The sequence below is a fragment of the Taudactylus pleione genome, unplaced genomic scaffold, assembly GCF_031769625.1.
Source record: "Taudactylus pleione unplaced genomic scaffold, aTauple2 ptg000087l, whole genome shotgun sequence".
NCBI lineage: Eukaryota > Metazoa > Chordata > Amphibia > Anura > Myobatrachidae > Taudactylus > Taudactylus pleione.
In genome coordinates, this window is record NW_028284489.1 from 4,080,894 (window position 1) to 4,152,982 (window position 72,089).

The window sequence follows — 72,089 nt, forward strand, 5'->3', positions numbered from 1 at the left end:
AACACATAACAGTAACAATGTAATTTCCCTTTTTGGGTGTAGTGTCAATTTCAGATTTCTACATTTTCCAGGTTCCTACTTGGTGCGCAAGCTGCTTAGGCCAATCTTACAAATCCCAAGGTTGGGCCAGGCTTCCTTTTGGTGTGGATTGGAAAGCTGAAAACATATTTCAGTTTTGCTCATCTGGCGTCAGTACTGGTTTACCCCTTAGTCAAATGTAACTTGTGTTAACCTGGTTACACTTGCTGTTAACGTCCCAAAAAAGGAAGACCATTTCACTCTTCAAACATTTATTCACCACATAACAGAGCAAACAAAGTGGTCACTCCCCAAAAAAATACACAGTGATAAATTCAAATACAACACATACCAAGAAAAAAATAAATAAAAACACAAAATCAAGAACTGGTTGACGAAGGACCATGCCAACATGATTCCACAAACATGGCGTTGCGATATGGGTTCCAGAATATATGCCCAAAAGGACCAGATCCAGGTTTGGTAAGGGTAGCAGGAAGTAGTGAGCGTTGGAGTGCCAAAGATTATGTGAACAAACAGAAGATGGTGAGAAAAATAAAAATAAATTAGATGTTTGCCCAAAAAAAAAAACACATTAGGTATAAACACTGGAGTTTTGAACAAACTTACCTAAAAAATCTGGCCACAACATCATCGCGTATGGCCCCCCCACATACTGACCTTCGACCAACCTCGGGGGGGCCATCCTCAGGTAAGGCATCCTCTGGCTGCATTGGGACACCACTCCTTATGGCAATGTTGTGAAATATCCCACACAGGACCACAATTTTAGACACCATATCCGGCACATACATGAGCTCGCCACCAGAGCGGTGGAGGCATCTGAATCGGCCTTTTAAAAGGCCGATACAGCGCTCCACCACTTGCCTGGTGGCTGTAAGTGCGGAATTATACGCACTTTGTGGCCCTGGTGTGGGAGCCAAATAAGGAGTGAGCAGCCAGGACATGCAAGGGTATCCACTGTCTCCTGTGAACAAAAATAGACCACATCAGGAACACTGTGTATCAAGCTTAACATTGTTATGTACTAAAGGTCTCCACTTACCCAGAAGCCACGCATCACCAGCTTGTAGGTTGGTTAATTTCTGCCATATCCCTGATTGCCGGATGACGAAGGAGTCATGAGCACTTCCGGGTAATTTAGCATTCAGGGACAGGATCTGGAGGGAGGCATCACATACCACCATTACATTCAGGGAGTGATAGTGTTTCCTGTTTCTAAATATGGCCTCCAGCCGTGCTGGAGGCTGAAGTGGTATGTGAGTACCATCCACAACCCCTATGATGTGTGGGAAGCCAGCTATTTGGTAAAAATTGGCCTTGGCCACACTAAGGGCACCCATATCCAAAGGCATTTGAATAAAATGATGGAGGTGCTTGAAAAGTGCCTCCATCACTGCCCTCAGGATCCGGGAAAAGGAGGATTGGGAGATGCCCGCCACTATTCCGACCGTTGTTTGAAACGATCCTGAGGCACAGAAATGTAACACCGCCATAAATTGCGTCAGTGGTGGTATTGCTGTTGGACTGTCAATTTGCCGCTCAAGATCTCTTTCTATTAATGAGAGAGTGTCTATGATGATTTTGGGAGGTAGACGGTAGCGTCTTAAAACCTCATCATCGGGCATTCCAAAAAGGGTGACACGTGTTCGAAATATCTGGGGCCTTGCATGCCTACGATGCCTACGCCTGGGACGAGTTTGAGGTTGGTCGTCTTCCGGGAGCAGGGCCAGAACAATTCGCCCCAGATCTATCTGAAATTCAAAGTTTACAATGTAAGGCTTTTGACCCACCCCAAAAGTAAGAAAAAAAAACTTAGCTTTCTGATACCATCCATAGCTGCTTACATGCCGGGGTATTGTCATGATATGTATAAACTGTAAAAAAGGCAACAATGAGACGTCAAAAAGGGTTTTTTTTTAGGTAAAAAATTGTTGCAAGCCAACACAGAAAATAACGGAAAAACACATTTGCCCATCGCTGAAAACTACATTGCACACCGTACGTCAAATAGGGTTCAAATGGACCCAAAAAATGGAAAAGGGAAAAGCAAAACTGGATTATATGATGAATAAGCCGTCCAAAATGCGGTAAATTATTCGCAAATGCAAGTCACTACACCAACAGTCCAAAATGCGGTAAATTATTCGCAAATGCAAGTCACTACACCAACAGTCCAAAATGCGGTAAATTATTCGCAAATGCAACTCACTACACCAACAGTCCAAAATGCGGTAAATTATTCGCAAATGCAAGTCACTACACCAACAGTCCAAAATGCGGTAATTCATTCGCAAATGCAAGACAAAAAATGGACTTACCCAACACGAATATATAAGATGTCCTCAAAAAACTTCTTTGGGTCCGAAAACCAAAAAAAACTAAAAAATATGAAATGAGTGTTAAACAAATTAACTAACCACAAAACAGAAGAATACAACAATTGGCCACAAATTTGAATGCACAAAACTTACCAAATCAGGAAAGGATGTAGAAAAAATGAAAAAAATGCGAACGTAAAAACCAAAGAAATGTAGCAAAAACAAACAAAAAAACAACTCTCCAAAATCCTCCAAACGCAACCAACCAACCAAATCCAAACCACTTCACCGACAACACTCCAACAACCCCACCTCGAATCCACACACACCAAGCCATAAATAGTGTTTATTTTCCCGCACAAATTAAGGATGAATCATAGGGACGCACAATCAATGATGCGGCCGCAATCTAACGACGCATGTATAAATACGTCACAAAATCACATAGAATTTCTGGATGATTTCATGCTGGAAGCAGAGACATGGCTTCAAACCAGGGAAACAATGGTCAAAATTGCGGCGGTAAGGCCTTCATGCATTTTGTGTCAATGAGTATTTTAAAACATAATATTGTGCAAGTTGAGAAGTGGCTAAATCTGCATATTTACCCAAATAGGTGAGGAGGATGACATGGAAGAGACTGCTGGCCCCAGTCAACCCGCCAAAGCTGCCAAAAAAAAAAGGCAGCCACATTTCACAAGCAAGGAGATGGAGGTTTTGATCCAGAAGTGCGTTGACATCCTGCCCCAGGCAGCCAGGAATATGAGCCAAAGCCAGAAGTGGAGAATGTGGGAGGAGGTCGCCGTTGCTGTCAATAGGGTGGGTGATTATGTCCGTCTAGCCCGGGATGTCAAACGGCGGTAAGTAAACACTTTCCCATCCTATAAACAAACCCCATTGTTAAAAAAAGGATAATGGTTCCAAATTCATTCCACAGATGGGCAGACTTCAAATATCGTCTAAAGCAAAAACTTGCCGACAGGGCTAGGCATGCAAGGGGGACAGGTGGGGGTCCCACCCCTGTGTCATTGGAGTTGACAGACTTAGAAGAGATGGCACAGGGGTGTGTGCAGGCTGTGGAGGTGTTTGGCGTGTCCAACATGGATACGGACATGCCAGACTTTGCGGCTCCTCATGTTGGCCAAGGTAAGTCTTGTCATGTCACCATCTCAGAAATGCTATTGTGCCAATATGTAGATTCTAATGTGAGTCTTTTCTCCAATTTCCTAACAGAGACAGAGGCGGATGAGTCTGCTCCAGAGGGGAGCCTTGGCCGCAGAATTTCTGCTGACTCTGCAGGGGAGGAACCAGTACATCCGGCTGAGGACCCTGCAGAAGCCAGTCCAGGGCGTGCCCCCTCGCAGGCAGTGGGCCTCCTCACAGAACTCAATTTTAAATCGGATTGCCATACGGAGATTCTGCAGAGGATGGACGCCAGTCTGATACGGGTGGCTGAGGCCCTGGAGCAAAATGCTGCGGCCAACGTGACCATTGCTCAGGCCCTGGCGGAAAATACCAGGGCCAACATCCGCATCGCCGATGCCCTGGAGCAGCTCGTTCGCCAGCACATGGTGGAGCCGACCTCCCTTCCTGCCGGAACATCCAGATCCTCCACCTCTGGCACAACATCAGGCAATCCTCCAAATGTGCCTAGCCCTGTGCCTAGTCCAGAGGCCACAACATCTGCCTCTGGACAGGCCAGCCCGATGGCATCCCGGACCCGGTCTGGCGCCCACCCTCACCCATCCAAACGGCCGAGAAAACGGTGACAGCAATGGCGACTTTTCCCACTTTCCTTCTGTGCTTGGCTCATATTCCTTTCTGGTCAAAACTTCCCTCTCCTTTCTTGTGAAATGTTTTTAAATTTTGTATTTACGATTATGTTAGTAGTTATGTTTTTTTTTTTTTTAGCTCAAATATCTTGGCCACAAAAAAAGGCAATACAATATTATGCCAATTTGTTTGTGTGTAAACAATAAATTGTACAAAAAAAACAGACATTGTATTGTGACATTATTGTACAAATGGGTTACATTTAATCCTGGCCTTAAACGCAAAAACTGACCCTCTTATGTTAAAAAAAAGGCCTCTTTAAGGAACGTTTAAAAAAACACATAGCGATGCAAATTCAACAGTAAACCAAAAAAAAGGGGAGCTAATTAAAAGATGATGACATTATTTTTACAATAGGCCATAACCACCAAATTGTAGCCAAAAAAAAAACCCAAAAATGTACGCTAATTGATTATGTAATCATGACATTAGCAGCTCTGATTTCCACCTGCGTACGCTTTTGTGCTATCCCAATAAACTGCTTTCCAAACACATACCAAGCCGGATTTCAATCCAACACTAATTACTTTACTGACCAGCCACGATTAATCGCAGCACCATCGTTGAGTCCCGGGACGGAGGAGAAGGCCATCGCCAATGTGGTCGAGTAATCCTGACCCTAAGCTGTGCGAGCATTTTGAAGGGAAAGCGGATGTTTCAGTGACGTATGAGACGGTCCGAACACATTTGACGTTCGCATCTGCTAATGTATGTACGCCCCAAAAACGCTTCGCCACGCCTGCGTTTTGTCATCTCCACCCCCGTCAACACCCAAAAACGCCCTGTTCTGTCAATCACATTTGACATGTCACTTCCTGTACGCTATTTTAGGAACGAGAGAAAAAAAGCTCGCAATTTGCCGTACGCGCATGCGCGGTGTAACCCCGACGCATGCGCGGTTAGTCAACATCGGAACGCAACGAGCGTACTGTTGTTAACGTGCGGCTCTGAATGAGGGCCATAATCTTTGTGCATAAGGGTCTGTCCATTGCATATTGATGGTGAAGTCAGTGCTGCAAATGGCTATTTTATCTAAAGCTGTCTACATGTACCTGAAAAATATATTTAAGTCGTTTGCAAATACAACACTAAGAACATGAATCCCTTAAACTTTTATAAGAAATAATTATTTCTTGCTCTTTCCCCTGAAAAGCATTCACCGCAATCCACAAATTGTTATCAGTGGTGCTGCAGCACTGTCCAAATTTCAAATAGGGGATCCACACCAACTGCCAGTGACACCCAGAAAGCGATGTTTGGCAGTGCTTGGAGTCACAGTTGTTGTGGCTCCCCTATTTGAATTTTGGACTGTGCTGCAGTCCCCCTGTGGAACAGCCACTGCTTATGATTGTGATAGCAGAGGATTGTTAGAGGAACTGAGGGCCTGATTCAGAGCCGGACGCTATTTGCGCTCGCTCGTTCAGAAAAGGGGGCCGGATATTTAAATAGAGCGCTCGCTCTTTGCGGTCTGTTGACGCCTCTATGTCTGAACGAGCGAACAAAACATGCGCTCACTATTTAGGAAAAAACGCCCCCTGGCCGCTCGCATCCTATGTCATCTCCGCTATTTATTTGATTAATCGAGTACATCGAAAGGCGTCTGAACTACTCGCAGTGCTTGTGGTAGGATTTTCCTACCGCAATCATGCGAGCAGTTCAGGCTAAATGACAACCAAGTGACGTGGTCAATGACACTGCTTCGTTAATTATGCACACCCTTAAAACGCCCGTTTTGACCGTTTGGCATGCCTGCGTTCGGATCTCCACTCCCCGTTTTCAAGCACCTTCCCCTGTTACCATCCACTAACGCCTCATTCTGTCACTCAAATTAGTAGGTATTCGCTATTTTGCGAGCACACGATTTTCGACCGCAATGACTGATTCGCGCATGCGTACTAAAACCCATACGCATGCGCAGATGTGTGAACATCGCTCGGAGCGAACGAGCGGCCGCTTACGAGCGGCTCTGAATCAGGTCCAGATATCATTCATTGTATGTTGTCCTCATGTCTGCTTGGGTTTCCTCTGGGTAGTCCAGTTTCCACACACAAAAGGCCTGATTCCAAATTGTACACAATGCCGATATTTTTGCAGATCAAGCGAACGCTTGCTAATAAGCATGCGCAAAAGTCACACTATGATTGCATTGCGATTACTCTCATACATAGGAACCACTTGCAAAGTGAGTGACATGTAGTCAGTGTTTGGGGTGGTAACGTGGGGGTAGTTAGAACAACGCAGTCATGTCTGATGTGCAGAAATTAGCCATTGCGGTCTGAATCACTGCATGAGAGCTCTCTACATGTCAGGAGAGCTGCAGTGTTTGCGGCCTTGTCAGACTTGCCTTACATTCTGTGTGACTGCCTGATGTGTGTCGCTGGTACTGATGTTTATGCTGTTGCATGTCATCAGACGGATATGAGAAGGAAGAAATGGGCGACCCTATGCTCTGGTAACTTTGGAAGACATTAGCATATTTTAGTAACTGCAATCTACGAGATAGCAGTTGCAATTGCATTAGCGTACATCTCTGAATCAGGTCCAAGTTTAAAAACATACTTGGCAAAGTGTGTGTGTGTGTGTGTGTGTGTCTGTGTGGTAGTGAATTTAGGGATCTAGTTACTAAGCAGTATTATGAGACAGAGGGAAAAGTGATAAGTCTGTCATAAGGTGCCAGCCAATCAGCTCCCAACTGTCATTTTTCAAACAGAGCCTGTGAGGTGACAGTTGGGAGCTGATTGGCTGGCACCTTATCACAGACTTATCACTTTTCACTCTGGGCCTGATTCAGACCCGCTCGCGAGTGCGCATCGCTACCATCTTCCTGGACGCTCGCTATAGCTGTGGGTGGTCACCCACAGCTAGGCGAGCGGCCAGGAGGCCGCTCTAAAAAACAAGAAGGCCGGCCCTGATTCAGAGCGAGCGCTCTGTCAGAGGGTCCGGCTCTGAATCAGGGCCTCTGAGCACTCGCAAGTGGGTCGATGTTGGCCAAGTGCGCATGCGCACGACGGAGGTGGCTCCGTTGTGCGCATGCGCGAGACCCGAATAACGATGGCCAAGCCGTCGCTATTGGTCTTGCACCAAAGGGGGCATGCTGTCGATGGTGATTGACAGCACGCCTCCTTTGGTGGGCGTGCCGGGGGCATGGCTGCCCAAATGGAGACGTTCCTATGGGAACGCCTACCGTCTGGGGCCACCCCACTGACATCACTAGTGATGTCAGTGGGAGTGCTTTTGGCTCTGATAGAGCCAAAAGCACTCCAGGGCTTGCGGCAACGAGACCCTACCGCAAGGGTCTCGTCGCAAGCCCGATCATCATTTTGGCCGCTCGCTATAGCTGTGGGTGGTAACCCACAGCTATGCGAGCGGCCAGGAGGCCGCTCTAAAATTTCAGCAGGACGGCCCTGATTCAGAGCGAGCTCTCTGTCAGAGCGTCCGGCTCTGAATCAGGGCCTCTGTCTCATAACACTGCTTAGTAACTAGACCTCTATGACTGTAAGCTCCTCAGGGAGGTGGGGCTACACAGCATTGTACAGTCACTGCCTGCAGCATGGGAGAGGACGGGAGGAGGGGAGGAGGCAGGGGCAGCTGCACTGCAGACAGTCCGGAAGTGATAATGTAAGGTAAGAAGGAGGAGCAAGAACACTATTGTGTATGTGTGTGATTATATGTGTGTGCCTGTATATATGTACAGTATGTGCATAGACGTAGGAACGGGGGGCAAGGGGCAGCTTGCCCAACATTTGAAAGGCGCTGGGCCAATCGCGGACGGTTAGGGGCTGTGCTTTACAGCAGTAGGCTGAACAGCCCCTGCACTGCAAGGAGGAGGAGGTGTAATGTGCGGTCTTTAAGTTAAAACACCGCACATTACACCTTCTCTTCCTTTGTGCAGCACAGTCCCTGACCATCCTCGGGCGCTGCTCTTCCAGTCCCGACCCGGGACGGATGTGATGTTGCATGAGAGCAGAAGTGTGGTTCCATGGACACGTTGGGGTTTCATGCCCATGGAGCTCTTGTGAAACAGGTAAGTTAGGGTTGATGTTAGGGGTGGGGGGGGGGCATCGAGGACAGGAACGATTTTATGATGCCCCCCCCAACATAAAATCGTTCTGATGCCCCTGAGTATGTGTATATGTTTATGACTGTATGACAGTATGTATTTATGTGTATAAGCAGTGGCGGTTTTGAAGCTTGGGCTGCGTTGCAGTATAAAACTAAAAGAGGAGAACCACACCACCTGCACCACCAAATACTGCCATGCCCCCCAGTGACGTGTTGTCACTGGAGGGCAGATGGAATCTGTATGGAATGCCGGCAGTCGGGATCCCGGGTGTCAGAATCCTACTTGCTGGTTTCCGGTGGCTTCTCGCTGACTCCTGGCTGGCGATGTTGGGGCGGCTGGGCAGCGTTTATGGTTGCAGTTGGTGTGACTTCCCTCTCTTAGTTTTGGATTGCCTTGCCGGCCCAAGCTTCACAACTGCCACTGTGTTTAAGTGTGACTCTATGCGTGTGGTTGTACTTATGTATGTGTATATGTTTGTGATGACTATGAGAAAGATGTATGATGTAGTGCTATCTGTATTTTCAGTAACTGCAAACTCTCCACTAGCCTCCAATATTTTAAACACTTCTTAAAAACACACCTGTTATTTAATAGCTAAATCATGGAAACAGGGAGGGTCTCCTTCCGTCTCATCATTAAAATCTTATATCTGCTTTATTTCCCATATGAAAAAGATCACCTATCACCTGCATGATAAAGAAGACACATTTAATCAGATCTGTTCCCACTGGTGAGATAGGTAGATTAGACTATCAACTTCCAGATTGACCCCTGCAGTTTACCCGCCAAGCCTTTCTCCATACATCCACGTTTCCAAACTCTTTATGTCATTGCTCCCAAGATAATTTTTCTTCTAAACATCTAAAATTTGCATTAGTGATTATAAGTATACTTATACACTTGTATTCACTTACTATGCTCCTTCCTGTGATTAAATTTGCCATGAATCTACATAATCCAAAACTTTTAAACAAAATTGTATTTTGCCTCCTGTTTTTAATTTACATCTGTTATATACAGTACCTTGCCTGTTACTTTATGTTAAGTTTTATACTTTTAAAGGAACATGATGTACTCTATTCTCTGTTTTTGTAATATCCACTACCTCCCCTCTGTCCAGTGCTGCAGACTTTTGCAGTGTTTTAAAATTTTAGTTGCACACTTAGGTTGAAGAGATCTGGATTACTGTAGTAGTGAAAGTTTTAACATACAGCAATGTTTGAAAGTACAAATTGTTATTGATAAATATTGCATAAAAAAGATGATCTACTGAGAAATCTGCTTATCTGGCTAATGTAACTTTTCTAATTGTCATCTCTGTGCCCATAAAATAGAAGGTTGGCAGGATCTTATTCGTGTATTACCACAAGATGGCAGCACAGCACACCCTAACTTGCATTATTCTGCTTCAGCTATTAATCTAAACAAATGGACTGCTTACCTGAGTCACATTACACCACTATTGACTAATGTATGAGATGTTTAATTTGTTAGTAAATACAGTAAATTAAATTGAAATTAACATATGCTAATCTGATGATGATAATAATAATAATAAAATGTATACAGCATGTGCAGATACCTTATTTCTTGGGAATAATACAGCGTAATGGGTATATTTATAAATCGATGCAATATTAAATATTATCTCTTATTTGTAACAATAACACATAAATTATTCTATGGTGCAAGAAGCCAAAGACAAGACATCCGATAAGAGGGATACAGTCGGCATCCCAACATTCAGAATCTCGGGAGGGGAAGGTTAGGGGTAAGCCGCGGGAGGTGAGGGTTAGGCTGTGGGGAGGAGGGTTAGGGTTAGGCTGCGGGGGGGGGGGGGAGGTTTAAGGTTAGGCTGCGGGAGGCGTGGGTTAGGTTTAGCGTAAGGGTTAGCTTGAAAATACTTATCGAAATTTGCCAGCATTTTCACTGTCGGGATCCCGCTGCCGGCAATTTGACCGCTGGGATTCTGAATGCCAGGATGCTGTACCCAATCCCTGATATGAAGCTGTCTCAGCAAACAGAGAACAGTATAGTTATAGCTTTCGCTATCACAATACTGCTGGGTTTGGACCTGGCCATGCCACTGCGCATGTGGAGCCATTAGGCCTTTATGAATAGGGAGAGGAGGAGCTCCATAGGGGAGGAAACATCTGGACAGGTTTCCCCCGTAGGGGAAACTGACTAATGCCATCAGATGGTGTTAGTTGACAGAGCATACTTGCCGAGAATCAGTTCCCTCCTTCTGGGAGGGAGCTGATTGTCGGCTAACAGCGGCTGGCGTGGCTGGTAAGTGATGTCACATTGGGGGCGGGGCCGCACGATCGCGTCATAAAAATAACGGCATTGTGAAGCAGGGGGCGGGGCCACGATGACGCGATTCAGAGCGAATCACGTCACCGGCCCTCCCGCTGCATGGGTTTCTAGTTTAATCTGGGGGGAGGTCGGGAGGGTCGCTGGCTGCTGGGAGGCTTGCCTGCCTTTCCGGGGGGCCGGTAGCGGCTCCCAAAAATCGGGAGGCTCCCGGCCATATCAGGAGGGTAGGCAAGCCTGTGACAGAGACAAGCTCAGAACTGCTAAAATATGACATTTGTTAAATCCCAAATCGCCATCCCAGTAGAGAATTATAGGGACGTCTCTGGCAATCTGTTTAGTCCTGAAACAGGAGATATCTCTGATATTTCCTGCATTAAAGCTTAGATAAATGCCACTATTCCTAAAAGTTGTGAAAATCTGCATGGGATTAAGACTTCGGGCTCTATTTACTACAATCCGCATATTGAATGCAGATTGTAGTGTGAGATTACCGACTGAATTCGCATTGCGAATTCAGGCAATATCACAGGGATTTACTACAAATCCCTTGCAGGGACAGAGCTTGCGAGAAAGCTCTGTTCCTGCAAATCCCCTCTGCACACTAGTCATGGTATTTTCGCAAAAAATACCGTTACAAAGTGCCTGCACATGTGCCGACCGGCCACCGCTGCTACCCCCCGGTGCTAAGGCCCGCCCCCATCGTTAAGCCCTGCCCCCACGATCGCAGACTCTCCCGCGACCCCCCTTCATTATTAGCACTTACCTGTATGATCCGGGCCGCCGGTGATGTTCTCCATGCCTCCGATACTGCACTGGGACCCAATCACCTGATGACCGTCGGCCACAGTGCACTATGGGAGACCAGCTGACTGAAGGGGAGACATCACCAGAGGCCCGATCACTGGTCCCTGGAGTCAGGTAAGTGAAAACATTTTTTGACAATTTTTTTTTCTTTTTTTTACAGTAATCAGCTTGCGGTCTGTTTAGATCACACAGCTGATTACTGGGACCAGCTCCCGGCTCTGCTCTCCCCGTTAGAGCAGAGTAGGAGGCCGGTAACCAGGGGAGACCCTGGATAACGCCACCTCCAGGTGACATTATTATCACAGGGCTTTCCCCGATATTTTTTTACAATTTATTTTTAGTAACTTTGGCTAGATCACATTTCCCATTACAATTATGGGAAATGCGATCTGCTTACTAAAAATAAGTGATAGTTAAGGGTTGGAGTAGAATTTTACGAATTCTACTCCAACTGCCCTGTAATATCTATAGATGATACTAAAATAATGTGAAAAGGGTGTGAAAACACCCTTTTTCACTTTATTTTAGTAAAAATAATGTTAATAAATAGAGCCCCAAAACACCTTCATAAATAGGCTACTAAAATAATAACAATAAGGCACTAATTGAAATGGGTAACAAAGACTATCACAAAAACATAAAAATTATGCATTTTATAGTAATATGCATTCTTATTTAAGACTCAGGGCTTGATTAATTAAGGATCACAACTGCTACAGCGCATGCAGTTGGCAGATTGTCGCATGCTGCGCATGTGTATGCATCGCAGTGCGTTTGCGCAAAGGATACACCGCGATTGCACTGCGATTACGAAGAGCACGGTAAGCCATTGCAGAGTCAGTGACAGGTAGTCAGCGTTTGGGGGTGGTGACGGGGGAGTGGTTGGAGAAACGCAGGCGTGCCTGGCCGTTTGAACACCGTTACATGAATTAGCCATTGCGACGGCATACGCACTTACTGCGTGCAACTAGGTTAGCAATTTTTAAGTAAGTTCAGGGCTACTGTAATTCTGCGTGAGGGGCCGATGGTACTCGATGTTACAGATGTGTGCGCAGGACTGCAAGGTATTACGGACGTGAGATAGCGGTAGTGGACGTCTCTATGCTGGCAGAGCAACAACATTGCAATAGCATTCATTAGCATATTTTCTCAGCAGACCTGCGCCTTAATGGCCCTTAGTTTCAATGCAATTGGTTTACGAAAAATTATGGTGATTCACTAATTTATTTTAAGTATAAACAAATAATGTTGTAGTCACAAAAATGGCTTCATTTGGTTCCTGGATGTGGCATGGTTCAGAATAAAGTTGCAGAGAAAATACAAAATTGCCAGCTGTAACCCCAGCAGAGGACCTCAGGGGAAAGGGAAAGACTACATTATTACTACTAGATCCAAATTACACCTGACCTGACAGTGATAGTATTTGCAGTGATACAGACCAAACAGTTAATCCAGTAAGGGAAAGGCCACTGCTGAGTGAAAAACTATTGGTATTTATACTGTATGTAAGTTGAAAATAATGGACATTCAACAAAAATGTCTGTGGCTCTATTTATTAACATTATTTTTACTAAAATAAAGTGAAAAAGGGTGTTTTCACACCCTTTTCACATTATTTTAGTATCACCTAAAGTTACTACAGGGCAATTGGAGTAGAATTCGTAAAATTCTACTCCAAGCCTTAATTGTCACTTATTTTTAGTAAGCAGATCGAATTTCCCATAATTGTAATGGGAAATGTGATCTGACCAAAGTTACTAAAAATAAAATGTGAAAAAATACAGAGGAAAGCCCTGTGATAATAACGCCACCTGGAGGTGGCATTATCCAAGGTCTCCCCTGGTTACCGGACTCCTGCTCCGCTCTAACGGGCAGAGCAGAGCCCGGAGTTGGTCCCAGTGATCAGCTGTGTGGTCTAAACAGACCACACGCTGATCTCTGTTAAAAAAAAGAAAACTTACTTGAGTCCAGGGACCGGTGATCAAGGCTCCGGTGATGTCCTCCCTCCGGTCAGCTGGTCTCCCATCACCTGACTGAGTCCCAGTGCAGTATAGGATGTCAGCTGACCGGAGCCACGGAGGACAGTGTAATTAAGGGAGGGGGTGTGTGCGGGGGAGGGGCGCTATCGCAGGGGTGGGGCTTAGGGACGGGGCTTAGCGACGGACGGTCGGCTCATGCGTCGGCACTTGTCACAGTATTTTTTGCGAAAATACCGTGATAAGTGTGTGGAGGGGATTCGCAGGGACAGAGCTTTATCGCAAGCTCTGTCCGTGCAAGGGATTTGTAGTAAATCCCTGTGATATTGCATGAATTCGCAATGCGAATTCAGTTGGTAATATCACACTACAATCTGCATTACAAATGCGGATTGTAGTAAATAGAGTCCATAATAGTGATATAATTCAAGAAAATAAAGCCACCCGTAGCAATGTTTCGAATCTGCTGTCATCCTTTATCTAGATAGATTAAGCATTGCAGCAGATCCTAAACATAACATTGCTATATGAAATATAAACATGGTTAGTGCATCTTCACTAGCGCTGTTACATTCTTGAACTACTGAATGTGTATATATATATTAGGGGTGAGCGGGTTCGGATTTCTGAAATCCGAACCCCCCCGAGCCCCCCCGATCCGAGTCCGATCCGAATCAGGCTCGACTTTTCCCGCCTGACTCGGATCTGAAATCGAGGCAAAACGTCATCTTCCCGCCTTCCGAGTCTCGCGGGTTTTGGATCCTATATAAGGTACCCACGTCGGCGCCATTTTCTCACTCGGCTGTGGACAGTGAAGAGGGAGGGTGGGAGTTAGGGCTGTGTAGTGTAGTGTAGTGTAGTGCTGCTGTTGTCCACTACTTCAAAGTCCATAGGGGCTGGCTGTGTTGTGCTGTGCTGCTGTTGTTAATAGGGGCTGTGTCCACTACTTCAAAGTCCATAGGGGCTGGCTGGACTGTGTTGTGCAGTCAGTTCTCCATAGGGGCTGTGTCCACTCCAAAGTCCTGTGCAGTGTCCCAGTCCTAAAGAGGTGCTGTAGTGTTGTCCAGGGGGTGCTCTGTCCATCAGGGGTGCTCCCCCCAAGTGCAAAAAAAAAATATATATTTTCTGTGTTTGTGAATTGTGTGTGCAGTAGCCGCACGTGCATCAACAAAGTAGTGCCAAGCGTGCGCCTGTGTCATAAGTAAAGGGCCGGCTGGCTTGACCGTTAAGGGTGCTGTAACCCCCGAAAGTACACTCCAGTCCAAACCAAAAAAAAAATTATTTTCTGTGTTTGTGAATTGTGTGCGCAGTAGCCGCACGTGCATCAACAAAGTAGTGCCAAGCGTGCGCCTGTGTCATAAGTAAAGGGCCGGCTGGCTTGACCGTTAAGGGTGCTGTAACCCCCGAAAGTACACTCCAGTCCAAACCAAAAAAAAAATTATTTTCTGTGTTTGTGAATTGTGTGCGCAGTAGCCGCACGTGCATCAACAAAGTAGTGCCAAGCGTGCGCCTGTGTCATAAGTAAAGGGCCGGCTGGCTTGACCGTTAAAGGGTGCTGTAACCCCCAAAGTACACTCCAGTCCAAACCAAAAAAAAAATTTATTTTCTGTGTTTGTGAATTGTGTGCGCAGTAGCCGCACGTGCATCAACAAAGTAGTGCCAAGCGTGCGCCTGTGTCATAAGTAAAGGGCCGGCTGGCTTGACCGTTAAAGGGTGCTGTAACCCCCAAAGTACACTCCAGTCCAAACCAAAAAAAAATTTATTTTCTGTGTTTGTGAATTGTGTGCGCAGTAGCCGCACGTGCATCAACAAAGTAGTGCCAAGCGTGCGCCTGTGTCATAAGTAAAGGGCCGGCTGGCTTGACCGTTAAAGGGTGCTGTAACCCCCGAAAGTACACTCCAGTCCAAACCAAAAAAAAAATTATTTTCTGTGTTTGTGAATTGTGTGCGCAGTAGCCGCACGTGCATCAACAAAGTAGTGCCAAGCGTGCGCCTGTGTCATAAGTGAAGGGCCGGCTGGCTTGACCGTTAAAGGGTGCTGTAACCCCCAAAGTACACTCCAGTCCAAACCAAAAAAAAATTTATTTTCTGTGTTTGTGAATTGTGTGCGCAGTAGCCGCACGTGCATCAACAAAGTAGTGCCAAGCGTGCGCCTGTGTCATAAGTAAAGGGCCGGCTGGCTTGACCGTTAAAGGGTGCTGTAACCCCCAAAGTACACTCCAGTCCAAACCAAAAAAAAAAATATTTTCTGTGTTTGTGAATTGTGTGCGCAGTAGCCGCACGTGCATCAACAAAGTAGTGCCAAGCGTGCGCCTGTGTCATAAGTAAAGGGCCGGCTGGCTTGACCGTTAAAGGGTGCTGTAACCCCCGAAAGTACACTCCAGTCCAAACCAAAAAAAAAAATATTTTCTGTGTTTGTGAATTGTGTGCGCAGTAGCCGCACGTGCATCAACAAAGTAGTGCCAAGCGTGCGCCTGTGTCATAAGTAAAGGGCCGGCTGGCTTGACCGTTAAAGGGTGCTGTAACCCCCAAAGTACACTCCAGTCCAAACCAAAAAAAATTTTATTTTCTGTGTTTGTGAATTGTGTGCGCAGTAGCCGCACGTGCATCAACAAAGTAGTGCCAAGCGTGCGCCTGTGTCATAAGTAAAGGGCCGGCTGGCTTGACCGTTAAAGGGTGCTGTAACCCCTGAAAGTACACTCCAGTCCAAACCAAAAAAAAAATTATTTTCTGTGTTTGTGAATTGTGTGCGCAGTAGCCGCACGTGCATCAATAAAGTAGTGCCAAGCGTGCGCCTGTGTCATAAGTAAAGGGCCAGCTGGCTTGACCGTTAAAGGGTGCTGTAACCCCCAAAGTACACTCCAAACCAAAAAAATATATATTTTCTGTGTTTGTGACTTGTGTGCACTGTGGCTGCACGTGCATCAACAAAGGAGCAGCGCCAAGCGTGCGCCTGTGTCCCATAAGTAAAGAGCCGGCTGGCTCATTTCTTAAAGGGTGGTGTAACCCACAAAGTGCACTACTCTCCAGCAAAAATAAAAAAATATTTTCTGTGTTTGTGTGCGCTTTAGCCGCACGTATATATATCAATATAACATAAATGGAGGACCAAACTTTCTCTGATAAAAATAAAATAGGGAAAGATCAAGAACCACTTCCTACTAGTGCTGTTGCTGCTGCTGGGAGTTGTTCATCATCCCAGAGAGGAAGTAGGAACATCACTACTTTTACTAAACAATTGACCCTCCAACAGTCCTTAGCGATGAGGATGAAGTACGACAGCAGTCATCCTGAAGCAAAACGTATAACTGAGGCCTTGACTGCTATGTTGGTGTTAGACGTGCGTCCGGTATCCGACATTAGTGCAGTGGGATTTAGACAATTGATGGAGGTAGTGTGTCCTCGGTTCCAAATCCCGTCTAGATTCCACCTGCATCCTCAAAGCAGCAGCGACAAGCGTGCGTCTGTCTGTTAAAGGGTGGTGACACCCTCAAAGTGTGCTACACAAACAATTAAAATATTGTTCTTTTTTTTTCTGTCTTTGTGAAATGTGTGGGCTGTAGCCGAACCTGCATCCTTAAAGCAGCAGCGACAAGCGTGTGTCTGTCTGTTAAAGGGTGGTGACACCCTCAAAGTGTGCTACACAAACAATTAAAATATTGTTCTTTTTTTTCTGTCTTTGTGAATTGTGTGGGCTGTAGCCGCACTTGCATCCTCAAAGCAGCAGCGACAAGCGTGCGTCTGTCTGTTAAAGGGTGTTGTAACTCTCAAAGTGCTCCAAAAAAATCAAAAATTTTTTTTTTATGTGTTTGTGACTTGTGTGCGATGTAGCCACACTTGCATCCTCAAAGCAGCAGCGACAAGCGTGCGTCTGTCTGTTAAAGGGTGGTGACACCCTCAAAGTGTGCTACACAAACAATAAAAATATTCTTCTTCTTTTTTCTGTCTTTGTGAATTGTGTGGGCTGTAGCCGCACCTGCATCCTTAAAGCAGCAGCGACAAGCGTGCGTCTGTCTGTTAAAGGGTGGTGTAACTCACGAAGTGCTCCAAAAAATAAAAAACTATTTTTTTTATGTGTTTGTGACTTGTGTGCGATGTAGCCGCACTTGCATCCTCAAAGCAGCAGCGACAAGCGTGCGTCTGTCTGTTAAAGGGTGGTGACACCCTCAAAGTGTGCTACACAAACAATAAAAATATTCTTCTTTTTTCTGTCTTTGTGAATTGTGTGGGCTGTAGCCGCACCTGCATCCTTAAAGCAGCAGCGAAAAGCGTGCGTCTGTCTGTTAAAGGGTGGTGACACCCTCAAAGTGTGCTACACAAACAATTAAAATATTGTTCTTTTTTTTTCGGTCTTTGTGAAATGTGTGGGCTGTAGCCGCACCTGCATCCTTAAAGCAGCAGCGACAAGCGTGCGTCTGTCTGTTAAAGGGTGGTGACACCCTCAAAGTGTGCTACACAAAGAATAAAAATATTCTTCTTTTTTTTTTTTCTGTCTTTGTGAATTGTGTGGGCTGTAGCCGCACTTGCATCCTCAAAGCAGCAGCGACAAGCGTGCGTCTGTCTGTTAGAGGGTGGTGTAACCCTCAAAGTGTGCTCCACAAACAATAAAAATATTCTTTTTTTTTTTCTGTCTTTGTGAATTGTGTGGGCTGTAGCCGCACTTGAATCCTCAAAGCAGCAGCGACAAGCGTGCGTCTGTCTGTTAAAGGATTACATCGGTGACAGCATCCAAGTAGGCATGTCAGACAGTCCATACCTGTACTGGCAGGAAAAAGAAGCAATTTGGAGGTCCCTGTACAAACTGGCTCTATTTTACCTGAGTTGCCCCCCCTCCAGTGTGTACTCCGAAAGAGTGTTTAGTGCAGCCGGGAACCTTGTTAGCGAAAGGCGTAGGAGGTTGCTTCCACAAAATGTGAAGAAGATGATGTTCATAAAATGAATGATCAACTCTTCCAGGGAGACCAGCCTCCAGAACGTACAGAGGGACCTGTGGTTCCAGCAGGGACGAATTAATACTCTGTGAGGATGAGGATGTACATAACACTGAAGAGGGTGAGGAATCTGTGGATGAGGAGGATGAGGACGACTTCTTGCCTCCGTAGAGCCAGTTTGTGCAGGGACAGATTAATTGCCAGCTTGTTTTGTGGGGGCCCAAACGAACCAATCATTTCAGCCACAGTTGTGTGGCAGACCCTGGCACTGAAATGATTGGTTTGTTAAAGTGTGCATGTCCTGTTTATACAACATAAGGGTGGGTGGGAGGGCCCAAGGACAATTCCATCTTGCACCTCTTTTTTTTCTTTGCATTATGTACAGTTTGGGGCCTAGTTTTTCAATGCCATCCTGTCTGCCACTGCAGTTTTACGCCTAGATGGGTCACGTGTTTGTGCCGCCCACTCGTGTCGCTTAGCATAGTCATCCAGCTACCTCGGAGCAACCTTTTGGACATAAAAACACTATTGTGAGGTGTAAGGTATTCAGAATAGACTGGAAATGAGTGGAAATTAAGGTTATTGAGGTTAATAATAGCATAGGAGCAGAAAAACCTACAAATTCTGTGATTTTAGCTGTTTTTATGCTTTTTTTCAAAAAAATACAGATCCAAAACACAAAACCCAGAACCCAAAACACGGAAGGGTGGTTTTGGCAAAACCAATCCAGATCCAAAACACGAAGAAAGATCCAGATCCAAAACCAAAACACAAAACACGAAAAGTGGCCGGTGCACACCCCTAATATATATATATATAATGCATACCTACTAACTTTTGTGTACACTTTGCGTGCCGTAGGCGCGCGCACCCGAAAAGGGGGCTGGGCTTCGTAGAAAGGGGTGTTGTCTCACTAAAACGGGGTGGAGCGTCGCGGCAACCCCTGTCGATCTCACTATAGGGGGAGTGCCCAGCACTCTCCGAGATGCTGGGCGGCCCCCAGGCTCTCCCTACACTGGTGAAGAGATGCACGGCATCTGTTCACCTTCCGCACACCCACTGCTCTGCTATGTAGAACAGCGGTATGTGCTCTCCCCAACTTCCCCCCCACCGCGGGACACTGTTGCCCGCGGGTGGGACAGCGGGACAGACCCAGAAAAATGGGACTGTCCGGCTGAATGCGGGACAGTTGAGAGGTATGATACTGTATGCATACACACACACATACACATACCTCCCAACTGTCCCGAATTTAGTGGGACAGTCACGTTTTTATGGGACTGTCCCGCTGTCCCGCCTGCGGGCCGCAGTGTCCCGCGGTGGGGGGGCAGTTGGGGAAAGCATACACCGCTGTTATGCATAGCAGCGCAGCGTGTATGCAGGGCAAGAATAGATGCTGTGCGCATGCGCACAGCATCTATTCACAGTACGGGAAGGAAGCCCGGGGCCAGCCCAGCTTCTCGGAGATGCTGGGCACGCCCCATAGTGATGCAAACGTGGCGTGCCGCTAGGCCACGCCCTTTTACGTGTAGGCCACGCACCCTTTTCGGGAGCGCACGTGCCTCCGGGGCACAGATGTCCCGACTGCTTATGGACAAATGTTGGGAGGTATGCATACATACATTTATATATGTGTGTGTGTATGTGCGTGTGCGTGTGTGCATGCATATGCAGAGTATTTATTATATGTAGAGCACTTTTGTAATAAAAATGCTCTAGGACCCACTTAAGTTTGGAGACCACCCTGAGGATCCTCTGATAAGTTTACTGTACAGTTTTCAGTCTGCCTCACTCATCAGGGTCTATAGAGAGAGCAGAACAGTATTTCTCCAAACAGGAGTCTATTTGTAGACTGCGCTGTGTGTTTTGCCAGAGTTAGAAACTTTACAATGTAATAGAGATGTCAGCTAGCTGCATTTATTAATAGGTTGTTCTAAATACTTTCATATTTAATGCTCAGTGCATTTTTAGCCTGATATTTCCCATAACCCACCAGTATTCTTGATTGCTAACTTGGCTAGCAGCTCATTCATTCACTAATTTGCTTATTAAATTCAGATGCTGAACCAACCTTAAAGATTTTCTGGTCAGGAAATAAAGAATATGTGAGAAAGCTGTATTAGCTCCAGGGAAAAGATTGTCACCTAGCAACAGATGGTTGATGAATTGCTTCTCAGAAAGAAGCCTTTGCTTGTTCCTGTGAGCGCTTTCATACAGGTGACCAGAAAAAGTGATGGAACTCTTACTCCTTACAGGTCATGTGACTGCCAGTGCTGAGCTCCCAAGACTGTGCTGAGTCAGGGCAGCAGGCAATCCCAAATGAAATGTTGCCAGAGCTACAGCATCTGATAGACTTGACATAGTGTGAAGTACCATTATGGGTATATGTTCAGAATGTTGACACCAGAATGTTGACATGAACAGGAGGTCAATATTGTGAATGTCAACATGAGATTTATATGATTTTAGTGGTTTAGACTGCTGTTAGGGTTAGTTAAGACGTCTATGGGAAACTGCATGGTCAACATGCAGAATGTCAATGTCAACATTGTGAATGTCGACATTTGACACGTCGACCTCCCATCTGTTTCAACATTTTGAATGTCAATATTTAAACCATGTCGATACACTGAATGTCAACTTTTCATTTCACACCCCCATTATGGCATTATAATGACTTTTTCTAGTAAACAATGGGGTTTGCAGCCGTATTGCCCATCTGGCACTTCTGGCAAATGTCAAAAGGGCCGATGGCCAGATGGGCCGGTCCGGTTGCAAACCCCGGCTGAGCAGCTCTGCCTCTTGGCATCTGCTGGGACACTGAAAGACGGGGGCGTGCAGTGAGGCTACACCCCGTGAGGTATGGCCACTCCCCTGTTGTGTCGAGGTCACGCCCCTTTTGCGGACTGCTCACTTTTCAGCCCCAGTCCATCCCTGATACAATGCATGTGGTATCTTTATAAAATAAGTGATGTTGCAGTAGCTTAATTTTCAAAATGTGTAAATTGCATTGTGCTCAGTGGTTAGCATTGCTGTCTCACCACACCACGGCCTCTTTATGAGGATGTTTTCAACATGGAATTGGTATGCTTTTCTCATGTATTTGGAGGTTTCCCCATTTTCTCAGGTTTTCTCCCATAGTCCTAAGACATAATGCTAGTTTTATTGCCTTCTTACTAAATTGACCTCAGGAATTTATTTAATGAGCTGCAATTTTTCAAACTTGTGGATTTTTGTTGTGTGATTTAAATGTGAAAGCTTTTTAAAAGGCAAAAGCTGCATGTTGTGTTGAAAAGATATATTTTCCAATCCAACAAGCCGCGTTTTCTTCTTTAAAAAATTGCTGCTTTAAAGCCCGCTGCAAAAATTGGCAGAATCCTGTAAGTTGGACAAATCACTGCTCAGTAAATATAACCCTCCGTGTCTGTGAGTTGGTAAGCATGTTGCAGGCAAACTTGATTGTGTGCTCTATTAGGCAAGGGTTAAAATTAGAGATGTGCGCCGACCCCCATGTTTTGGTTTTGGATCTGAATCTCCCCTGGTTTTGGATCTGAATCTGGTTTTGGATTTTTTTCCTTGGTGTTTTGTTTTTAGGTGTTGGTTTTGGATCTGGATTTTTTCCCAAAAATGATATAAACAGCTAAAACCATATAATTTGGGCTTGTTTTTGTTCCTACTGTGTTATTTACCTTAATAATCATTTTCAGGCATTTCTAGGCATGTTTAACCACCTCATAGCTCACAATATTGATTTCACTATTTTTCACCAATATAGGCCAAAGGCTGCAGCGACCTGGCTGGCTAAAGTAAGCAACAGAGCAGCGGCACAAACGCATGGCAGTTTAAAAAAATATAGGACATCTATGAAACATTGCCACACAGCAGTGGCAGACAGGATGGCATTTTAATGAACTATAATAATGTCAGTCAGCAATGCCCCAAATTGTGCAAAATGTAAAGGAAAGAGGTGCAAGATGGAATTGTCCCTCCCACCCACTCTTATGTGGGATATTAAAAAGGACATGCACAGTTTAACAAACCAAGCACTTTAGCCACTAGGACAACTCGTGGCTGAACTCCTTGGTTTGTTTGGGCGCCACAAAACATTTTTTGGAAGGAGTACCTTCAATTATTAAGGTTGATGATGAGGGTGTTGGTGGTGGAGATTGCATGTGCTGGTCCAAACTGCTGGTAGCTGATACTGGACTGCTTGTTATTAATTTACAAATTATAATTTTCTTAAACAAATTGCATGAACTCGCTGCAAATAACGTAACAGGGAGGAGGTGCCTAGATGGTTAACGTCCCTTCCTCTGCTAACTTTGGCTTTACAAATGGAACAGATGCCTTCACAACTGTTCTCAGAATTTAGATTAAAATAATTCCACACCCAAGACGTTGCTTTTCTGGCTTTCTTTTTATCATTAGCAAGAACTGCTGCCACTGGTGGCCGATTTACGCAAACGACATCCTTATCATCAACATCCACATTAGCGTCAGATAGGACACAAATTTCCCCCTCATCCTCCTTTTGCACTTATTCCACACTATCATCCTCATTTTTTATTAATTCACCATCTAATACTAGCACAGCCGTCATGCAGTTAGTGATCCGCTGTGAAACTGGGTGACAGCTGTTATACTTCCTCTAGCAAAGGACTGTTTAATAGTCAATTGTTTTTTTAAATTACTTCCGATCACGAATGTGGATGTTGATGATGATGGAGGTGTTGGTGTTGGAGATCAAAGGCGCTTGGATCCCACAGAGAGGGAGCAGGTAGGTGACACTGGACTTGCTACATTTTGAGTTTTGGAACTTGGTGACATACACTTTGATATTTGATGAATATCTCCAAGTGACATAACAAGGAGGAGGTTCCTAGGTGGTTTAGGTCCCTCCCTCTACTCACTCTTGCTTTGCAATGGTTACATATGGCTTGACAACTGTTGTCTGGATTGGGGTGGAAATAATTCCACACGTGAGAAGTGGATTTTTTTGTCTTTTGACCCAGTATGACAACAATGGGCTTTGGCTTTTTCAATCCATGGGCAACAGCTGTTGCCTTACTTCCACAAAGGACATCCTCGGCATCAACATCCTCATCACCAACATCTTCATCAACATCCTCATCATCCTTAGCACCTTCAACTACCAAAATATCCTCCTCCTCCATGTGCAATTCCACAGAAGCATCCTCACTGACTACATCTGCAAGATGTTGACTGCCCTTCCCCACATTTACAGAGGGCACACAAATGTTGGAACTTGGAGGATCCTCCAGTACACTAGTATTTAGGTCTGGCTCACACATGGCAACCGTGGACACACTTGCACTCTCCTCGGGGATTTGTGATTTGGATTTCTCAACGCACACAGTTGTTTTTTCCGAAGGGCTAGCAGAATCAGAACCAGCAGTCTTAATAAAGAAAGGCCAAAGCCTTATCCTTTCCTTGCCACTTCGTGTAGTGAATGGCATATTGCCAATTTTTTGTTTATCTAAAGGCAAATTTCCTTTAATTTTTTTTTCTTAACTTCAGTAAAAGTAGCTTTACCATATCGATGACGTGACTTAAGCCCTGGGGCATGGGTCATCATAGAGACAAGGATGTTGATGGCCTTGCACTGCTGGCGGCAGCTACAACATGTGGTTCTTTGCCTTGCTCTCCTGTAATGTGACAGCCCTCCATATTTTCTGCGGTCTTGAAGCAGTGTCACAAGCAGCAATAGTGTAGCCAATGTGCAGTTACAAAATTCACACACGTGCAGTCGTGCGCACACAGAAAAACAATTTACAAAAAAATACACTGTTTTTTTATTTTTGCAGGTCCACAGCAAAGATTGATAATGACTGGAGTCGGGCAGCACTAGGTTACGTTGCCGACTTGCTAGATCTTGTGCGGCTAAGCCTAACACGCACAGACACATAGCCAATTATTTAAAAAAAAAAGACAATATGTTTTTATTTTTTTTCCAGCTCCAGAACTTGGGCCCAGAGCACAGATTGATGATGACTCTAGTCGGGCAGCACTAGGTTGCGTTGCCAACTTGCTAGATCTTGTACGGCTAAGCCTAACATGCACAGACACACAGACAATTGTTTGAAAAAAAAGACAGTACGTTTTTTTTTTTTTCCAGCTCCAGAACTTGGGCCCAGAGCACAGATTGATGACGACTGGAGTCGGGCAGCACTAGGTTGCGTTGCCGACTTGCTAGATCTTGTGCGGTTAAGCCTAAGATGCACACAGACAAATATATATTACACAAAAAAAAATATATTTTTATTTTTTGGGGGGGTCCAGAACTTGGGCCCAGATGGACGCAGCATACAGCACAGCAGACAGCACCAGCCCAGATGGATCAGCAACAGCCCTGATGGACACAGCAGACAGCACAGTGACAGTAGTAGCACCAGCCCTGATGGATCAGAAACAGCCCATATGGACACAGCAGACAGCACAACAACACCAGCCCAGAATGGATCAGCACCAGCCCAGGACACAGCAGACAGAACAGGACACAAGTGGCTTAACTAGGGTATTTGGAGCCCAGGGCAAATGTTAAAATGGAGCCCCCCCCTTCGGCGTGTGCGTCAAAAAATGGGCGGTGGTCACTTAAAAATGGGTCGTGTCATAATGACACACACCCCTTTATCGTCACTCTGAACATAGCTTTCCATATGCACCTTAACCCCAGTAGTGCCCCTTATACAGTACCCCCAGTATGCAATGTCCCCAGTTGTGGTCCCCCTAATGCAGCCCCACATGTAGTGGCCTCCCCTATGAAGTGCTCCCAGTAGTGATCCCCCTTATGCAGTGCCAATTATATAGTGCCCCCAGTAGCAGTCCCCCCAATGCAGTGCCCACAGTAGTGGTACCCCCTTATGCAGTGCCCTTTATATAGTTCCTCCAGCAGTAGTCCCCCTCGTATGCAGTGGTCCCCCCTGCATGCAGTGCCCCCAGTAGTTGTCCCCCCGCATGCAGTGCCCCCAGTAGTGGTCCCCCCGCATGCAGTGCCCCAGTAGTGGTCCCCCTTATGCAGGCCCCCCAGCAGTGATCCCCCTATCCAGTGCCCCTTTTATAGTGCCCCCTGTAGTGGTCCTCCCTATTTAGTGCCCCCAGTAGTGGTCCCCCCAGTGCAGTATCCCTAGTAGTAAGCCCCTTATATAGTGACCCCAGCAGTAGTCCCCCCCATGCAGTTCCCCCAGTAGTGGTCCCCCCTATCCAGTGCCCTTATACAGTGCCCCCTGCAGTGGTCCTCCCTATTTAGTGCCCCCAGTAGTGGTCCCCTAGTAGTAAGCTCCTTATATAGTGCCCACAGTAGTAGTTCCCCCCCTGTAGTAGTTCCCCATCCCGATGCAGTGCACCCAGTAGTATCCCCCAGTAGTAGGCTCCCCCCCCCCGATGTGCAGACACACAAGTAAAAAAATAATAAAAAAATACACTTACCTGAATCCACGATCCGGCTCCGGCCACTGCTCCTGCCACCGCACGTGAGTCCTCTGCATTATGGCACGCTCTGCATTATGGGAGAGACGTCATGACGTAATGACGTCTCTCCCATTACCCACTGCAAGAGCCGGAAGGTGGAGCTCATGAGTGAGCTCCAGCCCGGCTCTTGCAGTGGGCTCTGCAGCAGTCAATGAGAGTCTATCTGACTCTCATTGGCTGCTGGTTAACACACACATCGCCGCTGAGCTGGCGGCGATGTGTGTGTAAACTGCACAGCATGATCTCGCCTCCCACCCTCCTCCTGGCGCTATTGGGTAAGCGCTCAGGGGGAGGGAAGGGGCATGGCTGTGCAGCACAGGAATGGCGCTGGGCGTAGGGAAGCCTAGCGCCAGTCCTTTGTAAATGTGTAGCGCTGACTGAATACACTGCGGTCGGCGCCACACTGTCTAACTATGGCGGGCCGGTACCATGGCCGGCGGCGCCACCCGCGCCACCGATCCTACAGCGCCCAGGATACACGCCCTGCTCGACCCTCCTTAGTTACGCCACTGCAGGACACAGTAAACAGAACAGCACATCACCTCTCCCAAGCCCTACACTACCCACCCTCCCTGTTCAGTCGCTATAGCCGAAGTGAAATGGCGCCCGCCGTGTCCCTTATATATATAGAGACGAAAGCTCGCGAGCCGCGAGATTTTGTCTCTATGGTTTTGCCTCGATTTGAGAGATCTGAGTAAGGCGGGAACATCTGAGCCGTCTTGGATCCGACTCGGATCTACAAAATCGGGTGGGTTCGGATCTCTGAAAACCGAACCCGCTCATTTCTAGTTAAAATTGATTGCACATGTACAGCATTTTGGAACAGGCTGGTGCTATTACAGTAATAATAATAACGTTTATAGTCCAATATATTTTCATAGAGCAATATGTTTGCAGAGTTCAGCAAACAAGTTTTAACGGGATGCAATCGGGAAACCGGCTGGCTTAATCCCGACAGCCATCTTCCCGACTGCATTATCCCGGCGGGGGTTAAATGACAGGTGTCTATTTATAGACGCCTGTAATTTTCCCGACACCGGGCGCCACGAGCGGACAGCCGCGGGGGGGAGGGTTAGGTTTAGGGCACCCGGGGGGGACTTAGGGTTAGGCAACCCTCCGGGAGGGTTAGGGTTAGGCACCCCCAGGGGGGACTTAGGGTTAGGCACCTCCCCGGGGGATTTAGGTTTAGGCAGTGAGGAAGGTGGGGTTAGGGTTAGGCACTTAGAGGGGGATTAGGGTTAGGCACTTGGGGGAAGGTTAGGGTTAGGCACCCCTAAGGAGGGTTAGGGTTAGGGAGTTAGGTTAGGTTAGGTTAGTTTATACTTACCTTAACGACGATCTGGATTACTAGAGTTGTCAGGCTTCCGCTGCCGGGAACTCTGCTTTTGTCGGCAAGGCGCTGCATGGAATCAAACTGCCGGCCAGGGGGCCGGCGGTATTTCATACCGATCCTGTTTTAACTGTACAGTACTATTAGCATGGGACCCTGGCATAGAACTCAAAACTGTAGTATGTTAGCTTTTACTTTCCTCATCCTTAGTGCTCCAGGTGTGGGGGCTAGTATAGTTAACTTAAAAGTGGGTCCACTGCTTGCCGCAACTCAGATGGGACTGGAAGGCCTGATTTATGGTCCTATATGTGAGATCTGGTGTAAGTCTTAATTTTGTGGTATGTTCTTGTATTATACAGTATAAAGCCTTCTACAGTTAGTAGGGCTGAGACATGAGAGCACTGCAACTAGTTTCAGGCCTGCCAAGAGCCGTGGCGGGCCCGGGTAACAGGGGGCATGGCCTAATCGCGGAAGGTGTGGCCATGCCCCCTTCCCGAAAAAAAAAGTTTGTGGCGCTGGCCGCTGGGGAGGGGGGTGCTCTGAGCCCCCTCAGCCCTGCTCAAAGCCTCAGTGTGATCGCTCCCCCCCCACAGGCATAGGAGACTGCTGTGTACCTGCTCCCCCCCCTTTCGGCGTCCCTGACTAGTATAACTACTCTGCAGTGCTCTGTGTTACCAGATCATACTGAGCTTATACTACTTTTAAGTAAGGAGATTAAGGGGAGAATTTACTAAGCAAATGTATGATATGGGGTTTGCAAAACACCTCTCACTGCATGTAGTTCTCACTAGTATTAAACTGCAGGTTTCACCAGCTTGTGGTTTGGAGACCGGAGACTAATCTCTTTCGATGTGTGGCAATTTGCAGTCCAAATATTAAAACTGGTTTGTGTTTAGATTGAACATGCCTTTTTAGTGTGCATTCTTTAATAGGCTCTCAAAACATGTTGGATTACGAATGAGATTTGTTATAGGACATTGCTGATAGGAGAGATGGTGTCGGCCGGGACAGCAGATGTGCCTGCAGCAATACACTGCCACAAAAGGAAAAGCCACCCACAGGGCTCAGGAGGTGAATGCATGGCAGTGGAGGCCCCTGAAAATTTTGATCAGGGTCCCCTATAGGTTAAGTAAGTTATGTCCCTGCATATCGACATTGAGACATGTTTGGGGAGCATTTGCCCCTATTAAAGTTATTATTGTCTAGTGATCAGCATTTTCACCAGGTAATAACCCCTTACACTTCAGAACACTAAGGGGCCTATTCATCAACACTAAAATTAAGTTTTTAAGGACATTTTCCTTAAATAACGTTATTTTGGTATTCATGAACAGACTTAGCACAGGAGATATCACAGATATCTCCTTGCTGAGTTCCCCTGCGTTAATTTCCACACTCCCCATACATTAGTATGGGGATGTGGAAATTGTGGTATTCATCAAATTCCGAAAATTATGAATTTAAACACAAACTTAACACATCTGTAGGCAGTGCTGCGCATGCCCTGGTTTTACAGATGTAACAGCGCATGCGTAGCACTGTTTCCAGATGCGATAAGGTAGTGTAGGCAGGGAAAAGTATCTATTTCCCGAAAAGCTGTCATCGCAAAAATGACAGCTTTTCGGAATAGATAGTTATGGAGATGAGGAATGATGAATTCCACCTATAATTAGGTAGAACTCCATGCGAGTTCTAAACCTAATTATCTCTAGAGAATTTTTAGGTTTAATGAATAGGCCTCTAAAGCTGGGGAAGAACTCTCTTTATCATGGCTGTGTTCACAGCTTTGCATGGATCTTCTCTGTGAGCATGGTACACCTGGCTGTAGCCTGAGGTGATCTTTTTAGGATAAAGTAGAGAGTGTAAACTGAGAACAGATGTCTTTTTCTGACTGAAAATCAATTATCTTCACCTGAGAAATAGACATAGTTGCCTACCATTGGCTTCTCCTCCCCGGGAGAAGCCTTGGTAGGAGAAGCAGGTGGGCTGTGACGGTTCGCGTCATTAAGCCCCGCCCCCTTCACGGCAAATTGCCGCAATTGTCTTAAATTTAAATAGGAGGCGAGGCTAAATGACGCGATTCACTGAAAATCGCGTCATTTAAGCCCCGCCCCCTACACAGGGATCCGCGATCGCCGCGGAAATTCTTCCCATTTTGCCCACTTCACTGGGAAGTGGGCAGAATGCGGGAGAAATGCCTACCCTTCCGGGGGTGCGGGGGGTTACACGAAAAATCGGTAGCCTTCCGCGAAAAACTGGGAGGGTAGGCATGTATGGAAATAGAGCCCAAGACTCTGATAACCTATGATTAGAGATTTCACGGAGAAGCCATGGTATAAGTGGTAGAAATGAGGAGCAGCAGCAGAGAATACTACATATTAATGCTAATTACCTAACACTTGAATATATAGATGTGAATAACATACTGTATTCTACAAAAACGAGGGACATGACACACTTTCTACAAGCATGCTCACACTCAGTTTTGGAACTGCCCCAGTGATGTCAGTCCATGACATGAAAGTAAAATGGTCCTATTATAACTTTGTAATACTATACAACTTTTCAATTTTTGCCCTGAAATATTGCATGACCAACACGCATTTACAGCATGGCTTCTATAAGTGATGACAGTGAGTGGACATGTTCTTACTGAGTTGCATGATGTAAAAAAAATATCAGCATTTCTGCTGCCAGGCGGCAGTTTTTATCTTGGTAAATAACCCTTACGTTTTCAGTTAAGTGAACATTATGCTGCACCTCCAGCTGCGTTAGACAAGTAACATTTAGTGATATTCATAGGCTACACAACTTATTTCCTTTTTTGTGAATACATTTGAAAAAAACATATTTAAATAATCAGCTTTATCTTTTATAATTTTTCCTAGCTTAGCATTTCTTGGCCAGATGTTGTCAGTTTTATCTACTTGCTGTTTATGTACTGGAAAATGTTTGGGATTAGATTTGCTATCTTTAGCAATCAGTTTTTAATTTTTAATCCTTGCTAACCTAATTTACTTCATTTACTAACTAGCAGTGTTCATGGCCAGTCAAGAATGAGATATTGTCACACTCGCTATAGAGATCAAACATCTCTATTTTAGCACCTAAGGCATAAGTGATCACAGCTCCTGATTACTGTAATACAGGGGCTAGCAAGCGCCCATGTGTAACTCAGGCTTACTGTATACAGGGCTAGCAAGCACCCATGTGTAACTCAGGCTTACTGTAATACAGGGGCTAGCAAGCACCCATGTGTAACTCAGGCTTACTGTAATACAGGATCAAGCAAGTTCAGTCACTATTTTGTGCTGCTAGTCGCTTAAGAAAGAATTGCTTTCCAGTCTAATCGTGTGGTTCCAAAGCACAAAAAGTTATTTAATAGTACAGCCGATACATATGCGTGGGCACTGGTCCCAGTATACAGTCATTCAGTCCAGAAGTCTGCGGTCGCAAAGAAGATGTCTGTACACTGGGGTCAGGACACAAGCCTATATACCTTACAGGTTTCAGAGTTAACAAAGGGACAAATTGACAGGCTTTCATTGGTTCTTGCTTCTGGTCAATCTGGTCAGTTCATACGTTGTCATCAGGGGTATGGCTCAGTCTTTCCAACGGTCAAATTATGTAGCTTCCCGCCGAAGAACTGGTTAAAACTGGCTACAACACTGCATACAAGTAATAACATTCTACTTAATAACTCCCTATCATCCATAACTAGCGGACGCATGATGCGGATGTCTGCAACGGATGTCTGCAAATAAACAGGGATTTAGTATGATACCAAACATGACATGTCAACTGTATCCTGAACCTTAGATCTCTTTTAAGTACATCTTACATCATAATTATTAGCTAACAATACCTTTAATAACTCTGGTTATTATCTATAATGTGTGGGAACCATTTTATACATATGCATTCGCATATGTGCGTCTGTGTGTGTAATTCGCATACGTGCGTCTGTGTGTGGAATTCGCATATGTGAGTCTGTGTATGTGTGTGTGTATGTGAATACATGTGTGTGTTTGCATTTGTGCGCATTGGATTGCACTGACGCAAAGTAGTGTCCAAGTAACTCGTCATCAGACTATAGATGACTATATTGTCAGATAATAATTGTAAAGCGATCATACCCAATTATTTGACTTTGACACAAGCAACCATGTGTAACTCAGGCTTACTGTAATACAGGGGCAAGCAAGCACCCATGTGTAACCCAGGCTTACTGTAAAACAGAGACAAGCAAACGCCCATGTGTAACTCAGGCTTACTGTAATACAGGGGCTAGCAAGCACCCATGTGTAACTCAGGCTTACTGTAGTACAGGGGCAAGCACTGATGTATTACTCAGGCTTTCTGTATACAGGGCTAGCAAGCACCCATTTGTAATTCAGGCTTACTGTATACAGGGGCAAGCAAGTGCCCATATGTAACTCAGGCTTACTGTAAAACAGCTAACAATACCTTTAATAACTCTGGTTATTATCTATAATATGTGGGAACCATTTTATACATATGCGTTTGCATATGTTCATCTGTGTGTGTAATTCGCATATCTGCATCTGTGTGTGGAATTCGCATATGTGCATCTGTGTATGTGAATACATGTGTGCGTTCGCATTTGTGCGCATTGGATTGCACCGATGCAAAGTCACATCCAAGTAACTCGTCATCAGACTATAGACGACTATATTGTCAGATAATAATTGTAAAGCGATCATTCCCAATTATTTGGCTTTGACAGTCCACCCTTTGATAGCAAACATAACACTATCATATTCTATTCTTAATCTATTTAGTCAGACATAATAAATTATTATCTAATGTTCTATACGGTATGACACAATTTGGTCATTGTACAATCAATAGTGCACCTCAGGAAAGGGTTAAACAACCCTTATACTCCCTCTGCGGATCTATAGGGGACCATTGGTAGGATGTGGGACCTCATCTAACCTATAAAGAAAGTTTGGAGGAATTGAGACTACATTATCTATGATGTTTAATGGAACATTTACAATACATTTTATTATATCTGACTCAGCCTATTCACATTTCATTATCTGATGGTACATTCAATTTCAGGATTGTAATGCAGTTCTTTATCAACCTTAGTACCTATACTACCACTACTCACCACCATTATGATTTCATTTTCACTGTTTACCTTGGTGGTACGTTTTCCACACTTCAACACAGTAGGAACACATCTGACACATAAACCAATTACTAAAATGACAACAAGTATAAGAATAAGGAGCTTACCTACACTAGCAATCATCTCCTGTACCCACTCTCCCAGACCGGAGAACCATTTTACAGGGTTTAACCACGAGAACCATTTCTCTACCTTTACCTCAGTCTCATACAAGGAAGTATTATGGTCCTTCTGAAATTCCCATTTCAGTTGTAGGATTTCATCCATGCTCCGGTCAATCACCTCTTTGGGGTCATTAGTATTATTGGTGATGTACGTGCAACACTTGACATCAAAGTGGTTGGCCAAAGTCACACAATATCCACCAGTAATAGATGTCAGGTAGTTTAACACTAGCCTATGTTGTACCAATTCCTTTTTTTAAGCCTGTAGCTCCTTACCCGTATACCTGAAAGTGTCATTGTACATCTCTGTGATATTGTCTATTAATTTAGCCAGGTCCTGGATATATCTAAAATTTAAAGTTCCCCCGAGTGATCCTGGTGGGATCTAATGCTATAAAAATTTGGAAACCAGTCATTTCACTAATTAACTGTGTGGCTATATGTTCTTCACCAGGAATCATATTTCTTTTGTCACGATGTTTATACTGTGGGTGTATGTATGGAGGTGGTGCAGTTTTATGGATACCAATCATTTCATCATGTGTAAGGGTCATTACCTCTGGGACCAATTTACCTATAAAACATAAACCCTTGGAACTCGGACATAACCAAGAATACTCCCTTCTTCCACAAACAGTATACATTATCTGGGAGGACATAAGGTATATTACGGTCCTGCACAATATCACATAAAGTTTTAACAAAACTACCTATGCCTATTGTCCTCATCTGCTCAAGACACATTTCAGCCTGAATAACATTTCGACAATAACCCATAGGAACTTTTCCAATGGATATCACATTTGGTTTGTTCCTATGTCCTCGTCTCTGGTGTTCGTCACTACTGATGTGGTGAGTCATTGTCTGATCCAATAAGTCTGCTTCCCAATTCTCCAGTATTTCTATGTATGAAATGTTCAGACACAGCAAAGACCGATCTATAGAGTATTTGTTATACTTCCCGTCTATGGACCTCCCTCCCCGTAATTCAAAGACCTCAGAGAAATTTAATGGGAATGGTACTAATCCTACATTATGTTGTCCCTGAGGCATGTGAGTGCACACCCAACATTCAGTCTGGTTTAAGACCTTACCCACTAAGGAATGGTAATCCTCTAAAGGATGCCCGCCCAAATACAGATTACTCTTGGACTGGCATCGTTGGATGCATCTCTCATCAACTAGGGATCCACAGTACTCACAGATACAATATTCCTCAGACAATAGCCCCTCACACTGTCTCTGAGTTCCATAGCTAGCAGATCTCTTAACAATCCCTGAACTGAGTTTCACCATATGTGCCCTAATTGGTCTATCGCTCTCTTCTCCGACTTCACTCTATCGACATTACTATCGGCCTCCCTCTCCGTCATCTGTCCTCCGTCACAGAAATAAGACATCCTGAAACAAATAAAAATGAAAAGAACCCTGGAACAAGAAAGAGAAACAAATTGCCACTCCATTGCTGGGATAGCAGTCTGTACACGCCTCTGGCTCAGGTGTTTTTACTGCAGTCTCTAGTTCTCCCAGAACAGGTTCGCAATCGACAGGTCCACGTTGTCTGTCTCGACTTCACCTTGTACCTTCTTCGGGTGGTTGAGCTTTCTGCAGTGAGTGGAATGGACCCAGGTATCTCTTTCTGCTACCTTCAAAGATGTGGTACTTGTCATCAACATCTGGTAAGGACCTTCTCACCAGTCTGTTAAACAACCTGAGTGTAAGAAATTTGGATCATAACATATGCTCCAGGTTCAACATCATGATAGTTTATTTCTGGCATACCAGATAACAACATTTTCAGTTTCTGTTGCTGTTGTTTCAATTGTCTGCTCATTTTTATAAGATATTGCACAGTAACCTCATTATTACTCTTCAAATCATCCTGTGGACTTATAATCAAATGAGGTTGCCTTCCAAACAGTATCTCAAAGGGGGACAGTTTAAGAGGAGGTCTGGGAGTGGTTCTGATGCTATGGAGGACAAGCGATAAGGCTTCTGGCCACACTAATCCAATTTCAGCCATGATCTTACTCAGTTTATTCTTAATAGTAACATTTACCCTCTCCACCTTGGCACTGGCTTGTGGTCGGTAGGGGGTGTGAAGTCTACTATTGATTCCCATAAGTTTACACATGTTCTGGAAAACATCACCAGTGAAATGAGTACCCCTATTACTTTCTATCATTCTAGGGATACCGTATCTGCATACAAACTCCTGAACAATCTTCTTAGCAGTAAAAACAGCAGTATTAGTGGCAGCTGGATATGCCTCTACCCAATTAGAAAATACATCAGTACAAACTAATACATACTTGAGATTCCTGCAAGGTGGTAATTGGATGAAGTCAATTTGTATTACCTGAAAAGGTCAATCTGCCAGAGGGATATGGGATGGCTCGGTTGGTATTGTCTTCCCAACATTTTTCCTCAAACAAGTCAGACAGGACATTGCCATTTTTCCAGCTTGAGAAGAAAAGCCCGGTGCACACCAATATGCTCTGACCAACTTGCACATACCTTCTTTTTCCAGGTGAGTCAGACCGTGCGCTGCCTCAGCCAGGCTTGGCTAGTATGCTCTGGGAGCAACTGTGTCTGTCTGTCTATGACAACTCCCATCCGTGTAAAATGTCAAATCTACATCTTCTAATGGTGTGTCACGTATGTCTGGTCTTGCAGTAAAGGTCTGATTTAAATGTTCCATACAATCATGTGTATCAGCATACCTGCAAAACTCACCTTCAACCAGAAACTCACCTACTTACACCCTTTGTGCATCTCAAGGCACATATGGTAAGTACGTTGCTGGATTTAACATATTGCACCATTTAATGGTGATATTTGCAGGTGCCATCAGAGCTAGTTCCCATTTCGTGAACCTTGCTGAAGAGACATGTCTGGTTTGGGCAGAATTAAAAATGCAGATTCTGCATGCAGTGCATAGACAGTTGTATCATTCCCTAATACTACGTCCTCTTATTTACCAGAAGAGCAGTTGCAGCTACACTTCTTAAAAATGTCGGGAGTTATCTTGCCACAGTGTCCAATTGTGCACTGTAGTATGCTACAGGTCTGCTAGCGTCACCATGTTTCTGGGTGAGGACACCTACCGCACAGCCATCAGCTTCCGTACAATACAACTCAAAGGGTTTTTCGTAATCTGGTATTCCCAAGGCAGGTGATCTTGTCAGACTATCCTTACGGTTAAGGAAAGCCTGCTCTGTTTCCTCAGTGTGTATGACATGGTCTGGTTTTGAGGATGAAACTAAGTCCTGCAATGGTAATGCCAAAATAGAAAAACCTGGAATCCACTTCCAGCAATATCAACACATCCCCAAGAAGGTATGGATCTGCTGCTGGTTTTGCGGCAGTGTCATGGTCTGTATGGCCTGAATTCTGTCTGTTGTCAAGTGTCTTAGCCCCTGGGTTAGACAGTGTCCCAAGTATTTGACCCTAGTCTGGCATGGCTGTAATTTGTCCTTTGCAACCTTGTGCCCTGTTTGTTAAAGATGAAGCAACAACAGTTTAGTATCATTTAAACATGACATAGACGAATCAGAACACAACAACAAATCATCTACATATTGAATAAGGACAGACCGATTGCTTGGTTGAAAAGATTGCAAACAGTCGTGTAAGGCCTGGGAGAAAATACTGGGGCTATCTATGAAGCCCTGGGGCAATCGTGTCCATGTATATTGTACCCCTATGTAGGAGAATGCAAATAGATATTGACAGTCAGTGTGAAGAGGAACAGAGAAGAAAGCAGAACATAAATCAATGACAGTGAAATGAGTTGTAGAAGGTGGAATCTACATGAGGATGACAGCTGGATTGGGCACTATGAGGAATTGGCTATAAACAACTTTGTTAATTCCTCTAAGGTCCTGTACTAATCTATAGCCCTTCCCTAACTCTTCTTCACTGGAAAAATGGGACTATTGGTTGAACTTGCTGTACGAATTAAAATCCCTTGTTGCAATAACCTCTCAATTATGGGATACACCCCTAGCTCCACCTCAGGCTTTAATGGGTACAGAGGTATTTTTGGAGTCTGCCTACCACTCTTCATGTTAACCATCACAGGAGCTACATTTGCCATCAATCCAGTGTCCTGTCCATCTTTGGTCCAGAAGGAACCCGGTATTTGCAATAACATCCCTTTTACCTGAGATGGACTTTGTTCTAAAACGGCAGAGTGCAGCATTAACCTTTGTTGTGTATCCAATATATCCTATATCTCATGCGCAACCTTCTCTGGCATATCTAGGAATATACCATCAGGGGTACAGTATATGACACATCCCATTTTACACAACAAATCCCTTCCCAGCAGGTTAGTAGGAGCCGCCGCTGCCAGGAGAAAGGAATGCTTGGTGTGCAGCGGCCCGATAGTAACCCCTGCAGATTTGGTTAAAGGGTAATGCTGCACTCTCCCCGTTACTCCCATTGCTGATACGGTCTTGTTGGTAACCTGTAAATTAGAGAATTTATTATGGATCTGGTCGCCCCTGTATCTACAAGAAAAGTGAAGATTTTGCTCCAGTTCACTACCACTGGAAAGTATATGGCCAATTGTGTGATTATTCACTTGATGTTTACCTGGTTATCCTCATCCATTAAGGATTCATTCTCCTCCAATATACAATCCACAATAAACTTTTGTACATCAGTTTTAGAAGGAAGACAGGTTCTTTACACCACTCGCCAATCTTTATTTGTTGGTTCATGAACATTACCTAAATCTTTAACAAATTTCTGGCATTTGGCTAACTCTTTCCTAGGATCTGGGAAGTCTGACATAATTGAATGTAATTCTGCTCTCGTCCATAGACAATGCATTGCTACATTCCTGATGGAAACTATACCATCTTTGTCTGGTTTGCCATTGGAAACTGCTATTGTATGGACAAGATGTATACCTACCACATCACTATGTTCAGGATTAATTTCTGGACTTACTGTTTCGGTACCAGGGATGTTCCCTCTTCTACTATGCTCTCCACTACTCTCACCAATTTCAGCTGCTACCCCTGCTGATTGGATCGCTCCCTTTCCTTGTCTCTGTTGAACATATAGCATATGAACAGCGTGGGCAATGGCTGAAATTACAGTGGGTTCATCATCTTATACAACAACATTTTTCTTAAGGTGACTTAATACAGGATATAAGTTACTTGTTACAATTTTTTTATTTTTGGTATCGGCTGTACTTTAACCTGTGGCTGCATAGGGTGGTGGAGGTGTGCATGCGCTCTCTTCTTTATGCGTGGTAACGCTACCTTGCAGCGTGGGTACGCTACCTGGCTGCATGCTGCTTTGTGACATGAGTACGCTGTTTTGCGGCATGCTACTTTGCCATATGTGTACTCTACTTTGCAGCGTAAACACGCTACCTTGTGGCGTGTGCACGCTACCTAGCGGTGTGAGTACGCTGCTTTGCGGTGCGCATATACCACCTTGCCATGAGTTCCCCTCGTGCTGCCATAACTTCAAACAATCATTGTACTTTACTCTTTTCTTCAACGATTTGACTAAACATATGTTATCTCTAACAGTACTTAATACCTCCGAATCAAAACTGCCAACTTTGGGAAATGGTTTCATACATCCTGTAGTCATCTTGACCCATATGTCACAGTACACCGTAGCATACGTGCCATACTTCACATGCATTATATACCTTGCCAATCCAATCAGCCCATCCATGAGCAGCGCTAGCATTTGTTTAGCACCCATCTGGGCCAACGCTTAACTTTTCACTAGAGACTTCGACGGTGGACGACTTCACAAGCTGCGTCCACTCAATTCCTCCCACTGTGCAAAACCGACCGCTAAGGCGTGATTGTCAGCGTATGCAATGAGGAGCAGAATATAGCCAATGCAATTATTCTGCTTTCCGGACAAATTCACAAGCTTCGTCCGCTAGCTTCCTATTTTCAGTAATCTTTAACTGGTAGCATTTAAGTATTCCATTAACACTTAACCTTGCCAGCAATTTACTCCCACACAACCCCAAGTCACAATCACAGTTTTATACGCAACCATGCGGTGTGTAGGCAACCGTGCAGTCCAATCGCATTGCCTATAGATACTAACTACAATAAGATTTGCGATTACTATTGGGTGTGTCGCCGAAAACAAAAATCCCTGTTTTCGCTACCAGTATACCTGCTGTGTATACCTACTCGGTAGCAGTTTTGCCTCGTCAGACACTTACTGGGTTCCCTGTATCATTTCAACAGTATTTTCACATCACAAGCACCCATTCACATTCATATCCACCATTGTTTTCTGCGCAGAAAAATTGCTTTCCCAAGTGACAATAACTATTCAGAGGTTTTAACAAGTGATCACACTATAAATACAACAAGACTATCTATCAAAATGATTGCTTAAACATGTGGCAGCAATACAGGGAAGATACATACGCTATGTGCGAATCGCCTATTGCAGCGCAAAAATGACAATAAAAGAAACTGACTTTTCTCTCTTGTCCATAGAATCTAATCAGCGCTCCTTAAATTACCCCAAAAAAATGGACATTCAGTTTCACAACATAAAGTGATAAACAGGCTTTGAACAGATTATTCTTACCCATATATGACACGTCCACCCTTTGTTGAGGAACCGAAATCCGTATGCTCTGCATAATTTCAGGCAGCGTGATATCAGTCATGAGCTCCCATCTATGAATGCCATTCAGTCGCTATTTTGCACTGCTAGTTGCTTAAGAAAGAATTTCTTTCCAGTCTAATCGTGTGGTTCCAAAGCACAAAAAGTTATTTAGGTAAAAAGGGGTAACACGATGTAAGTTTAACAATTAGAGTAAAAGCAATAAAATAAACAATAGTACAGCCGATACATACACGTGCACACTGGTCCCAGCATACAGTCATTCAGTCCAGAAGTCTGCGGTCGCAAAGAAGATGCCTGTACACTGGGGTCAGGACACAAGACTATGCACCTCATTCAGAGTCGGTCGTTAGTTGCAAGCGGTTGCTCTGAATCAGGGCGGCGTTTGCATCCTGAACGGTTGCCTCCTGGTCGTTAGTTAAGCTGTGGGTTACCACCCACAGCTTAACGACCACCAGGTTGATGGTCATGATGGTGATCACCATCGCGGCCATTGGGGCTTACGACCAGACCCTAAGGTTGGGTCTGGACACTCGTAAGCCCCAGGGAGCTTTCTGTTCTGATGGAGCAGAGGGCTCCCCTCTGACATCACTGATGATGTCAGTGCGGCCGCCCACAAAACGGTAGGCGTTCGTTAAGGAATGCCTCCGTTTTGGAAACCACCCCCCCGGCCCGCCTACCAAACGGGGCAAGCTGTCGATCAACATCGACAGCTGCCCCTTTGGTAGCGAGCTCCGGAGCAACAGAGTTTCTCTGTCGCTCCGGGACTTGCGCACACGCAGTGCGGCCACTGCGCATGTGCAGGACTAACCATCAAGTCGGTTACGAGCGCATCGGCACTTGCGACCGACTCTGAATAAGGTCCTATATACCTTACAGGTTTCAGAGTTAACAAAGGGACAAATTGACAGGCTTTCATTGGTTCTTGCTTCTGGTCAATCTGGTCATTGGTCAGTTCATACGGTGTCATCAGGGGTATGGCTCAGCCTTCCAACAGTCACATTGTGTAGCTTCCCGCCGAACAACTGGTTAAAACTGTCTGAAACACTGCATACAAGTAATAACATTCTACTCAATAACTCCCTATCATCCATAACTGGCGGACACATGATGCGACTTTTTTGCCGATAGAAACGGATGTCTGCAAATAAACAGGGATTTAGTATGATACCAAACATGACATGTCCACTGTATTCTGAACATTAGATCTCTTTTAAGTACATCTTACATCATAATTATTAGCTAACAATACCTTTAATAACTCTCGTTATTATCTATAATGTGTGGGAACCATTTTATACATATGCGTTCGCATATGTGCGTCTGTGTGTGTAATTTGCATATGTGTGTCTGTGTGTGGAATTCGCATATATGAGTCTGTGTATGTGTGTGTGTATGTGAATACATGTGTGTGTTTGCATTTGTGCACATTGGATTGCCCCGACGCAAAGTAGTGTCCAAGTAACTCGTCATCAGACTATAGATGACTATATTGTCAGATAATAATTGTAAAGCGACCATACCCAATTATTTGACTTTGACACAAGAAACCATGTGTAACTCAGGTTTACTGTAATACAGGGGCAAGCAAGCACCCATGTGTAACCCAGGCTTACTGTAAAACAGAGACAAGCAAACGCCCATGTGTAACTCAGACTTACTGTAATACAGGGGCTAGCAAGCACCCATGTGTAACTCAGGCTTACTGTAATACAGAGGCAAGCACCGATGTATTACTCAGGCTTACTGTATACAGGGCTGGCAAGCACCCATGTGTTATTCAGGCTTACTGTAATACAGGGGCTAGCAAGCACCCATGTGTAACTCAGGCTTACTGTAATACAGAGGCAAGCACCGATGTATTACTCAGGCTTACTGTATACAGGGCTGGCAAGCACCCATGTGTTATTCATGCTTACTGTAATACAGGGGCTAGCAAGCACCCATGTGTAACTCAGGCTTACTGTAATACAGGTGCAAGCAAGCGCCCATGTGTAAATCAGGCTAACTGTAATACAGGAGCAAGCAAGTGCCCATATGTAACTCAGGCTTACTGTAAAACAGGGACAAGCAAGCATCCATGAGTAACTCAGGCTTACTGTAATAGGGGGCAAGCAAGCACCCATGTGTAACCCAGGCTTATTGTATACAGGGCTAGCAAGCACCCATGTGTAATTCAGGCTTACTGTAATACAGGGGCACGAAAGCGCCTCATATGTAAGTCAGGCTTACTGTAGTACAGGGACAAGCAAGCACCCATGTGTAACTCAGGCTTACTCTAATACAGGTGCAAGCAAGCACTCATATGTAATTTAAGCTTAGTGTAATATATGGGCATATAAGCACCCATGTGTAACTCAGGCTTACTGTAATACAGGGGCAAGAAAGCACCTCATGTGTAAGTCAGGGTTACTGTAATACAGGGACAAGAAAGCACCCATGTGTAACTCAGGCTTACTCTAATACAGGTGCAAGCAAGCACTCATATGTAATTTAAGCTTACTGTAATATATGGGCATATAAGCACCCATGTGTAACTCAGGCTTACTTTAATACAGGGTAAGCAAGCACCAATGTGTAACTCAGGCTTATTGTAATACAGGGCAAGCAAGCACCCATGTATAACTCTGGTTTGCTGTAATACAGGGCAAGCACCCATGTGTAACTCAAGCTTACTGTACAGGGTTAGCAAGCACCCATGTGTAACTCAGGCTTACTGTAATACAGGGGCAAGAAAGTGCCTCATGTGTATGTCAGGCTTACTGTAGTACAGGGACAAGCAAGCACCCATGTGTAACTTGGGTTTACTGTAATACAGGTGCAAGCAAGCACTCATATGTAATTTAAGCTTACTGTAATATATGGGCATATAAGCACCCATGTGTAATTCAGGCTTACTGTAATACAGGGTAAGCAAGCACCCATGTGTAACTCAGGCTTACTGTTATACAGGAGAAGCAAGCACCCATGTATAACTCCGGCTTGCTGTAATACAGGGCAAGCAAGCACCCATGTGTAGCTCAAGCTTACTGTACAGGGTTAGCAAGCACCAATGTGTAACTCAGGATTACTGTATACAGGGATAGCAAGCACCCATGTGTAACCCAGGCTTACTGTAATACAGACAAGCAAGCGCCCATGTGTAACTCAGGCTTACTGTAATACAGGGTCAAGCAAGCGACCATGTGTAACTCAGGTTACCTGTAATACAGGGGCAAGCAAATGCCCATATGTAACTCAGGCTTACTGTAAGACAGGGACAAGCAAGCACCCATGTGTAACTCAGGCTTACTGTAATAGAGGGGCAGTCAAGCACCCATGTGTAACCTAGGTTTACTGTATACAGTGCTAGCAAGCACCCATGTGTAACCCAGGCTTACTGTAATAGAGGGGCAAACAAGCACCCATGTGTAACTCCGGCTTGCTGTAATACAGGGCAAGCAAGCACAGATTTGTAACTCAGGCTTAAATTAATACAGGAGCAAACAAGAGCCCGTGTGTTTCTCAGGCTTACTGTAATAGAGGGGCAAGCAAACACCATGTGTAACCCAGACTTACTGTAATAGAGGAGCAAGCGAGCACCCATGTGTAACTCAGGCTTACTGTAATACAGGGGCAAGAAAGTGTCCATGTGTAAGTCAGGCTTACTGTAATACAGGGACAAGCAAGTGCCCATGTGTAACTCAGGTTTACTCTAATACAGGTGCAAGTAAGCACTCATATGTAATTTAAGCTTACTGTAATATATGGGCATATAAGCACCCATGTGTAACTCAGTCTTACTGTAATACAGGACAAGCAAGCACCCATGTATAACTCAGCTTGCTGTAATACAGGGCAAGAAAGCACCCACCCATGTGTAACTCAAGCTTACTGTAATAGAGGGGCAAGCAAGCACCCATGTGCAACTCAGGCTTACTGTAATACAGGGGGAAGTAAGCAAGCACCCATGTGTAACTCATGCTTACTGTAATACAGGGGCAAGGAAGCTCTCATGTATAATTGAGGCTTACTGTAATACAGGGCAAGCAAGCACCCATATGTACAGTAACTCAGGCTCACTGTAGTACTGGGGCAAGTAAATACCCATGTGTAACTCAGGATTTCTGTATACAGGGCAAGCAGCCAGCACCCATGTGTAACTCAGACTTACTATAATACAGGGGCAAGCAAGCAACCATGTGCATCCAAAGTTGCTGCAAGGAAATGGGAGAGCGCATGTGGTGCATGTGCCATGGAACATGGAGGAAGGGAAGCCATGATCTTGGGGACCAGGGGTAACAAAGAGGGAGGGCTGTCATCATATGGTTATCCCCTCCCAGGGGCTGTGTGGTACAGCAATAGGCTGCAAGACTGCTGTCTCCCGTCTCTGCATGGCCTCTCCTACTGACTGACAGTGGCCTCGGCGGGACCTGCCTGACAGGCTGCTGCTACCTGTTTCAATGAATGCTGTGTGGCTGCAACAGGTGGAGCAGATGACCTCACTAACAAGTAAGATATGGTTTAGGGGCAGGTTTTGGTATAGTTTCTGGTAGGTAATATTAAGTACAAGCTCTCTGCATTATATGGCTGTCATTAATGCTTTCTGTATTATATATGATCTCTTTTTTATATGCATACTTTACTACAATCCCAAATTAGCTGGGAGGCTCCCGAAAATCGTGTGGCACTCACGGTCACCTGGAAAAGTAGGCACGTCTCCTGCACCCTCCTCACCAGCATGCACTTGCACCCCTCCCCCCTCACATTTGCTCACTTACAGAGCACAAGTGGGCAGTCCCGGTGGGGCGGTGGCGTGATTTACAGTGAATTGTGTTATCGTAGCCCCCGGAGTGATGAAAAGGGTGTGTGTAATGAGGCCCACACCTCTTCACCACAAGACCATGCCTCCCTGATATAGGGGCAAGTGAATTGGTCCTGTCAGGAAAAGAAGGGCCATGTTCAAGAAGATATACTGTATACTGCAGCAGCTGACAGTCTGAAGTTCCATTCCTTGAGTGCTCATCCTCCTGTGTTCTGAGCAGCAGCAGAGCTATGAAAAGGCTGCCAAGCGCAGGAGGGTGTAGCCATAGAGGGAGCTTGTGGGCTTGGCAGCAGAATCTGGCTCTCATTGGTGATGGGTCAGAAGACTTGCCTCCGGATGCCTGGTGGTAGGCGGACAGGGGGCGATCCTGGGAAGCAAAGCAGCTCCACTGTAGTGGTCACCCAGGCGTTTGTGCGCAGCAGCTAAAGCACAAGCCAGTGACCAGTTGAGGGACCCTGTGAAGCAGCAGCAGCAGCTTGGGGGGGGCAGAATCACAGTGATGGAGCCATTACATAGGAAGAAGACAGGGTACAAGTGGGAGGCTTGTCTTCATAGCCAACCAGACATCAGAGCCAGGCATTTGAAATCCTAGAGTGCAGAAGTGGTGGTGGAGCACTTCTTAGAGGATTATATCCTCAGAGGCTGTCAGTAGCTAGCAGGCACCGCTTTGGGGGTTAATTAGAACAGCAATAGACTGAAAAGCATTATGTTACACCCAGTGAGGTCCTTATTTAGCACCCTGTTGCTCATTGGCTGGGACCCATCTGGAACCAGCCAATGAGTGGCCACTACATGTAAAGTGGCAGCTGATTGGCTAGCGGGCCATGAGAATTTGCAGATGATTTTGGTCATCTGTCATTTCGCGAGGTGTAAGTATATGTAACAGCATATACTTACACCTGTTCGGCTTGGTTCGGGTAAGTTGTTTTATTGTTTTGCCAAGACCCTGGATGCTACGGAGAGCAGTGCCAGCATGGAGGTGAGTATACGATCTTTTTTGCAGGTCATTCCACATGGATATCTACATTGGAGAAGAGGACAGACCGGCTGGTACAGGTAAGTATGTGTGATTGATGTATGTGTGTAATAAACTTGTACTATCTAAGGTGTGTGTGTGTATGTCTTTATTTAACTATTTATTTTATAGTGGAGGTATGGGTGCTGGCCACCTGCTGGCCCTTGTAGTTCCACAAGTACCAAAGGGCAGGCATGCTGGCACCTGTAGTTCCACTGTAAAATACAATAGTTTACTTTGATTTTACACTTTATTACCCCTGTACCCACAGACCAGGGGTGTGGGGAAGAGCCCCGATCTTCAGACCAAGCCTGGGGTTTCGGGAGGGGGGGACCCCTGAGATCCCTGGCTTGGCCTGACCGGCTTAGGGTGAGAATGCTTTGGCCCTGGAGACCCGGTAATAGAGTCTTAGAGGCTTTGATGGTTTGCAGAGGCACTAATTTAGTCAGCCTGTGTTTTGGCTGGAAAGTTCTCAAAGAATCTTCTCACCAATGTAGGAGCATGCAAAGATATTTCCGGAATCCAGGAGCGCTCCTCCGGTCCATATCCCTTCCAGTGGACCAGGAATTGAAGGCCTCCTTGTGAGAGTCTGGAATCTAGAAATTTTCCACCACAAATTCTTGGTGTCCTTGGACCAGGAGGGGTGAGGGTCTTGCTGGCCATCTAGAGCTGTACCTGAGAGATGAAGAGACTGAGACTTGAGCAGAGAGCAGTGAAAGGTGTTATTGATTCTGAGGTTAACAGGAAGCTTCAGATGGAAGGCCACAGGATTGACTCAGGAGATGATTATAACTGGCCCAATAAACCTGGGACCCAACTTAGGAGACCGCTGGCGGATGTTGATATTTCTGGAGTACAGCCACACCAAATCTCCTACTTTGAAGTTAATCGGTTGATGATGCTTATCTGCCCACGTCTTGGCACAACAGGATGAGTTAATCAGACACTGGCGAACCTTTCTTTAAACTGAGCATAGCCTTGCAACTGCTGTGGAGGATGGAATATCAGTAGAAACTGACTCAAAGGCGTTTGCTCTAGGGTGCAGCCCAGAATTACAGAAGAAAGGTGACACAGATGATGAGGAGTGACAGGAATTGTTGAAAGCGAACTCCGCCATGGGAAGAAGGGACACTCAGTCATTCTGGTACTTGGAGACAAATAATCGGAGCTACTGCTCCAGAGACTGGTTTACCCATTCTGTCTGTCCATTAGACTGTGGATGGTATCCGGAGGACAGGCTGATGTTGATACCTAGGCTGGAGCAGAAATTCTTCCAGAACTGCACCACAAATTGTGTTTCTCAATCAGAGACAATGTCAATGGGTAAGCCATGGAGTCTGAAAACATGAAGCATGAATAAGGAAGACAAGTCCTTGGTGAGAGGAACAAAATGCACAACCTTGCTAAAATGGTCCACAATCATCCAGATAACAGAGCAATGGGAGGAGGGTGGGAGGACTATGATGAAATCCATGCCAATATGGGTCCATGGCTTGGAAGGAGTAGGAAGAGGAAGCAGTAGACCAGGAGGAGCTGTACGAGGAGACTTGTTTCGAGCACAGATGTCACATGCTAACACAAACTCCTGGACATCTTGACCCATACTGAACGAGACAGCAACTCAACCATCTTAGTAATGTCTGGATGCCCAGATGATTTGGAGGAATGAAAACCCAGCAGAACCGTCTTCCAAAATCTCTCTGGAACAAACAGGACCCCTTGTGGCATCCCTGCTAGAGCCTCCGACTGACAGGCACAAATGAGATCTGCTAGATTTCTGGTTACAACGAAATGGATGTTAGAAGTGGGAACAATGGTATCATCCAAGACAATGTTCAGCTGAACAGGTTGGAAACTGCGAGACAGCGCATCCACTTTTAAGTTCTTGGAGCTGGGCCGGAACGAGATAACATAATTGAAATGGGTGAAAAATAATGCCCTCCTGGCCTGTCTGGCATTTAATCTCTTGGCGGACTCGATATATGACAAATTTTTCTGGTCAGTGAGCACCGTGATGACGTGGTTTGCTCCTTCCAGCCAGTGCCTCAATCCTCAAATGCCCATTTGATGGCCAAAAGTTCACGATTTCCAACATCATAGTTCCTCTCAGCTGAGGCGGACTTATGAGAGAAAAAGGTGCAGGGATGTAGTTTGCCATTCTCAGGGTCCCTCTGTGAAAGAATAGCGCCCACGCCAATTTCAGAGGCATCTACCTCGACAATGAACGGGAGATCTGGATTGGGATGTCGGAGGATGGGAGCGGAGGTAAAGGCAGTTTTTAAGGAGTTGAAGGCTTGAAGAACTTCGGTCGATCAGTTCATCACATCTCCTCCTTTATTGGTAAGCTCTACAATAGGTGCGACTATGGACGAGAAAAATTTAATAAATCTTCTGTAGTAGTTGGCAACGCCAAGGAAGCATTGAACTGCTTTTAGATTGGTTGGCTGAACCCAATCTAAGATGGCCTTGACCTTGCCTGGGTCCATCGAAAATCCTTGAGAGGAAATAATGTATTCCAAAAATGATACCTCTTGGACTTCGATTTCACATTTTTCTGGTTTCGCATATAGATTATTCACCAGGAGTTTTAATAGCACCTGCCTCACGTGCTTACGATGTTCCTCCAGGGAGTTGGAGTAAATCAGGATGTCGTTGAGGTAGTCTACTGTATATATCCCGAGATATTTTCTCAGTACATCATTGATAAAGTCCTGGAAAATGGCTGGGGCGTTGGATAGGCCAAATGGCATCACTAAGTATTCATAGTGGCCAGAATGGGTGTTAAAGGCCATCTTCCACTCATCGCCTTCTCTGATGCGAACCAGATTATACACCCCTCTGAGCCCTAACTTGGTAAAGATGGAGGCCCGGAGCTTATCAAACAAGACAGAAATCAGAGGCAGTGGGTATGAATTCTTCACCATGATATTGTTTAGACCTCGGAAGTCTATGCACGGTGGGAGTGAACCATCTTTTTTCTGCACAAAAAAGAAGCCCGCTTGGACCGGCGATTTCGAAGGTCGAATGAAGCCTTTCTCGAAGGCCTGCTGGATATATTCCTGCATCGCTTTGCTCTCCGGTAGAGACAGTGCAAAGTCTACCTTTGGGAAGCCTTGCTCCGGGGAGAAGGTCAATAGAGCAGTCATAGGATCGCTGAGGTGGCTTCTACCAAATCTCGATAAGGAGCAGGAATCTGGACAGCAGCAACCAGACGGACAGGGAATGTAATGGAGGTAGAAGAACAGAAATCACTCCACTGAAGAATTTCTCCAGTTTGCCAATCAATGACTGGGTTATGTCTTCTGAGCAAAGGAAGACCCAACACCAATGGAGCCAGCGGACAGTGTAGCAGCAAGAACGTGATCTCCTCGGAATGTAGAGCCCCGATGGATAACTGGATAGGAGATGTCTGAGAGACAACGACAACTCTGGAATGTTCCCCTCCATTCAGTCCAACTACAGAGAAAGAACATATTAGAGGTTCGGATGCCAGGCTCAATGATTTGACGAAGGAGATGTCCATAAAATTCCTTGCTGCACTGCTATCTAAGAATGCTGGAATGGAAACTTGGTCGCCTTTCCCTTGAATAATGGTGGGGATTAGGACTGAATTAGCGGGAGAGACAGATGCAAGGCCTAGGTGTAGCTCTCCTACGACACCTAAACCCTGCCTTTTCCCGGTTTAATAGGACAATTCAAAGCTGTATGCCCTTTTCCTCCACAGTATAGGCAGAGGCCCTGGGAGCGTCTTCTTCACTTCTCTTCGGCCGAGAGCCGATAGGCACCCAACTGCATAGGCTCTCCAGGTTCCGGCTCAGTTTCCCAAACTGGAGGCCAAGGAGCAGGTGTAGGAAGCTCATTCTCCATTCTACATGCATGAAGTCATCCAATGTGTCCAGAACAGTATGCTGTACAAGGATATCTTTAATCTGGTCGAGAGACCAAAGCGGAATTAACTTCGTATCGCAGGGTCATTCCAACCGGAAGTGATTCGCCCACTTACGAAACAGTAATCTTCTGCAGCTCTTTGATTTTGTGACAGGGACCGGAGTTTCGACTCTGCTAAAGCCACCTTGTCTGGATCATTGTAGAGGAGGCCTAGAGCTGTGAAGAAATCCATCCGCCGTCTGCAGAGCACTATGAGTCGGAGGCAAACCAAAGGCCCAGGTCTGAGGGTCACCTTAGAGCAAGGAAATAATAATTCCAACCCGTTGAGTCTTTGATCCAGAAGAAGCGGCCCGAAGCCTGAAGTATAGTTTGCAGATTTCTCAGAAGTTAAGAAAGTCCTTATGGTTGCCCAAAAAATGATCCGGCAGATTGACTTTAGGCTCGAGGGGCCTAGCTGAGGCAGAAACAGAAACTGAGGGAGGATCTGCCCGTGTCTTTTCTACCTGGAGAGAAAGTTCCTGGACCTTTTGTGTTAGGCCCTGTATTTGGGCAGCCAGAATTTGAGCTAGGTTCTAACCTGGCTCCATGATCACAATCCGTGACTCTACAAATTTTATGGCTGGTGATAATGTTATGATTCCTGGAGGGAATCAATGGCAAATGTAGAGTCAAGTGACGACAGCCTAGAGGGCTGGTATGTATTGTACTAGTTGTGCTGAGGGCAAGACGTGTGATGCAGCCTTGTGGCTGTAGGAGCAGCCTTGGAGGCTGGTTGTGGCCTTTATAGTCATGGCCAAGGGACTGGTGATGTGAAGCAGCATTGGGGCTGTTGGAGCAGGCTTGGAGGCTGATTGTGGCCTTTATAGTCATGACCGGGGACTGATGGTGTGAAGCAGCCTTGGCGGCTGATTGTGGCCTTTATAGTTGTGACCAGGGACTGATGGTGTGAAGCAGCCTCTGGGCTGTTGCAGCAGCCTTCAGGGCTGATTGTGACCTGGGGCCCCAGGACCATTGCAGCCTTTGGGCTGATGACACTCAGGTGAGGTATGCAACAGAACATGGGGCTGCTACCAGTGCCGCCAGGATGACACTGGTGATGGTATGCTTAATAGTGCACCTGGAACGCAGAGTGGCTACTAGTGTCGCCGGGATGACACTGGCGATGGTGTGCAAGGTTGTGCACATGGAACACATAGCTGCTACCAGTGCCGCCGGGATGACACTGGCGATGGTGTGCTAAGATGCGCACCTGCAACGCAGAGCTGCTACCAGTGCCACCGGGATGACACTGGTGACGGTATGCTTAATAGTGCACCTGGAACGCAGAGTGGCTACCAGTGTCACCGGATTGACACTGGCGATGGTGTGCGAGGCTGCGCACCTGGAATGCAGAGCTGGTACCAGTGCCGACCGGGATGACACTGGCGATGGTGTGCGAGGTTGCGCACCTGGAATGCAGAGCTGCTACCAGTGCCGCCGGGGTGACACTGGCGACGGTGTGCGAGGTTGCGCACCTGGAACGCAGAGCTGCTACCAGTGCCACTGGGATGACACTGGCTACCGGATGGTGACAGATGTTTCTGGGATAGGAAGCACTCCGTGCTGCCCAGATGGTACAAGCAGCACATGTGAATGGGATGCAGGTGGAGCCACCTGGATGGAGTAAACGGCACACACGAAACTCAGCTAGACTGACTAAGGAAATCGACTGACACGCAGGAGACAGGAACCGGAAGTACGAATAACCTTCTATCACCGGCAAGGAGTGCTGGGCTGGCTGGAATATAACAGAGACATAGTCCAATAAAAGCAAGTCTCCCTTAATAACAGATATCAAGCACCTGGGCTGTGTTCAGACAGAAGAATCAATCAATGTGCACCTGATGCTGCACACACAGACAGGCAGTAATTAATGCTGTGCCTCAGGCTGGCAACTGCAAATCTTAACAGTTATATCCCCTTTATTTAGTTATACTTTTCCTTTTCTATAAATCTTTCCCCACTTATGAAATAACATAAAACACCCACAGAGTTCTCTGTATAATATTAGTTTATCAAAATACGATTTACACAGTACGAAATAAAAATAACTACACAATTCCACATATAAAATACAGTTTACATATATATATCCTAATGGCTAGATTGAATCTCTCCATTCAGCAGTTTTCAACACATGTGTGGAGACTCAGTCCATTCACATATATATATAGTGTAACCTGACACAGGAAACTAGGGTTGTAAGCTCTCCATGTTGGTGTGAGAGAACTGTTCTTTACTATGTCTGTAGTTGGCAGAGCAGAGAAAGGAGGGGGGAAGATATATAGGAGGAAGTTGCAAGACAGGAGACATCTTTGGGAAATTCTTTGGGAAATTCTCCTATAACAAGTCCCCCTGATGGCAGTTGCCTGTTCTTAGCAGATATATGGGTCTATTTACTAAGCAGTGTTAAGAGACAGAGTGAAAAATGATAAGAAAGTGATAAGGTGCCAGCCAATCAGCTCCCAACTGTCACCTCACAGGCTGTGTTTGAAAAATGCCAGTTGTGAGCTGATTGGCTGGCACCTTATCACTTTCTTATCACTTTTCACTCTGTCTCCTAACACTGCTTAGTAAATAGACCCCATACTGACATATGTATATTATGTATATGTCACCATTTTAGTGTGTGTATGTACATCTGATCAAAGAAGGAGGTGGATTATGACAATGTACTTTTTACAGTCCAGAGTAAGAAGTAATGAATGGGTTGAGCAGCGTTTCTGTCCTACAACATAGGTAGATGGAAAAAAAACTTGTTTTTTGTATTTATGCTTATTTAATCAAGGACAAAAAATCTTCCTATGAAAGCAGCAGGCCCTTTCCTAAACATTTGAAACTAAAAATCTATAGTTGTTTCTTTAATATCATCTTCTTTGCCAAGTGAGGTGGGGGGCACTTCTGGGGTGTAGTCATCTTTGGACATCTGGTTTGGATCATCTGTATCCCGGTCCTTCCTATCTTTGTTTCGTCCGAACATCTTAGGGTCCTTGCAGTCATCTGTCAGAAATATCATCTGTCTATAGCTGGTCCTCATCAGCATCTAAAGAAGAAATTTAGAGATATAAGTACTTTTGACTGTCTCCACCTTTCCTACCAAATCTGATGTCTTCTCTTCCATCCGTAACCAGGGTAGACCAAGAACAATTTCTTGAGAGGCCTCTGATATCACCAGGAATTTTAAGGACTCAGAATGAAGTGCCCCAATTCGGACCAATACTGGTTGAGTCTCTTTGGTGACTATCCCGTGAGTTAGAGGGCATCCGTCTATAGAGGTCAGAGAGATGGCATGGTTGAGAGACAAACAAGGAATCTGAAATTTATCTATGAAACTAGACGTTATGAAATTTCCGGCTGCTCCCGAGTCAAGTAGAGCAGTAGCAAAGACAGGTTTGGGTTTAAGATCCAAGGCTAGGGTAATCGTGAAATCTTTAATTTTTGGAGACGGGTTCATAACTCCTAACTTGATGTCTCCAGGGTCAGTTAGGATTTGGCATTTCCTGGTTTACGGGGGCAGGAGATCAGCAGGTGACCGGACTCTCTGCAGTACAGACAGAGGTTCTTTTGCATTCTTCTCTGACGTTCTTCTTTGGAGAGGTGTGTATGATTCACCTGCATAGGCTCCTCTTCAGTAGGAGAAGGAATGGGTCGGGTAGAAATGGAGGGGGTAAATGACCTTTGCCGGTCAGTTCTGTTTTTTCAGCCTGACTTTCCCTGAAGCGTAGGTCAACTTTGATACACAACAAAATCATGTCGTTCAGATTAGTAGGAAGCTCTCGAGTGACTAGATCATCCTTTAGTCGGTTTGACAACCCATGCCAGAAGGCCGAGGTGAGGGCTTCCTCATTCCATTTGAGCTCTGATGCTAAAATTTTAAATTGCACGGCATATTGACTGACAGGACGGCTCCATGGGGCCAGTGCAAACTGTTATGTTCTGGGTTGTTTGTGGACCCGGGGTGGTAGCAGGAGTGATCACAGAAGTAGATTTGAAAATAAAACTAGGATTTTTAATAAGTGCTTGAGTAGACATATAATGTGGCAGTAAATAAAAGTCCAGGAATATATAAATGTGCACAAGAGTTCTGTGGTGGGAGTAAAAGGGTTAATGTCCAAGTAGAAACAATTAGAGCTGTCCAGGTGTGCAGGTAGTGAAACTGAAAATAATCAAACCAGGTATGCAGGTAGTGAACTGAAAATAAACAAGCCAGGTATGCAGGTAGTGAACTGAAGCGCAGGATGTCAGCAGGCTCAGGCACTCAGGTATGGGCAAGGGTGATGGAGGAAGCGGGGTAGTCCAGTGGGAGCTAGGAGCTGACAGGCAGACTGGCAGACAGCGAATTCACAGGAACAGGATAAGCACAGAGAACTCCCTCTCAGCTAGGCTGAGATACACGTTGCACTGGCAAAGAAGGAAGGCACTGACCCTTCCTAAATACCCCATGCCGTGCTGTTACTGGCCGGAGGGAACATGTGACTCACCAGGATTGGCCAGCGGCATCACATGGCCAGAAGGCAAGATGGCGGCGCTCATGCCAAACGGAACGGAGACGCCGCCAGGCCTCACCAGTGCAGAGTGACAACAGGGCTGCACAACAACGCGCGCAGCCAAAGCCCCCTGCCAGACACCAGCTCCGCCACCAGACAGCCCGCGCCACAACGACCTCATAGGTAACACCCGCCTAGCACCATGCTGAAATACACTGGCCGTGACACTTGATTTCCCTATATGGATGAAAAACAGATTATTTTTCTGAGCATTAGCTGTCCCTCCCCACCCTCTATGATAATTTATAATTTTGTCTGCTCCATATTGGAGTTTTCAAAAATCACATATCATTAACATTGCGAGAGTTACAGACTGAACTTTACATTGTTTTCTCCACTAGGTGGCATTCAAGTTCCTACAATGCCTTTGCATTTCTATTTTTTTCTTATTTCCAATAAAAATCTCCAAAATATCCCTAATCTGAGAAGTCCTACATTTTCATAATTCAAATACCCACATAACACCCCTCCCCTTTTTCTCCTGTCAATAATCTGTGTGTTAATTGGCAAGGAGAATCAGAGAAGTCTTGGGCTCTTTGATACACTTTGGCCTGCTTTTTGATGTACTGTGAAAATAGAAAGAAATGTTAGTATGCATAATGCAGGTATGTCAATGTGTTACTTCTTCCTATCCATTTCCAAACAAACAAACTGTCAATAGGTGTACCCAATCAATTTACTAAAAGATCTGTTTTAAACAACCTGTTCTCATTGGCCTGTAGGAGAGAGAAGAAAAAAAATACATTCTCTCATCTTTAGTGAGATGTGAATATACATAACACAACTCTTTCAATTTTTAAAATTTCATTATTTCTTTCAAAAAACTTTTTTTTACAAATTGTTATATACAGGAAAAAAATTGTCAAAATAAATAAATAAAAATGTTTCCTTGGGTATTTTTTTCAATAAGGTGTGTAAACTCTATTGAGTAGAAACAGCAAATGTGGTTTTCACCTGATCAGTATGTACCCAGAATACCTTGCACCTCCTTTGAGGTTCTGTTTTAGTTTTCAATGGTCTTTGTACTTTTAGCATAGTATCACCTAGTATCACATAGTGTCACCAAGTCTAGGACAGCACCGACATTGACGTAAGTTTGCGCTTTAAATGCACAATCAGTTTGTATTACAGAGACCTCTCTCTCATACAGAGCCCACTACCAGTTTCTGAAGTCATGAAATCACTATAGTATCCAAGTCTGGGAGAGTGCAGAGAGTGGCGCAAGTGTGCAAATGCAACCACACAGTCAGTATACTGTATGTACTGTAATACAGTGGCATAAACTAGCATACAGTAGAAATGCCAGGTGGTGGGAAGTTGTGGATAATGTATTGAATACTGAATTACTGAAGATTTAAAAAAAAAAATACAAAATATACATATTTAAGGTCTCGAAACCGTGGGACAAGAAGATGGTAGAAGTAGTGAGGCTAGGCATTAATCCCCTAGCCCACATGCCTCAACTCGATACTACACCTGTACTATAGTTCCTAAAGCCATAAAATCACTACAATGTCTAAGTCCTGGACAGTGCTGAAATCAGACGCATGCGCGGTATAGTTAGGAAAAGTGACACCTGGTGGACAAAAAGTTCTATTACACTTTCAGTTTTTCAGACGCATGTGTGGTATAGTTTAGGAAAAGTGACACTTGGTGGACGAAAAGTTGTATTACACGTTGAGTTTTTTCCTGCGCTACGCTACATTAACAAACTTTCTGTGTGGCGTGACTCATGGCCCGGAGTATGGCGTGCCATGTGTGGCGCACTAAATAAGGGATCGAGCAACAAACTAGCTGGGCACATCTGTACACATACAGGCAGGGTCCACATACATATAAATATACTCACATACAGGCAGGGTCATACATACTGTACATGTATATATATATATATATATATATATATATATATACACAAATTCGCATGGTCGTACATACAATCATATATATATATATACAGTATATATATATATAGAGAGAGAGAAAGAGAGAGAGAGAAAGAGAAGATTGGAATAATCCAGTACTCCAAGAAATTATAATCAACAACTCTGGTGCCTTCAGCAGTGAGAACCAATGTATACAGAAAGAAATACAGCGGCACTCAGAGATTTGAGGTAATCAAAAAAGTGTATTCAATCCAACGTTTCAGAGCCTGTTGGCCCTTTTATCATGGAATACATGACAGTATTCCTTGATAAAAGGGCCAACAGGCTCTGAAACTTTGGATTTAATACACGTTTTTTGATTACCTCAAATCTCTGAGTGCCGCTGTATTTCTTTCTGTATATATATAAATATATATATATATATATATATATATATATACATATACACACATGCAGGCAGGGTCTAACATATAGGCGGGGATGGTCATAGACATAACCAGACAGGCTAACTGGGGTACCTCTCTTACCTTTATGTGGACCCGACAGCTTCTTCCTCCATGTTACAGGATAGATTCCCTTCAGTAAACATACAGAAAGGTATATTTCCCCTTCAGTTTTAGTACCTGGAAGTGACGTGAAGTGAGGGCGAAAGTGCGTTTCAATGCCCATACAGTCCACCAAAAAACAGAAACTTGTTCCCTCGCGGGCTCGCTTTGCTCGGCACGCTTTGAGTACTGTGGCTCGCTTTGCTTGCCGCAGGTTTATAAACTCCCTCTATGTCCACGTGTATAGTAGGGAATGACGTTGGACAGTAACTGATGACATCAGGGTACAAAAACGAAATGTGATCTATCCACTTCTGTAAACATACCCCTGCTGTCGACATGCTGCTGTAGCCCCGCCCTCTTCTGGGGTCAGATGAGCATGTGCTGAGCTGCACCAATCAGGGTTTAGTATAAGCTCCTCTGACCATAGAGTCTCACAGCAGGAAGGAAGGCTGGAGCTGCTGCTGCTCTGTATCCACACATCCACACCACCTGGCAGGCTGGACACGGACCCGACAGGCTGTCAGCTATTTGACAGCTGCTTCCGGGAGTCCAACTTTAGGGCGCCCTCTGGGAACTTTGGTGGAACCGCCCTTCCTACTGCCCTGCCTGTTGGGAGCTGAGAAAAAGAGCAGTTTATTATCCTAATGCATTAGCTCCTCTATTGCTACTAAAAACATATATATATATATATATATATATATATATATATACATACACACACTGTATATATATAGTAGGAATTAGATCATTTGACTGATAATATTGTTACCATCAGCTGCCAAGAGTGGAGTTATTTGTAAACTACATTATAGTCAGTGGAGAGGAGAAAGTTTGATAACTCCTTCTAAGAAGTCATCTGCACACTTATGGACATTACAAATTCTATAGTTAGTTATTACAGGGTATTTCACAGTGCAGAGTAAAAGTTATATTTGGAAGAGTTTACTTGATATACTTACCTTGAGTGACCTATGGCTGTTTAACTACTGCAATATTTCCATAGTTCTTGTTCTTGTATATGATGGATGTATTACTACAGTACGTATGTACCTATGTTTTATGTACTTGTATAAAACAACAAATTAATAGATACATATTCCTACTCTGTAATTACTTTCTGGAGGAGAGGGTGAATTGTCAGCAATAACACGTTTGCAGAGAGGATTGGAAAAAGGTATAACTAACATCATATAGATATACTATTGAGGTATACATTAATATTTAATATTAAAATATAAGTAATTTGGGGTTTTGCTAAGTAGGCCCATACCTACTACCGATACTTGGGTGGAGGCACTGATAAAAGGATGTACACCACTTTGCGGGAAGTTAAGGGTGGGTACATTAGACAATTAGAAATTGTTAACCTAAAGATCCTTTAGTGATAAAAGGGGGGGTTACATGATTATTATTATTATTATTATTATTATAATTATCATATAACACCTGTGAGTCAATGTATGCAAGAGGGTTTTCGTTTGTTCAAGATTGAAGATCTTTTTTTATTATTATTGTTATTATATAAATGTTAAAACAAAGAAATACACGTTAATATTTTTGATCTCTGTTGATTTCAAAGAGTAAATCTGGTTACACTCTGAGCGTTGTGTACCCAGCCGATATGTCGGCCCGACATATCGGATCCTGGTTACACATCAGAATGGGGTAATGAATGACGGAGCGATACCTCGTTCCGTCCTTCATTACCTGCAACTGGGACGCTTGCGATATTGACTGGTTGGACGTGCAGCATTGGGCATGCACACTGAGCGATGCAGCTGACATGTCATTCTGATTCGGCTGGAAACGACGTATTGTGCGTCTTAGTGTGTATTCAGCTGAAGGAAACATTTCTGGCCAATTCCCCAATGAAGTGGGTGTCTGGGGGCTTGATGACATGATTTGTGTCCAATTGCGTTGTCAAGGCTCAACGTAACCCAATAATGTGAGCCCTCTCACCTCTAGTGGGAGATTCCAGAAGGGCGCTTTTAAAAGTAATCAAGTGTGATTTTCAGTATGCATCTTACAGTATCCATATACTCTTAAAAACACAGCATACTTCAGATTTCTGATGTATGTGATATATCCTTTATATAACTTTGTGTGTATAAAAAGCGGATGTCATGCATGTTTTTTACCCATTACTTTGTATAGATTGGGCAGTTTTTTGTTATGTGTGAAAATAGTTCTGTGAGCAACATTCATATAAAAAATTAAAAAGCATGTGAAAAACTTGATAAGAATAAAATGACAATAATACTGCTGAAAATTATGAATACATGTAAAAAAAAACAATGGGAGGTGTTCAATTGTTTTCGCGGTCCGGATCTGGTGTCTAAAGTGACAGGAGATTGCAGGGCGCTATTCAATTGATGCCCATTTTCGTGCTGATCGCGCCCATAGTGGTCGGGTTTAGCCGCGTAAAACGGCTACCTCCGACCAAAGTGCTGGGTGTGATTGTGAAAAGTGCTGTTTGGGCGCCCAAACATGTCACTTTTCACCCATTTCAGCTCGCACCCCCCCTGGGGATGGGAACGGAAATGGAGTGCCCTGGGTATGGGAGCTGAAATAGTGTTTTGCACATTTCCATGATGGAACAATGATGTTTATGTTACCAAAGGGAAAGTTTATACAAGCTTTTAGTATTTACTAAATTCAGTTGACTTTTGTCTTTTTGTATTTTTTGCAGTATGGGAGTGAGCAAGAACGGCCTTTTGCTGCCCCCCCCCCTGAGGACGTACATGACGCCATCCTGAGATGTGTGTTAGAGAGAAGCTTCGCTTATCTTTTACATACAGTTTGTGCACGTTCAATGGGGGCTGCAATACTGTTATTACAGAAAGGGAATGGTACATAAATCAGTGATTTATATGCACTTTTCTTTTTCTAAAAAGTGACAAACAAAATGAAAGTCTTTCTCCAGTAAAAATCTGGAGAAAAGCCATTATTTCATTTGCTAAATAGACCCCATAGTTCCTTACAAGGGTATTTTTTTTATTCCATATGTGCACCAGACATTCTGGTCTTGTCTCATTGAGGCCTGTGTGATAGTCCAAAGATTTTTATCTACTGTGATATGAAACTTTACATAATAGTGCACCACCACCTGCTTCTACTTTCTGTCTAGTGATTACTGACATTATTTATCTAGCCTTGAGCTGGATTGGTTAAGGAGCTTGTGGACAGCTTGTGCTATAGTGTGTCCCTTGTTTTTCTTGCGTACTGGTGAGGGCCACACTGGCTGTATAAATGACAAAATGACATGTTTATCCAGATCAATCCATGTTAAGCAGGAAACAAAAACAAAGAGGGACTTTGATTTTATTGAGAATATTTGAACTTGTGTCACCATATTATATATTGTACAGTTAGAACACAAATATATAAAAGATGTAAAATGTAGTACTTGAAATTGCTTAAAAAACAACAATCTAAATAAAACAGACATTTATTTCCTGGTGAAGACATTTGACAGCTATTGGCCCTTCCTTTTGTTGGTCTCCACACATGGGGTTCTTTTAATGTCTCTACAACCAGAACAAGTAGGGATTTAATTTCCCAGATAAAAAAACACAAATAGAATTGTTACGAGCATAAAGCACTATAAATGGTTCACACAAAGCAATAAAATGTACGAATGAAAAGGACATGCCAACCAATAAGATGGAATGTAAAGAAGACACTTGACCGAGATCACATGGGGACATCCCGGAACCTGCCTGTCCTGGCGAACAAATGTTACCAACAAAGCGGCCATCCCCACTCCTCCTCCCAACGCTAACCATGCTCTCCAGGAGTCTAGCAGATGGGACGTCTCAAAATGTCTTACGGTCATAAGGGGTTTTGAAATTAATTTCCGAGATGTAAGAACGAGAACACTTCTATCGACACCATAAAGAAAGCATCAATGTTCAAATGAGGGAATAATTGAATCCCGGTGCCCTCGAAAGCAAGAACAGGCAACATAAAACAATGTGCTTAACTATTCATTTAATGCCAAAAATCAATCTGTAAAAGAAACATTTTTTCCTAATATTGCAACTTTACAGTTTCTGCTTGTGTTTAACCATTCACCCTATCGCTACCACTGCAAGCTTAATGCAGAGCAAAGCTATGCGCTCTGGCCTCTTCTATAAATGAAGCGTTAAGGATTCTTAGTAATAAATAACAGAGGTATTTCAATGTTTGTTATGGTACATTATTCTGTGCAATATTAGATTAATGTTTAGCATGTTAAATACTGAACCTATAAAAAAAAGATACATCATTTTTCTAGGCATTGATCTATGAGCCATGTGTGGATGAAGCCAAGTTACAATATAAAGGAGATCTTGTGTTTTTCAGGACTTAGAGTGGAATTACGGGGGGTGGTGGGTGAATTACAAGGAGAGTGAGTGGTCTTCATTAGTATTTTTTCTATGTGGTACAGTGGAGACACATGTTTGTAAAGAAGGTGACTTGCTTGGCTTGGGTCCCATTGCTGGAGTCCAGCTGGCAGAGGAACTGCACTGCATAGTTCAGGGGCATGTTGATATCTCACAGCATTCACTGAATAATGGGTTGGCATTGCAACAATTAGCCTGATAACACATTTGTGTGGGCCAGAGAAAGCAGAAGGAACCCATAACTAACATACGTTGAAAAATATTGGGCCAAATGTAATAGGGTGAGAGTTTAGAAAGTGTGAGAGTTTAGCAGCACTAAACTGGATTGTTTTGGTGTGACCTTTTAGGATAATGTGGTACCCTGTAGGAGTCTGTGCTAATCACGTGTCTGAGACATGTATAAGGGTTAGTTCAGCTCCACTGGCCACTATGACTAGAGCTAATAAAGATGCTAATTTACGAGATGAAATTAAAATGTTGGAGTCTGTTTACCTGGAAACCAGGAAAGACTGGAATGGTTCGATGTCCCAAGTGTGTGAATATTTTGGAACTATGGGGCTAGAGAGATATATGCCTCTTAATAAATGTTGGTATAGCTTGTTGTTCGTTAAGCTGGGGATCATAATAGCTAAAGCAGAACCATATGATTTAATGGTAGCTGACGCTAAGCCTGACTCGTACTTAGAGGCTAGGAAATCTAGAGCTAAATGGAGTAGTGCAGACTTGTGAGAGGGGTTTGTTTTGGATCGCCAAAGGCTAAATTCTTTAATAATTGTACAATATCTACCCCTTGTCTGGGGCCTTAAGGAGGCACTGATTTGGGCTTTTGTGGGTGATGCTAGAGCTACATTGGGTAATAGCCTAGTAATATTGCCATCCACATACTGTACATTGGGGAAGTGTCTGTAACAGGTCTGGGGTCCACTGAAAGCATTCCTGGCATAACCCTAGGGGAATTTTCGGATCTATTTGTAACTGGTTGATCAGAGGGAACCAGACTCCGGAAGGAAATACCGAGTATACTACTACAATTTGTGGCACTCTGTCCTCCCTGATTTTTTGGAAGACTTTCAGGGGTAGGGGAGGGGGAGGGAAAGCAAAGGGGTAAGTCAGATCCGTCCAATGAAAGGGCATTGCATCCATCCTCCACACCCCTTTTGTCCATATTCTGGAAACAAAACACTGAATCTGAGCGATCGTGGGACTGGCGAAGAGATCTATCTGTAATCTCCCAAATGTGCAAACTATTTTCTGAAAGATTTGACTTTTCAGTGCTACTGAATGTAGGGAGATTCTTTTGCGGGATAGGGCATCTGCTAATTTATTTAACTCCACTGCGACATAAGCTGCGACCAGAAGTATGTCTCTCTGGACTGCCCAATCCCACACTTCTAACACCTCCTTGCATAGGGATGTTGACTTGGTGCCGCCCATCTTGTTTATAAAGGATACTGCGGTCGTATTGTTCAGATATAGCTGGCTGGATACAGACCCCTGTAAGGTGACTGGGGACTAGAGCTTGTAGGGCTAATTTTGCTGCTCGTAGTTCCAAAATGTTTATGAATAAGCGGGATTCCTCATTTGACCAAGCGTCCCTTACTGCTTTTTCTTGTGAGAAACCTCCCCATTCTTTTAGGGATGCGTCCTTGGTGATTGTCATGCAGGTAGGGGATCTAGGAGGGGACGAGGAGGAGGAGTGGGTAGACTGTTCCATTTGGACAGTTCTGTTTTTACATTCCAGGAGAGATATATGGGGCCAAATGTAACAAGGTGTCTGTTTTAGTAAAAGTACAAACTCTCACCTTCTCGCATTTTTTAAAGGTGCGAGTTTGTGCTGTTACACGAAAATTCAATAGCCTGTGAACTTTTCAGCTCAAGGCTACTCCATTTGTAAGTTTAGGCAAGTTTTTACCTAGGAAACCGATACCTTTTACTGCGACTAGCATTAAAAGGTGCGAGTTTTAGAGAAGCCACCACAAATCAGTGAGATCCGTGATGGCTTCTGTCTGTATTTAACAAAAAAAATGATGTGCAGCTTCCCCCCAAAGCCTTACCAGCCCCTGGCTTTCTAAAGCCTGTCCTGGTGCTAAAAATTCAGGGGACAAAATGTGTAGAGGGTCCCCTGTATATTAAGAACCAGCACAGGGCTTTCCTAAGCCGGTCCTAGTTTTGGAAAATCAGGGGACAAAATGAGTAGGGGTCCACTGAAAATTCCAAAACCAGCACCAAGCTCCTTCTAGCAGGGGGGTCATGCCACAGCCAGGAAAAACCTTTCACCAGTTTCCCCGGCCAAAGCATTGCCCCTGACTGCTAGTCAGCCCAGGCAGGGGATCCATGGGGAGTTGGGGACCCCCCCAATAAAGGGGTCCCCCTTTCCAGGGTACCCAAGGCCTAGACTGATAGCCCGGGGCTATCCCCAGCACCCCAGGGCGGTGGGTGTCGGGCTGATAGTGTAATTGTGTATAGTGTAAATTAAAGGGTTAAATGTTGTCTTTAGTTGTGGAACTAGACATACCAGCAAGCCTCCCCTGCATGCTGGTATTTGTAGAACCACAAATACCAGCATGCAGGGCATTACAGGCCCACTGGCACTTGTAGTTCCACAACTAAAGAAATATGTAAAAAAACTCAAACACACATCGTGATAGTAAAACTTTAACAAAACATACCTGCATACTCACACTCACACATACTCACCTAGTATCCGAAGTAATCCATAGGGGTACCTGAAAAAAAAATCTATACTCATCTCTCCTATGCATAGATCGTGTCCTCTTGTCCAAGTAGGCATCCAAAGGGTTAAAATAACAACCCGGAAAAATCCGTACCATGCCGGACTGAGTAAAGGTATGTGTGTGTACACATACCTTTGCTCCATTTAAATTACATTGTATTAATGATGTAACCACTAGGTTAATCTCAATTAACCTTGTGGTTATGATGTAGTGGTTCCCATCATAGACCTCAATGGAGAATTCTCCCCATTGAAGTCTATGGGGAAGACAGGCGGACCGCATTCAGCCAATCAGCGAGCTGCTCCGACAGAGATGCCTGCAGATTGGCTGGCGGCTCCTTCAATGACGGGACACACATGTGCCCATGTCATTTACGCGGAGTAAAGGTATATGTACACACACACACCTTTGCTCAGTCCAACTTGGAATCGGGTATCTTAGTTTTTTTGTTATAACCCCTGGATTGCCTACTTGGACAAGAGGACATGATCTACGCATAGGAGAGGTGAGTATGGATTTTTATTTCTGGTACCCCTATGGATTACTTTGGATACTAGGTGAGTATGTGTGAGTGTGAGTGTGTAGGTATGTTTTATTAAAGTTTTACTTTCACGATGTGTGTTTGTTACTTATTTACGTATTTTTTTAGTTGTGGAACTACAATTGCCAGCGGGCCTGTAATGCTGGGATTTGTGGTTCCACAAATACCAGCATACGGGGGAGGCTTGCTGGTTTGTCTAGTTCCACAACTAAAGACAATATTTAACCTTTTATTTTACACAACACAATTACACTATCAACCCAGCACCCACTGCCCTGGAGTGCCGGGGATAGCCCTGGGGTATCAGTCTAGGCCTGGGGTACCCTGGAGAGGGGGACCCCGTTATTGGGGGGTGAAAGGTTTTCCCTGGTTGTGACATTATACCCCCTGCTAGAAAGAGTTCGGTGCTGGTTTTGGAAAATTCAGGTGACCCTTTACTCGTTTTGTCCCCTGATTTTCCAAAACCAGGCCCGGCTCAGGAAAGCCCTGTGCTGGTTCTTAATATACAGGGGACCCCTACGCATATTGTCCCCTGTATTTTTAGAACCAGGACAGGCTTTATAAAGCCTGGGGCTGGTTAGGCTTTTGGGGGGGGGGTACTGCACGTCATTTTTTTAAAATAAAAAACACCTTTTACATAAGTACACAGAAACATGCACGTATCTCATGAATATGTGCATGTTTCTGTGTTAATCTGACTTGCTCAGGATATACTCTAGCCTGAAGGGAATTGGTATGAAATGCCGTCGTCCGCATGGCCGGCGGTTCGATTCCCGTCAGCGGCAGCCCGATAGAAGCAGAGTGCGATGCAGCGGAAGCCCGGCATCGCTGGAAATCCCGATCGTGGATAGGTAAGTATCCACTAACCTAACCTAACCCCCCTAACCCTCCTTAGGGGTGCCTAACCCTAACTTCCCCCCCAAGTGCCTAACCCTAATCCCCCGTCTTAGTGCCTAACCCTAACCATCCCCTTCCCCGCTGCCTAAACCTATGTCCCCCGGGGGGGTACCTAACCCTAACCCTCCCTCCCCCTAGCCTAACCCTAACCCTCCCGGGGGGGTGCCTAACCCTAAGTCCCCCCCAGGGAGCCCTAAACCTAACCCTCCCCCCCTGCGACTGTCTGCTCGCGGCGCCCGGCATCACTACGATCGTGATGCGGGGCGCCGGTCTCCCGGCATCGGGGAAATGCGGGCGTCTACATCTAGACGCCTGGCATTTCACCCTTGCCGGGATAAGACAGTCAGGAAGCCAACTGCTGGTATTTAGGCAGTCGGCTTCCCGATTGCCTCCCGCCTGAAGCAGGTCTATTATTTGGGGACTTTTGGTTAACTTTTGGGCATTGGGCAAGTTGATTGTTTTCAATGTGAAAACATCTGGATGCCAGTTTGAGAATGGGGATTTTTAGTAACACTGAAAAAATGTGAGTTCTATTGAACTGACACCCTATTACATTGGAGAGTTGTGAAAAATTGCGAGTTTAGCTCAAAACTCGTAATTTACCAAAACAGACACTATTTCATTTGGCCCATGGTGTCTGTCCAGGAATATCGGGCGTGAATCAAAGTTTCATAAGAGGCATTGCAACTCTCTGCATAATAGTGGAACGTGTCGAAACCCCGGCAAAATTGCTATCATTTTCCCAATGATTGTTGCTAAGGTGCAGAGGGTCATGCTGTGCTTTTGGGAAGTTTTAGAATGTAATCTTTTGTGTCTAGCCATTTCTGTTATGGAACGGGTAGAGAGAAAGAATAGGTGTCTAAGTCGAACCCTATAAAAGGTGATGGACTTGATGGTAGTCAGTACTGACTTTGGGATATTTAGCATGAAACCCAGGTTTGATAACAGAGAAAGGGTTAAATCCTTGTGCTTCAAAAGGGTATCATGGTCTGCGTGTACTAAAAGTATGTTGTCTAGATATATTATACATGGAACCACTTGCTGGCGCAGGTAAGACACTACCGCTTTCATCACCCGTGTAAAAGTGTAAGGGGTGGTGGAAAGAGCAAAAACCATCATTGTCCACTGATACAGATTGTCTCTCCAATACTACCTGAGAAGACGTCTGTGATTCGGGTGTATTGATATAAAGTGGATAGCTTTTTTTATGTCTATTTTTCTGCAGAAGCAGTCCTTTGGGAGAAGGTGAGATATGTTTGAAATGCCTTCCATGCGAAACCTCTTTGTTTTTAAATATCGATTCAAAGTGATGATATTCAGGACTGGTCTTAAGGAACCATCCTGCTTTTTTATAGGAAACAATTGGCTGACCAAGCACTTTACTGCTGGGTTTGCCAATTCTTTCTTCCCTTGTTGTAGGGCCAGTACATCATCCAACAGGACTGCAACTCCTTGAACAAGGAGTATGAAATGCCTGGTGAGGGAAGCGGATTAAAAGGAGGTTTAATCCTGACTGGATTATTTTTTAGCAACCACTTATCTTTGGTAATTTATTGCCACTCCGCATATAACTTTTTTAGGGTTTGGTGGTCAATTGAGCATGTGTGTGGATTTACCGTATCCATTGCCTGGTCTGGCGTTGTTCCATGTGTCTGAGGATGATTCTCGAGGGTTATCATGGAATCTTTGCCTGAAGCCTCATTTCTGGGCTCTCCTTGTGCCTTGAAAGTCTTGGATCGGACCCGTGGCTCTCATAGTCTGACCCCCTTGAAGAAAGGGCCTCCTGGGAGGCTCATTCACTTTTTTAATGTTAGAAAAGGATTTCCTAGCTTTGTGGCATGTTTTGACCTCCTCTATAAACTGTGGGCCAAAGAGGTTGGCATCTGTAGGGTTAGGGGACTCCATGGCTTTAGAAGCAAGGTCTGCCAGACCTGCATTAGTTAACCACCTAGATCTGCAGGTATTAGTGATGTGATTAAATGTTTGACCTATGATAAGAGTTGCTCTGCTAATAGCCTTAAGTAGAGCGATTTTAGATGCCCCCAAAGAATCTAGGGTACCTCTGGACTCTCCCTCTCTCTCTGCTTTATCTAGTACGAAAAGAAGAGGGCCTGGCTGTGTCTGCTATCTTGTATTGGATCTTTCTTAACATACAATCTGTGTGGTCATTGTGTCTTTTCTCCCCCCACTATAGAGGCCAAACTGGGTCAGTGTTAGGGGTAAATAGATCAGGTACATCTGGCAACCCCGTATAGGAGCTCAGGAATAATTCATATTCCTTAATAAGGGTTGCTCTATAGGCAAGCTGAGCAAATTTCTCTACCTATGAATTGCTCTTTAGGGGCAAGTGAATGGTATATAATTTTGATGGGGGGTTCGCCCTGTTAAAGCCACTCTGGCCATCTGCACCTCACTAAATTCCCCATGCTGTGAAGAGGCAGAGGTTCTCGTTATCTCCTCTGGCCAAAATCATTAGAGGAAACATGTGGCTGTTTGGTAGGTGACGCCTTAAACAGACTTCGGGCCCCTCATGCTGCCAGCTACAGACAGATACATTATCCCAGCTATGGGCAGAAGTATTGTGCTTGCTCCAAGCACTAGAATGTTGCCTGCTACGGGCAATTCGGGTTAGGCTGTGTAAGGGGAAGTTTAGGGTTAGGCTGCGGTAAATGTGGGTTAAGGGGAGGGTTAGGGTAAGGGGTAATATACTTACAAAATTCTGTCTGGATTCTGATGGTGAATGCTCCTGCTCCAGGCTAGCAACCTGCTCCTTCCCTATGGGAAGGGGGTCCATGTTTCAAAGAGGGAGCTCTCCCACCCTGTCTGGCTCCTTCTGCCTGACATTGGGGCTCTTGTGCGCAAGCGTGACCTGTAGGTCGCGCATGCGCAGTCCCATCACTGCTTCAAAAGGAGCAGTGAAAATATTCACTGCTCCAAAAAGGAGCAGTGAAGCCATTCACGGGGACAGCTGATTTTGCATCAGCTGTCACTGCACCAGAGCAATGACGAATTGCTCTGGCAGCCACATCGAATTAGAATGTTAATTATCGAGGGATAATTAACATCATGAATAGGCCCCCTAGTCTCATGTGAGACGTGAGGGAACCATACTTTGGACGTCCAAACTGGATATACAAGGATATACAAGAATTAAATTGGGAACATACTGTAGTCTACTTTCATTTTGATGTAGGACTGTTAGCCAGAGATTCAGAGGGGGAAATGCATAGGCAAGAGGGAGATCTGTCCTGATTCAGAGCCACACACAAAGCTGATGGTTACGTAGTTGAACGATTATTTGCAACTGTGTATGCGCAAAAATTTCTAATAAAAACACATATGGCTCATATGTTACAGAGAGTGTAGACACAAAGGTGCTGTTGCGATAAAAACAGATGGTATCAGAAAGGTGATGGAAAAGGGATGGGTGTTCCTAGGTGGAGACTCGGAGGTGGCGTGTTTTGGGAGTGTCATCAGTGGCTGTCTTACCAGATGCACAGCCACAGGCATACATTAGGAGGCCATGGTCAGAGGGAGAAACTGCACCTGCCTTAGGTCTGGTGCACTGGTTGAAATATAAGGTTGTTAAATGTGTGACGTGACTGCCCTTATCACTCTAGTAAAGATGTTACATGACCAGGGGCAAACGCAGGATTTTTACGGTGGGGTTTCCGTTTCATATATATATATATATATATATATATATATATATATATACACCGTATATATATATATAGTAAGACATACGCAGCACACACAACACATACACACACAACATACACACACACACACACAAAACATACACACATACACAACATACACACACACGCACACACAACATACACACAAAACATACACACAACAAACACACACACACACACACACACACACACACACACACACACACACACACACACACACACACACACACACACACACACACACACACACACACTATACATACACATAGCATACTTACACATAACCTTGTTGCCAGGCTGCTGCTGCTTGGGTGGCCGTGATGATCCTCACATTTCCCTGGGACTCCTATATCTCACACACATACATCCCAAACACTCTACCCTCCTTCCTCCCCAGGACTACAATACATCACACACACACAAACACATACAACACACACACATATACAACACACATACCACCTACCCTGACCAACACTAACAAGAGTGACCTGACCTGATTCTTCAGCGTTTGAGCCACTCAGTGCCGTGCCGCCTTCCCGCGCCGCGCCTAACTGCTCCTCCATCCCTCGTCAGCACTGTGGGAGAGGTCACTGGAGAGACAAGCGGGAGCCGGGGGAGGCGGAAGTGGGAGCCGGGGGAGGCGGAGCGCACAGAAGGGGTGAGGATAGATCCCCTTCCGTAGATGTACCTACGGAAAGGGGATCTATAAACAACCTTCCCAGCAGTCAGGACTAAGCCGGGTTCACCGCTGATATACATCACAGCGGGCGCCCGGCAAATACATATTGCAGCAGCTGCCGGGTCAGGCTGTCTGTAAAAAATAAAAATTTTTTGGTCCGGGGGGGGTTCTGGGTACTCAGAAACCCCCCCTGCGTGCGCTAGTGATGACTGCCCTCATCATTGTCATAACTGCCCTCATTGCTCTGGTAAAGGTGTGATGTGACTGCCCTCATTGCTCTGGTAGAGGTGTGACGTGACTGCCCTCATCGCACTGGTAAAGGCGTGATGTGACTGCCCTCATCACTCTGGTAAAGGTGTAACGTGACAGCCCTCCTTGCTCTGGTAAAGGTGTGACGTGACTGCCCTCATCACTCTGGTAAAGGTGTGATGTGACTGCCCTCATTGCTCTGGTAAAGGTGTGATGTGACTGTCCTCATCGCTCTGGTAAAGGTGTGATGTGACTGCTCTCATCGCTCTGGTAAAGGTGTGATGTGACTGCCCTCATCGCTCTGGTAAAGGTGTAACGTGACTGCCATCATCACTCTGGTAAAGATGTGATGTGACTGACTTCATCGCTCTGGTAAAGGTGTGATGTGACTGCCTTAATCACTTTGTTAAAGGCATGAAGGCTATTTTAAAATACTCGAATGCTTGCATAAGCTTGAGAGTATATAAGCACAATGTTTTTTATTGGAGCAATACTAGTTGGAGCTGGTTTGGTGTTGATAAATTTATAATTGGTGGTTGTAAGGTGTCAATCAATGTAGTTAGCCTATTAGCTGCTCCGTTTAGGCGGGGTTTAGCAGTGTTATATTAAGGCTGGAGGAGGGGTTAACTTCTTCCTCTTTCCAATTTGTGATCCGGACTGTTAAGTACACTGTGTCACTAGTTTTAGTGTGATTTTGCTTTCTGTTCCTCTATATCAGTGGTTCTCAAACTCAGTCCTCAGGACCCCACACAGGTCACGTTTTCCAGGTCACCCAGCAGGTGCACAGGTGTACAGGTGTATTCATTACTCACTGACACATTTTAAAAGATCCACAGGTGGAGCTAATGATTTCAGTTGTGAATCTGTGAGGAGACCTGGAAAACATGCACTGTTTGAGGTCCTGAGGACCGAGTTTGAGAACCTGTGCTCTATATTCATCTAATTTATTTTGTAAGCTTTTTCTTCCTTGCCTTTCCTTTATTTATCTCATATTTTACCCTCTTTTTCTTTCTTGCGTTTAGTTCTTTCCTTTCTTCCTCCTTCAATTTTCTGCTGACAGCTCACATTTGTTTGCCCACATAACTCCTTTTGCCTCACCATGCCACATCCCCGCCATAATTCCCTCCTCCCCATTGCCTGGTAGAAGCAGCGAGACCTCTAACGGTCGACGCTGCTACCTCTGTGACTCGTGGTGTGTGCCAGCCTTCAGCGCACACCGGCCCCCGCCCCTTGTCAGCTGTCGCTGCCACGGCGGCTGCATCTATTTCCAATCAACCCCCACCATCAACTTCTCCTTCCAGCCTGCAAGCTTGGCTATCAAGGGGCTCGGTGGGTGGTTCAGGCACCCCCGCTCGCCGGCTTCACTGGTCACCGCTGGAGATATTAGCTAGACAGTCCCGGAAGGAAGCCCTGCCCACCAGGTTGCGGGCACCATTTTAGGTACTGAGAAGGTTCTAACCTCCTCATATTTACACCTCATGGTTCCAGGAGCCTGGGGGTTAAGTTTATCACCTTTAAATAGCGTGCAGTCCTCCCCCAGAGATGATTTTGTTAGGCACTTATACAGCTGCCAGTCTTCACCTGGTGGTGGCTCCTTTCACAGGTTAGCTGTGTCACCTGGTGGGGGCTCGTTTCCTAGTTTTGTTGCTCCCATGATTCCCCCTCCATCAGCTGCAGTGGGTGCACAGGGTGGGATGAAGGTATTACATTTTGTACCGGCCAGTGTGCCCACGCCCGCCTTCAATTGGTCCCCTTACTTTAGCCAAGGGTTGGGCCAACAGCCATTGCAAATGCAATTCATGGGTGTTAATCAGCAGTTTTCCCTTTGCACATGGAGTGGGACAATACACGCAGTATTAGATTGCTGTCCCTGTGCTTCTTAACCCTTATGCTCAGCAGGTACAATACATACCTGGCCAGTTTGCAAGCCTGCAGCAAGTGGCCCAACCCCCCATCCCACAGGCTCCTCTACCAGCTTTGTGTTATGGTTACCAGTGACCACTCCAAGTAAGCCATCTAGTAACTAGGCTAAGAGGTATTCCGCCACTAACAACCACCCGTTGTTCCCTTAAATGTAAATCGCTCACCGGCACTTAGGTCGCCGCCTGGACTTACTGCTCAGAGTAGTAGCAGCTTACAGGAGTGTCAACTGGAACCCTGAAAATAAAAGAAGGAATTGTGTATTGGAAGAGCAGATAATGGAGAGATTCGGCTTGGGAGCCGACGGTGTGAAGTGTGCCAATGATGCGGCAAATGTGCAGATGGTGCGGCTTGTATGCCAATGGAGTGGTAATAACTGTTGATAGACAGTAAATAGATATGCTGTGGCTTTGAGAGCGATGATATGGTGCATGTGCCAATGATGTGGCAAATGTGCCGATGGTGAGGCTTGTGGGCAGATGGTGCGGCAATAACCGTTGGTAGACAGTCAATAGATATGCTGTGGCAGAGAGCTGATTGTGTGGCCAAAGGGTCGATGGTGCAGCAAATGTGCCAATGGTGCAGCTAATTGTGCCGATGGTGCGGCAATGGCCATTGGTAGACAGTCAATGGATATGCTGTGGCTTTGAGAGCAGATGGTGTGGCAAATGTGCCGATGATGCGGCAAATGTGCTGATGGTGTGGCAATGGCTGTTAGTAGACAGTTAGTAGATATGCTGTGGCTTTGAGAGCTGACAATATGGCAAATGTGCCGATGGTGCGGCAACAGCCAGAGATAGATTGTTAACATTAAATGCTGCGGCATGGAGAGACGATGGCAGCATGGAGGTGTAGGTGCATCTTGGAAGCCGTAGAAGAAGCTGAAGAACCAGGAACAGCACGGTAGCTGTTGGTGCAGCAAAGGTGCAGCAAAAGCCAATGGTAGAAGTAGGTAGTTGGTGCTGCTGCTAGTGGAGCTGATGGCAGCACAGTGGTGTACATGTGGCTGGGAAGCCATAGAGAAGCTGGAGAGCCAGAGGTACAGTAGCACGGAAACCACTTCGGGAAAGCCAGCTATCTGTAGCACGAGGAGGAATAGAATGCTGACCATGCAGCCAAGCCGACGGAATCCACAGATGCGAGGTGGCAAAAGTTAAGTGTGTACAAATAGGAGGACGGACCAATCATGCTGCA